The 72,089-nt window shown below is 46.9% G+C and overlaps 3 protein-coding genes across 9 annotated transcripts in view; 1 reads left to right on the top strand and 2 right to left on the bottom strand.

Annotated features, from left to right (window-relative positions):
• The window catches only part of EFCAB6 (EF-hand calcium binding domain 6), a 105,532-nt gene extending 102,339 nt beyond the window's left edge, over positions 1-3,193 (top strand). Inside the window, 2 exon segments of the mRNA XM_083181257.1 lie at positions 163-312; positions 2,621-3,193. Of these exon segments, the coding sequence (XP_083037383.1) occupies positions 163-312; positions 2,621-2,743 (273 nt within the window). The 3' untranslated portion in view covers positions 2,744-3,193.
• Positions 3,194-13,613: 10,420 nt separating this feature from the next.
• On the bottom strand, positions 13,614-65,028 carry MPPED1 (metallophosphoesterase domain containing 1). 4 transcript variants are annotated; one of them, XM_083181255.1, is made up of 7 exons: positions 65,008-65,028; positions 40,104-40,372; positions 29,136-29,317; positions 25,639-25,864; positions 17,435-17,550; positions 15,453-15,566; positions 13,614-14,799 (listed from the first exon to the last, which is right to left on the bottom strand). In XM_083181255.1, exons 2-7 carry the CDS (start codon positions 40,253-40,255, stop codon positions 14,681-14,683), a joined length of 909 nt encoding a protein of 302 aa, XP_083037381.1. In that variant the 5' UTR covers positions 40,256-40,372; positions 65,008-65,028; the 3' UTR covers positions 13,614-14,680. The 4 variants fall into 4 exon arrangements, with proteins under 4 accessions (XP_083037381.1, XP_083037379.1, XP_083037380.1 ...); XM_083181253.1 differs by lacking the exon at positions 65,008-65,028 and adding an exon at positions 61,076-61,225; XM_083181254.1 differs by lacking the exon at positions 65,008-65,028 and adding an exon at positions 58,161-58,619.
• Positions 65,029-69,328: 4,300 nt separating this feature from the next.
• SCUBE1 (signal peptide, CUB domain and EGF like domain containing 1) overlaps positions 69,329-72,089 on the bottom strand; it is a 208,088-nt gene continuing 205,327 nt past the window's right edge. For all 4 annotated transcript variants that reach the window (XM_083181247.1, XM_083181248.1, XM_083181249.1 and 1 more), the window contains one exon: positions 69,329-72,089. This exon is cut by the window's right edge and continues 1,911 nt beyond it. The gene's annotated coding sequence lies outside the window, so the exon portion shown is untranslated.

Below are 72,089 nucleotides of genomic sequence, written 5' to 3'. Positions count from 1 at the left end.
ATATCACTACACAGGATCTTTAGATGTTTAGCCATTCAAATAAATAGCCCTTCTGGGATTTGTAGTTCTCCGACTGTCAGAGAGCCACATACTGCCGATCGGTCATAGAGAACATTGTAATCCTCGAGCTGTCTATGACTTGTGTATTTCATTGGATTTCAGATGAGCACCGAATTGCACAAACCTTGGTTCATGGACATAATGCTCAGAATCCAGCCAAAGATCGCGAGCTGCTGGAGACCAATGAGAAGGACGTTCCAGTCTTATGATGACGCACGGACAGGCTACATCACCATTCAGGACTTTAAACAGGTATAGTCGGAGTATTAGACAATCACGTCTTTACAGAAGGGAACAATTGTCCGAGATCCTAACCTGTAGGGATCCTTACCTAGAGCTGACATGATGCAACCATGTTCTTCCGTCATAGGAATATACATGTGGGAGGGACTTAACTGCCCCCTCACTCACACACACACCTGTGGCCACTCCCACCAGTATCTGGGTCCGCACAGAGCACCAAGCAAAATCCAATTTACCTGAAGAGGTCCACAGGCTCTTTCCAGCCAGTGTTACCGGCTATTCTGCTGACAGTAACGTTTCTGTGGCCGTACTTTAAAGGGGAACGCACTGTTTTCTGTGCGTAGCTAACAGCCCACAAACAATCTGTGCAGTATAGAGTGAGTCCCCCCCACACGGCCTTAGCATAATGGGAGAAATCTAACCAGGCTGGAAGACTAAATGTAGCTCCAAAGTACAGTTTCCCCCCTAAATGATAGTTTGGATTTAGCTTCATTGGAGAGATTCCACCAGGGACGAGAGCCTGGACTTAACGCCAAAGGGCTGACCCACCAAGGCTGAGAGACTGGACAGCATGTCATCCCAGATGGTTATCTTGGATCTAGCTCTAGAAGATGAATCTTTATGGTTGGATCTAGCTCCAAATCACAGATCCACCCAGACTAAGAGGTTGAATCTAGCTCCAATGGACGGATCCATCCAGACTGAGAGGTTGAATCTAGCTCCAATGGACGGATCCACCCGGACTGAGAGGTTGAATCTAGCTCCAAAGGATGGATCCATCCAGACTAAGAGGTTGAACCTTGCTCCAATGGACGGATCCATCCAGACTGAGAGGTTGAATCTAGCTCCAATGGACGGATCCATCCAGACTGAGAGGTTGGATCTGGCTCCAATGGACAGATCCACCCAGACTAAGAGGTTGAATCTAGCTCCAATGGATGGATCCATCCAGACTGAGAGGTTGAATCTAGCTCCAATGGACGGATCCATCCAGACTGAGAGGTTAAATCTAGCTCCAATGGACGGATCCACCCGGACTGAGAGGTTGAATCTAGCTCCAATGGATGGATCCATCCAGACTAAGAGGTTGAACCTTGCTCCAATGGATGGATCCATCCAGACTGAGAGGTTGAATCTAGCTCCAATGGACGGATCCATCCAGACTGAGAGGTTGGATCTGGCTCCAATGGACAGATCCACCCAGACTAAGAGGTTGAATCTAGCTCCAATGGACGGATCCATCCAGACTGAGAGGTTGAATCTAGCTCCAATGGACGGATCCACCCGGACTGAGAGGTTGAATCTAGCTCCAATGGACGGATCCATCCAGACTGAGAGGTTGAATCTAGCTCCAATGGACGGATCCACCCGGACTGAGAGGTTGAATCTAGCTCCAATGGATGGATCCATCCAGACTAAGAGGTTGAACCTTGCTCCAATGGATGGATCCACCCAAACTGAGAGGTTGGATCTCACTCCAATGGACGGATCCATCCAGACTGAGAGGTTGAATCTAGCTCCAATGGACGGATCCACCCAGACTGAGAGGTTGAATCTAGCTCCAATGGACGAATCCATCCAGACTGAGAGATTGAATCTAGCTCCAATGGACAGATCCATCCAGACTGAGAGGTTGGATCTTGCTCCAATGGACAGATCCATCCAGACTGAGAGGTTGAATCTAGCTCCAATGGATGGATCCATCAGACTGAGAGGTTGGATCTGGCTCCAATGGACGGATCCATCCAGACTAAGAGGTTGGATCTAGCTCCAAAGAACGGATCCACCAAGGAGGAACGACTTTGTCCTAATTGTGTGTAGGCAGCTTTAGATGATGCTATTTAGGGATATGGTTTGCAGGAAGTCATAGGCACAGACAAACCTTATATTTATTTATTACCAGTTATTTATATAGCGCACACATATTCCACAGCGCTGTACAGAGAATATTTGAACACTCACATCAGTCCCTGCCCCAATCTATATTCCCTACCACATGTACACGCACACAAAGACATTTTAGGGTTAATTTGACGGGAGCCAATTAACCTACCAGTATATTTTTGGATTGCGGGAGGAAACGGGAGTACCCGGAGGAAACCCACGCAAGCACGGGGAGAATATACAAACTCCGCACAGCCATGTGCTGTGAGGCAGTAATGCTTACCATTACACCATCTGTGCTGACATATGACCTCACTTAATCAATTTGTAAATCTACAGTCTATCTCCAAGGGCCAGCCTACCCATAATCCCCAGGGCCTACAGTACTTTGTGATGACACAATCACTTAGTCCATATTTCTTTATCTCCGCAGGTTCTTCGGAAATTCGCCATTAACCTCTCAGAGGATGACTTCTTCCACATTCTGAATCACTTTGACGAAAATGTTAAATCTAAGATACCTTACAACGACTTCCTTCGCCAGTTCCTGCGGTAGGAGCACGTTGCGTTCCGCGAGCACCGTTACAGCATTTGTTTGTAACTGATCAGTAGTTTTATATTTTGATTGGAACAGGATGAGCCCATTTACAAGGCCGCATTAACGCTCGCCACAGCTCATAAACCGCAGACTGATAAATATCATTCTAATAGGAAACACGCGCAAATTCTGTCCATAACTCCAATGAACAGTGTCTACTTTTATCACCCTAATTACCTTAATAAGACTATAATAACTTAACATCTTTAAAGTTTATAAATCCAAAATGCGTGCGCACAAAGAGAAAAACTGGGTTGATCTCCAGAAACCCATTCACCCTCATTCTGGGCTAAAAATAAAAGCCGTCTCTAGTTCAATACACAATGCGTTATGTGTAATCGTATGCCGCACATTAATTATAAATATCAGGCAGAGATCATATTAATTAAAACTCACGTTTTTACGAAACCTATGGATTTAATTTTGATGGGTTTTTTTTGTATTGTTTGTTTTTTTTTAAATAAATTCCAATGTTGAACAATTCCTCTGGTGCCTATGTAATCTAGAGAAGCCTGCGGAAATGGCAGGTTTAGACAATATTAAGTATTTTTAGGTATCAGAGCTATTTATTAAGGTTTAAATTCATCAAGTCGGCATGAGAAAGTTGATGCCGACGTTGACCGTGTTGACAGTCATCATGTAGGTAGCGGTGAAATGTCAGCATGTTAGAGAGCGGGATTTACTCATTTATGGCGGAACATTCAGCCAAACGTTACATACCGCATACATGCTATTCGCCTATGTACTAACATATCTGAGTATTGTAAAGACAGCAGCTGTCACTAGGGCCCAGCCAGTGTAGCCTGGGGGGTGGTGTTCCTGGGCGGTGACTGGCAGGTGGATAAAAAGATGCACGGAGACGGTCCGCCTTATAGGTGTGTAACTGTTGTGCTGTGGGCGTGCAGCTGAAGTGTTTGCATACAGAGATGCCCAATCGTTCACTTTGTAGGGAGTACTCACACGGTAAATCCACCATGGTGCATATTTCGCTTCAAATGGAGTCTAAAGACGCACCGGGCAGTAGCGCAGCATGAAGTGGGCCCGCAGTCCTTACGCAGAGGCACGGATATTCCCCAGGACAGGACTTTGTAGCCCAATTGGCATAAAGTCACAGATGAGTAACCGCCAAATGCTTTTGCTGCGGCCTTGTCCACCTGTATATCCGGTCCAATGTAAGCTTGTATTTCAATGATGATTGGAAAAGTTTATGTTAATGACTTGTTGGGGGATGGAATCGGAAGTGACGGTTTTGCACAGTGATGTATTACCACCTCTCTACACACCTACACTCATTCATAGGGCGCTGAGGCACCTCCTTAGGTTAGGCCGTGACCTGTGCCTCTCTCAGAGTTCTGGAGCCCCAGACTCTGGAGCCCCTAGGCAGCTGCCTAATGGTTTAGCCTTCCCTGATTATAGATGATATCCAGTGTATACAATTACATGATGTTCTTACAAATAATATTAGCTTTTGTTAAATGACTCTAGACTGAGAGACATACCTAACAACGTGAGGAAGCCGGGTGACACAGTCACTTCGCCGCAACGCTCGCTGGGAGGAGGAGGGAGGCAGGACAGTGGACACAGACTTGTTAGTGTCACTGTGTGACGTGCCCGACTCCTCCCTGGCTCCTCCTGCGGGCAGCGGCTACGGCGCTGCCATGTGTGACACACGCCCGCCTGACAGCAGTGCCAGTGACACCGTGACGTGCATGCTGCTACGGCTGCCTGTCGAACTTGGACGCCGGCCCGGCGGTGAGCTGCCTCCTGCCTGTGGTGCCGCGCTGCGCAGCAGTGGCATCAGTTGGTTCAGTATATTTACTATATAGTTTGGCAGTGCGGTGGGCACAGTTGTGTTGTCTCTTGTTGTCCAGACCAGTCTGTCCAGTCCAGAGTCCGTGGCTGGGCAGGCAGCCTGAGCCCACAAATCTGCAGTGCGGCTGCCTGTGTCCAGGGTCATTATCATTATCTGTCCCACTGTCACCACCAGTCCAGAACTCTAGCGAGAGTCCTGCGAACCCAGAGGCCCAGGTCACCTGCTGGGCAATCTGACGTCACGTCACTGTGCCCTGTCCCAGGCCCCCAGCCAATCTCCCTGCTAGTTATTACTTACATTATTACAAAAAACAGTAATAATTGAATGCAGTGACAATAATTTATGATAATACAGAGTGGACACACAGTCCTACAGATACAGCCGGACCTTTGAGGGTGACCAAACTGCTGATGCGGCCCCCGATGAATTTGAGTTTGACACCCCTGCTCTAGACTGTTACAACACCCCTCCGTCCCCACAATTCTACATTATAGCGCAGAGATTTTATTACAACAAGATGCACACAGGCCGCGCGCCACGCGGTAACAGCCGCCTCTTATTCGCCTGCAATCACAAAAAATGTATTTACATGCATGAGGGGAAATAATAGGTTTGGGATTGAAGTCGTCGAAGCAGGAAATGATCCTATGGCTTGTAGCATTGTCTGTAGCCTAAATACGGGTATCAGCGTCCCTGCAGGAATATCCCCCGCTCGTCATTTAGCCAAGGACGGAAAATGTTTTTATGCATCGGCCACTGCCCAGGACAGGACGCAGGCTGGCGCGCCGGCGTGCCACGTCGTGGGTTCAGTTCACGGGGTCTCTGTTACATAAACGTTTCATTCAAGAGGTGTCTTAGGCCGGCTAGAGGGCAGTAGTGTAGCGTTATCTATCTCTGCGCACTTTATACAGTCATACAATCATTTTGTAGCCCAGCGAGCAGGTAGCCGCCACCCTGCCAAACGCTGGCCCCCCTCCTGCATTTCCTCGCCCCTGTTCACCATTGAATGATTTTCCCCCTGCTTGCACCACTAAGTGAGCCAGGACTCAATCAGCACTGTGAGGGCCATGGGGAGAAGGAGGCTGCTGAGGATGGCCAGGGATTGCCTGCATTTTTTGGGAAACGCCCAGAAAATGCGGCGTCCAATGCCCACAGCTTATACGCAGTTATTCAAAATGTGTCTGAATGGCCCCAAGTGTAATACAATCTCCAATTTATTGCAATGTGTCCCTTAAGGACCAAACGGGGAAATTTACTAACGAAAATAAGCCCGGATTTGGCGTATCCGTAGACAGTCGTATGCAAATACGACGACCTACATGTATTTTCGCCATTTACTATGCCGAAAATACGCCAACTCCAATTCAAAGACAACTCCTTTTCCAGGCATATTTGGCAGAAGCCTGCACAGGATTAAGTTAAAAAAACGGCGTTGGGTCCCCCCCCCCCCCCCCCCCCCCCACGGCTATAACCAAACCCTTTGAGCCGGTCCTGGTTCTAGTAATTCAGGGAACAATTGATACTGTATACATATATACACACACTTACCTACAGCAGCAGCATGTTGTAAATGGGGATGGGAGCAGGCATGATCATTTTAAGGGTGGAGGTGGGTCAAAAATTTCAAATTCCAATGGAAACAACTATTGGCCCCTCCCATTGAACCACAAATTGGGGCAATTTGCCTTGATGGGGTGGGGCTTAGTAATATACTGCCTGGTCTCTCCTCTGTCAGAAGGGGTTTCTGGGTACTCTGAACACCGCCCCCCCTGCATACGCTACTGCCAACACCCCACAGGGATCCTCAGCTATCATACCACACTGTATATCTTCAGGCCTAAGTAAAGTTAGCCATACACTAGAACGACCTTATCGTATGCAGGTGATAAGAGCGATCGAACGAGTGACAGTTTGTGCTTTAAAAGCACATACGATCTGCTTACAACTAAAGCAACAGATCAGTGGCGTAGCTACATATGTGGCAGACCCTGCGGTGGCTTGGGGGAGCGTCGCCAGCAGGGTCTGTGGTGGGTGCCACTGGCTGAACTGACAGACGACCTAAGCATCAGTGAGTGCTGAGCTGGTCCCGCTCCGTGCATATTTAATGAGCGGGGACCCAGCACAGTGTATATTTAATGAGTAGGTCCCTGCCCCGTGCATATGCTCAGCGCTCACTGCTGCCTGGGTTGCCTGTCAGCTCAGCCAGCGGCGCCCATAGTCAATCGCCTCGCCCCTTCTTGGGGGGCGTCAGAATTTTTTTGGCAGGGGGCAGAAAAATTTCTAGCTACGCCACTGCAACAGATCATATGTGCAGCACGTATGGTCTGAGGATGGACCTCTTAACCCACGGGACCGCACATCGTACCAGTATACCCCACGATGTGCACACAATCGATCACACAGCCTGACAAAATCGTGCTTCTGGGCCTGCTATCATTTGGCCACCTTAAGGCTTCTGTCTCCTTAATGGAGATTCAGATAAGAATTACTTTACCAGACTCAAGTGGTGCGAATGTAATAGCAGGCATCTCCAAAAATCTCCAAAATGCCACTTTCGCCTAGAGGAACCCTTATTATAACCGTGTGCAGGACAAAAGAATCTCCACTTATTTGTCAGGACCGCATTAATGACTGAATCAGGTAGCACTTTATATTGCATCTGCATTTTCGTTGTGATTCACTGTGACAAAAGTGTCCCTTTATTTCTCTATTTTGGGGGGCAGGGGATTTGCATTGCTAAATGATTTTTCTTTTCTTTGCGGCTTTGTGTGTGTGTGTTTTGTAAGCGCGTGTCTCTTTTCACCGCAGCGCAGAGAGGAGCTTTACTGTCTCTTAAACCTAATCAACAGTTATTTTAGCAATCCACTTAGCACTCAAGCCTAACAAAAACATCCATTTGAAATGTACTTTATCATCAAGCATCTGTTCTACATGTCTGATTGTTACAAACAAGTGAAAAGGACATTCCGTTAACCCGTGCGGCGCTCGTCTCTTCTGCCTGCCACCAGCTTCGTCTTCTTCTGTCTGTGCAGAAATGCATCTCATCCCCGACGTCTTCATCTCGGCGTGAGCTGAATATCGATTACCCGCACGTAGAGCTTCTCGTACCGTAATTAAATGAACATTTCATATTCTGTCTGTTTCCGCCTGTGAAAACACAAATCTGATATTAAATACTGTACATGCGCCCGATAAAGCGTCTCATCTAGTGGGGTTTTATTGGAGAGGGAAGGGGATCATCCATCACGGTATATGGGAGAGAGGGAGAAGATTCACGGGCCACTCGCAAGATACAAGATGATCAATGTTTATGGGTTTCGCGCTGGAGGACTGAAGTTCTGTACATTGCAGTCAGTGGTGGTCTGTTGCTGGTCTATTCAGTTATCTTTTGTTCTGTACATTGTGGTGTATCTTCTAAAGCAAACCTAAACGTCAAGCTTCCAATATATATGTCCCCTTCTTGCTATATTTACCCTGCAGGGGCATAGGCAAACACAATGGGGGAGTTCCAGTTGCCCTGAAAGCTTGGCCAACAGCCACTAGACGCAGTATAAAGTGTGGGATGAAGCTGCAGCCAGTGGCGTCAAGAGAGGGGGCAGGTACTTGAGGGCCGGGTCTGCTGGGCGACCTTTGGTCCCGCCCCCCAATTGCAGGTAGCCAGGCAGTGGGGAGAGAGATGACAGGCTGCAGCACAGCTTCTCTCCGCAGCTCAGCACATGCTGCTCAGTGCTGTGTGCTGAAGAGTGGGCAAGTTTCACAGATCAGGCTTCCATCGCCCACTAACTGAATGATGTGTAGTCTATGCATTGGTATATAGGGGGTTATTCTGGTTGATGCTCTCAGCTCACTAATCGCATGCAAATGGATATGTCACATAGAAATCCATTTGCATGCCACTGGGACCCTCCCACATCTTTCACTGGTCACTGACCAAACAAAGAAAAGGGCAGAACACAGTGGGTTTTTGGGGCACGCTTTTTGAATTAAGTGAGGTAAGATGAGTAATGTGTGAAGTAAAAATTAACCTTTATTCCACAAGTTAAAAACCATCACTTACTGTGAAAAAAGTAAATCACTACAATTAGACAATAATTAATATGCGTAAGTCCAGTGGTCGAAGTGGAAATTTTGAAGTGGGGGTATGGAAAAGTAAAGAGTGAATATAGTGCGCACCTTCGGACACCCCCCTGTCCATCAACGTCCCCTGCCAGACTGCCCCGTTGTACAGGGGTATTACAAAAGCACAATATGCGCTGCTGAGTGATCAGAGAGCATCCTGAGGGGGAAAAAAAAATTCTTCAGATTAAAGTGGCGGTATGGCATACCCCCGTATACCGCCCCACTTCGACCACTGCGTAAGTCACAAGGTATAAGGCAAAAATAATTGACTAGCGGTGTCCACCTCCGATAAAGATTAGATATAGTTTACCACGATCACTTGTATATTATTGCATATTTCAAAAACACGATTTCAAATTCTATATGGAGTATGGGATTACAAACATTTCTGTTAACAACACATACAGACGAATAATTATTATCACTCCACCCTTACTGGGAGTATTACTATACTGTATGACTTCAATTATTCGTCTGTATGTGTTGTCAACAGAAATATTTGTCATCCCATACGCCATATATAATTTGAAATTTAAGTGTGTACCTAACTTACAGAATTAGTAGAGGGATGACATATATCATGGTTTCTTTAAATGAATGGGTGGCGTACCCTCACATAAAGGTATCTTTACTACTGCTGTAGGTAACATTTTATTTGTATAGTTTACAAGACATTTGTAGTAAAAAGGATAAAAAATATTTCTGGGTAGGAGATAGGTGGTGTCCCGGGTGTTACAGAGATTTTTCGTGACATAAGAGAGCAGCAACCCAGGAGCGCTTGATCTAAATCCACAAAACCCATTTTCCATACATTTTTCAAACCAAGCCTGTAACTTCACAGTTAGGAGCTGATTGGCCGGTGATAAAGTACCAGCCACATTATCACTTCACCAAGCTTAATAAATCTGCCCCTGTATCACAAATTGCTGTATAGGTTAATGTTGGCTATCAGAGTAAGGTGTCAGAATACATCCTGCATTGCAGCTTGCAGTGAATAGGGCTGTGTAGTCACAGACTGATCCGAGTGCCCATCCTCCTGACCCCTGTTGAGAGTGCCAACAATGGGCATATACCATCTAGGCATCATAACTGGACATTTGGAGCAGTGGAATAAGGTGGTCTGGCCTGAAGAATCACTTTTATTTTACATTACGTGGACATTAAGATCTGCTTCTAACATCTTGTTGCCAGTTATCACAGGGCACCTATAGCGGCCTTGTGGAGAACATACCTCGATGTGTCAGGGCTGTTAATGTCAACAGTGGCATAGCTAAAAATTTTCCTCCCCCTGCCCCCCCCCCCCCACCCCCCCAGGCAAGAAGGGGCGAAGCGATGAACTACGGGTGCCGCTGGCTGAGCTGACAGGCGGGTCCCCACCCCGTGAGCGGGTCCCACTCATTACATATGCAAGGGGTGGGGACCCTCTCATTAGATATGTACAGGGTGGAACCAGCTCAGCGCTCACTGCTGCCTGGGTCGCCTGTCAATTCAGCCAGCAGCGCCCACCACAGACCCTGCTGGCTAAACTGACAGTGGCCCCAGGCAGCAGTGAGCGCTGAGCTGGTTCCACCCTGTACATATCTAATGAGCTACATATGTGGCAGACTCTGCGTCGGCTTGGGGAAGCGGCGCCAGCAGGGTCTGCCACATATGTAGCTACGCCACTGGATTTCAATGATATGCCTGGTCTGTTTAGGACGTACTGTATTTACCATCCACGCCCGCCCCCCCCCCCCCACCGTCGCCCCGCCAAGCACCCCCAATCCCCCGCCGCCCATGCAAAACCCCCCCCCCCCCCCCCAATCCCCTGCAGCCTTACCTATCGCGATGGTCCCGGCGTCTCCGTTCTTCTTCTGCTGAGGACCACCACAAAATGGCCGCCCCCCATAGAGCAGACAGTTTCAGAGAACTGTGTGCTATATGGGGGCGGCCATTTTGTGGTGGTCCTCAGCAGAAGAACGGAGCCGTTGGGACCAGCAAGATAGGTAAGTCTACGGGGGATTGGGGGGGTGTAACTATAGCACCGCAGCCCCCGGCGCCCCCCGCGGTGGCGGGGGCTGCGGTGCTATAGTTACGCCGCTGCATCCAAGTTACCATTCAGCCACCTGAATTGTTTTCATCTAAATTTGCCCCAACCCTCCCAAGTCATGCCCCCCCCCCCGATTCATGCCCCCCAAACCATTAAATACAAGTATTTGTATTAAAATAGGGACACTCACTAAATAAGGGACTTTCGAAGTATACCACAGTAGTTCGTATGCTACAAAGTGTGTAAAAACTCTAATTTTATTTCATGACATTTTAAATGCCATTTTTATTTCGTACCAGAATGTGGTCCTAAATCACATATCTCATAATGATGTCCCCATTGGGCAAGTCCCTGGTTACTCTTTGCAGATTATTGGGTTATAGATTTTGCTCATTTCGGACCAATGAAAAGACGCCGCACGCTTCTGTCGCAGTCTCTCATTCTGTGATTGAACGGAAAAATAAAAATCCCAAATTCTTGCCGTTCCTTGTGGTGAATTCTTGGGAGATGTATTAAACATGCCTAATTTCCATATTTAATTTGCATTTTAATTGCCTGTCTCAGCCTGAAATGAGAACGGTAACCAGAGCTTTCTGAATCTCACTGGCTTGTATCGGAACATTCAGACGATGCGCAGAACAACCCTATCATTCCCCAATCTATCTAGTTGTTTTTTTAAGTCCAAGAAGTTTTTAAAGTTTCCTAAATCATAACTGTAATGTGAGTAGCGGACAACTGAAAGATAATGCCACAATCAGCGGAAAGTGTAAGAACATTGGTCCCGATTCAGATTGAATCGCTAAGCAGTGTAAATTCACCGACCATCAAATTACTTTTTCCCCCTGTTCGCAAATATGTCAGTCTTGACTGACCTATATTTGCGGCGTCCAGCTCATAGAACTTGATGGGCACTGACGTCATGCGACATCAACTGTCCAACCCCGGAAGACATTCGTGTGGGGACGCCCAGTGTTTTTCTGGGCGCACACACCGTTTTTTGTGGGCACACCCAGGAAATGCTTTGCGTCCCCATGTGCCAGACCACTGCCCGCCTCCATCCCGCCAAAGACGTCCGCACAGTGGCCCTGCACATGCGCATATAAGAATATACACATGCACAGAGCACAAACATCGGTCGCCAGTGTGAATACGCCGGGGACTGAGCCAACCTGAATCATTCCCCTTATCATAATTATTTGTCCCAGGCTGAGTTGTAAGAGTCCATGAAAAAAAGATGGCGCCCATGATGGAACGCCAATGTAGAGTTGGGTCCAGAACAGTCTGGACTCCGGAACACATAATGGAGTAACACGGCTGGTGCGGTCCGGACTCCCTAACGCCGGACTGACTCCCTACAGTGACCTTTACTAAACATGTACAGAGATCTCCACTGCGGCCGAGGTGGCTGCAGGTAGCTGCTCCAGTCCGGCGTTCTGGAGTCTGGACTGTAGCTTCCACCTTTCACCTAATCCCCAGCAAATGTTATAGTGCAGTCCACTATAATGCTAGAGGTATTTTTAAGACAAATGTGTAAATATATATATTGTGGCAGGTACAGCATCTTTACTCATGAAGTCATGTGGAAGATCCGGTCCAGGTTTTAGAGCAGCAGCAGGGAAACTGATATGATCAGGGTTGGGCTGATTAGCAGCACCTGTTCTTTACTGATATAAGTGTTTGTACTACCCTGTGACATGTGTATGCTGCAATGCTGTCACCACACTTGCTTGTGCTGATTACCTGGTATGCTGCAATGCTGTAACCACACTTGCTTGTGCTGATTACCTGGTATGCTGTTTACCCGCTACAAAAAAAAGACCAAGACTTCATCTGATCCAGTGTATGTGAGTCCTTGTCACAATACAGATATATATATAGATATATGTACATAACATTTGCACAGTTCCTTCCATCCCCCCCCCCCCCCCCCCCCCTCATTGTTTGTAGCCTGAGAGATTAGTAAGTGACTTGTCGTAGCATCAGTGTACGGTAACATTGGGGCAGTAGTGACAATACGCCTTTGTCACATGTTACAATTACCTTCTCTTTGTATACGGATCTTGTAGACTACCTTGGCCAATGAATGCCGGCGGCAGCTGTATGGGGATAAGGATAATGATAATGTTTGTACAGTCTGTTATTCATTATCTGCAGTTCTCCTTCCTATTCCAGCATCATAGAAACAATGGAATCCTCTCTCATCCGCTGAGGGCAGAGAACAATGGAACGCGTTGTACTCACAATGATGTCATTATACAGATATATTCTCGCTGCGGCATAGCTGGGGGGTTATAGCCCAGTATACAGTATAAAACATCAGGCTAATAATACACCGTTACCCCCAATTCCTTGGGGTAATGGGTAAACTTTGATGTTCCCTGATTTAAAGAGAACTATGTGCAAAATATAGTGGTAGGCCGGTGTATGAGCTGTATTCAGAGAAATGTATCAAAGCTTCTTAAGAGTGGAGTTGTCCATAGCAACCAATGAGCTCCGAGCTAGCAATTATCAAGAACATTCTATAAAATGATAAGTAGAAGCTGATTGGCTGCCATTTTTCCACTCTTTAGAAGGTTTCATACATCTTAGCACACAATGGCAAAGAGTGGTCCTAGCTGTAAACACAAGAGTTACCACAAGGGGCCTCCGATATAGCACTAGGAGGGTCATCGTTGGGTCATGGAAGGGTCATAGGTTACCTAGCCTGTAATCCTGGCTGACGCCGCACTATGTAGGCCTCTAGTGCTTGTCGGCAAATGACCAACCAGAAATCATTATTCACATACGTGCAGGATATCCGCTATATTACATATACATGACAGATTCAGCCATCGCTACGGCGCACAATCGTGTATCCAAGTCTGTCCCAGAGTTGCAGAAATGATTTTATTTATGTACAGGAAAGAGAAGGAAAAAAAACGTAAAACGGGGACATACCAGACATTATCTTTCACTCAGAATTAAATAGCAATCATCAAGCCCAACCACAATCATTAAGGGACCTATTTATCAAAACTCATTGGGCCAGATGTACTAAGCTTGAAAAATGATAAAATGGAGAGTGATAAACCCCCAACCAATCAGCTCCCAACTGTCATTTTCTAGACACCGCCTGTGACACGACGGGAGCTGATTGGCTGGTGGTTTATCACTTTTCAAGCTGAGTACATCTGGCCACTTGCGAGTGTTAAAACTTGTTGCGTAGGCTCCAGCCATTCAGCCCCCAACTGTCATTTTTCCAACATATGCCAAATGGAAGCTGAACAAATGACAGTTGGAAGCTGATTGTCTGGAGCACCATTTATCATTGGATCACTCACGACGAGTTTTATCCCTCGCTGATAAATAAGCCCCTAAGTGTGCTTGCATATGCGGCACCAGTAACCGCGCTGACAGTGAGACGCAGGGCAGGGACAGTCCGCAGGGCACCACGGTTACCCCTCCGTTGGCTGGCGGTTCCGTGTACGGAGAACAGTGTTGCTCACGTTTTCTGCAGCGTCAGTACAGTCTGAGGTGTATAAAACAGTTCATCATTTATCATCCTACGCTCCTGTACCCCAGTGACTGTGCTTAGAAATGGTGGCGGTGCCGGCAGCAGAACTTTTGCCGCATGTAAATCCATGAAACACGAGATAAATCCTGATTTGGAAGCCACGGTTGGGGCAATATCGTAGGGCATCAGTGGTGCCAGCGGCAGCTCGACGTGTTTTCATGCTACAAGGCTGCAGAATAGGGTGTGGTGGCTGCACGCAAATACAGAAAAGATTTGATTGTTTTCATTGTCATCATCCTGCCACAGTTCTGACAATCCGTTCCCCTGTCACGCCACAGGTCGTATCGTGGGAGAAGGCAGGGTGTTAGCGCTGGTCACACCATCACACACGTGTGTGGTACCCGTGAACCAGCCGTTAATGGGACATACGTGCTGCGCGAATCACGTGTTCCTTGGGGTCGGCAAGTCTATAACTATAGGAGGATTTACAGGCTGATAATTGACAGTACATACGGAGGAGTTGACGTAGGTCGTGGTTCCATCGGCCATTACTCCATAACCTAGAACACAAGAAACCGATTAGTCACACTATCGATATCCTGATATTTCCTCTTCTTACCTAATACCGGACTATTTATATGTAATACGGTAATTAATCAGCGCCGGCTGTATGTAGCGTTCGTAGCGCTTCACTGTGTGAACCAGGGGTAAGTTGCCCCTAGCAACCGAGCAGATTCTGCCAATCAGCCCCTAACTGTCATGTTACAAACTTAGACAAATGACAGTTATGCACTGGCTGGCTGGTACATTTATCCATGAAGCCATGCGCGGTACGAAAAGGGGCATGGTCTCTAGAAGGGGTCAACATCCAATCAGCCCCTAACTTTCAATTGCCAAACACAGCCTGCAATGTGACAGTTAGGAGCTGATTGTTTGGCCCTTTATCTCTCTCCAAACTTTGATACATCCCCCTTACTTACTTTCTTATATATTCAATGGTCATCTCTATCTGCCCCCTCCTCTGCTCTGTCCCGCCCATGGCTGTCCCCTGCCCGCCCCCTCTCTTTCTGCTCCTCCTCTTGGTCCACTGCTCTGTCCCGCCCATGGCTGTCCCCAGTCCCGCCCCCTCTCTGTCTGCTCCTCATCTTGTCTCTGCTTCTGTGTATGCCGTGACCTATATACATGCACCTCAGCAGCATGACCCACGTGTTACCTTCATGTATGTGACCAAACACATGCAGCCTGGGCTGTACTCTCCTCTGGACCGTGTTTAATAGCTCCACGCAGCCGACTCTCTGTAATTTCTTGGGCACCCAATCCAGGAACCCTACAACACAAATAGGGTAAAAACTGAGAATTAGGGATGTATATAGTGGACAAGCTGGCCCAGCTAACTATATATATATATATACTGTATATATATATATATATATATATATATATATATGTGCAGCGGATGTATAGATATGTACAGTTCTGAGTGATTCAATAAATGCAGTTCTAAAATGAATAAATGAAAATATACTACATGAATGCCTGTCGACCGATCCAGGAATAATTCTAATTATTATTATCATCAGTATTATTATATTAATATTATTATCATTATATTATTATAATCATTGTTATTTCATTATATTATTATCACCGCTATTATATTATTATTATTATTAATATCATAAAATTATCATTATCATCATTATTATTGTTTTGTTATTCTTATTACTATTTGAATGTGTTACAAACACAGAAGTTGATCCTATTGGCCACGATGAATCTGCAGGTGCAAATCATTGCAGCATCGCCAGCCCAAATTCATGGGAAAGTGCTTGCTGCGCCATAGGTCTTGCGAAGGAGGTGATATCAGGTGCCGTTGCCGGTGTTGAAACGCCATTGGAACAGCTCTTCGCACCCTTCGCAATTAGTAGAAGCGACCATATAAAAAACGTGAGCCAATGAGGTGTGTGCGTGAATGGTTTATTGTTGGGGTGGGAAATGATAGCTTGAATCTTATTGGTTGCAGACCATACAGCTCAGGGTGGCCTCGCGTATGCATGCTACGATATCTAGGCATGCGCAGTCTATCGATACTGAGCATTCATGGTTTTAGCCCAGAATGTCGACAAAGTCGATATGGACACCGCCAAAGTGCACCGTGTCCCCGCGCTTGCCAGGCTTCGGGCACAGTGCTTTGCTACGCTCAGCACACAATTCTATTCTCCCTCTATGCCCTAGTGGATGGTAGTGCAAGAAATACCGCACATCCTAGCTATTGTCGACCTAATGCTTGTGTCGAGCTTCCAATCCTGTGGACTTTAGCCATGTCAACCTTCAGTGGTCTACCCAACCTTATGACCGTATACACTCATTTCAAAAATGTTGTCTACTGCTTTTCCCCTGTGCTCTCTTTACCGCAGTAACCTGGCCTATACAATACAATACACCCCACCCCTGACAACTGCATTACACCTGCCACAGTACTATACTGTAGGTGTAGTTGAAATCAATGTGACACAATGTAACACAGCAATGTAAATGTTAATAATAGCAGTAAGCCGGAGACAGTCAGTCCGCACCCAGCAATTTCCTCATTGTCATCTGCAACCAGTAAATACGGCAGTAATTGTTCTCTGCCAGTCACCGTCCTATAGAACATCTCATTGGCTTTCTATCCACGCTTCCAAATTTATCATCTGCTTCAAAAGCAGCTGCCAGCGAAATATAAATAGATAGAGCCGTTTCCGAAATGCAGCTTCCTTCTTCCAGATCAGCCGTCCAGGCTTAAATACTCTGCGGGAAAATCCTGCTGGAACTGTCGTTTTCTTGCAAATATTGCATTAGACTAAATAGAACCCAGTATATTAATTTAATTGGATGTGCAATAAGTGCTTTTTACATTCCTACAGTCCTCCCGTTTAGTAGTTGTTTGTAGCGACTGTTAAGGCGTTGACTCCTGTACGAGTCAATACGTCTTCGTGGCCTACTTAACAAAGGATGGGGATTTCAAATTCTGCCAATCCATCCAGTAAAATAACAGTCATGCAACCCACCAATAAAAAACAGAAATACCTTGCACAGGTACCAGCCCAGTAGAAACCTCCCCGCATGTAGAACAGCCAATGGAAGCGTCACTCCGCTTCCATTGGCTGGATTTTTTTAACTTTTTACGATGATATATATTTTCTTATTTCTTACCCAGAGGAGGTCCATGTGTGATAAGAATGTCTGTGCCTTCTGGTATGAGGTTCCACTTGTCTAGTAAAGCCTGACCACGAGGGAGGTTAAACCCCCAACCATAGAACCAGGGCTGCCTGTTAATAGAAAGAAGATATGGTTGAAGAAAGTCTACGCTTGTCAGCAGCTGATTGCCATCGACTTACACAGTGGCGGCCGCCATTTTTAACCAATGCTCATCAAAATGCAGACTATCAATATGCGGGCAACAAAATATATAAATGAATCGCAAGGAGGAGGCAGCCATTTTGTACAAATGCTCATGAGAATGCAGACTATCAATTCACGGGCAACCAAATATATAGATGAAATCCCAAGGAGGAGGCAGCCATTTTTGAACCAATGCTCATCAAAATGCAGACTGTCAATATCCGGACAATCAAATATATATAAATTCATCCCTAGGAGGAGGCAGCCATCTTGGACCAATGCTCATGAGAATGCAGCCAATCAATTTATGGGCAACCAAATATAAATAGATTAATCCCAAGGAGGAGGCAGCCATTTTGAACCAATGTTCATCAGAATGTAGACTATCATTTCACAGGCAACCAAATATATAGATGAATCCCAAGGAGGAGGCAGCCATTTTTATAAGCTGAACCTATAACTATGTGAGCATGCTGACCTGGAATTCATTTGTAACTGATGACATCACTAAGGCACTGGGTGGAGACAGCCATTTTGTTCGCTGAACCAATCGCCATGAACATCGTGGGCCGTACTTGACGTGGAATTTGCATTTTTCGTCAGGTAAACGCCTTTCGAGAGAATTTCCTGCTCACCCTTGAGATTTCAGATACAATGGTTGTCCTGGTGATTCCGGACCATAGCGATATAAGTTACTGCTACACTAGGCTGGTCTCCGCAAATGGGTGTATGCGTGAGAATAAAATAGGCCGCACAAACATAATATCTACTATAATAGTTAAATGACGTAATGTTTTTACTAAATTTTGAAATCATTTATTTTAAAAATTGTAAAAAAAATGGGTTTTTTTTTTTTTCAACAATCCTGCATTAAAAATGGGGTCAACCGCACAGGTACCGTATTGGGTACGCAGGCTTCTACATCTAAAAAGAAGCCTTCACCGCCAGCATAATTTACGAATGGCGGTACTATCGCCAGGGTTACCCCCTTAGATGTATCTGGCGATATGGAGTGTTGCGGTCAGCCTTGAAGATATAGGGCTCTTGAACGCATATATATATATATATACATATATATATATATATATATATATATATATATATACACACACACACTGATTATTCAAGATTCCATGTTATGTTACCTTGGAGGAGGCAGATTTCATAGGAATACATCTCATACACAGAATGATGGTTGCCATAGAAACCTTCAAAAATTTTCACTTCTTGGAAACAGATGTCTCATTTAGTGGAGAATTAGAATGTAACAACGGAACCCAGGGGAAAATTAATTCTGACTTTACCTATAGTGTGATGTTCCTTCCTATATAGCGCTGGAGATACCAGAGCGCGCTGGATTACAGTCAGACAGCTCAATATCCCTTATTTTCTGATAACATTCAGCTTTATTACATATTAACCCCAATAAGAGCCCCTGCGAAGCCTTTATTATCCTCGTCTGCCTGCACTAATCTACAACTAATTCACGTGTAATTCCTTTATGCTTTAATGGTGCACTACTGCACATAAAGGGGGCTATTTACTAAGCATTGGATGGAGATAAAGTATCAGCCAATCAGCCCCTAATTTCCATGTTACAGGCTGTGTTTGAAAAATGGCACTTAGTAGTGAGTTGCCTGGTACCTTGGTCTCAATTCAGGTGCCCTGTGAGTAGGTTAACTCCGCCTCGCCGAATGCACCCCCGCCCCGCTATGTGAGCCCCAGTGCAGGGCTGCGAACGGATGTGTATAGGTGCACATCCGCTTTCTAGTGACCGCCCAGAGCAGGAAGGTGAATGCCTGCATGCGCTGGGACCCACCCAACATTTCTATGGGCACGCCCATGAAACAGAGGTCCAGCAATCAGTTAGCACCCTCCCGCCAGAGTGAATTCCCGCCCATGCCATTGCAAAGAGGGGGAAATCCATTCGCAATCACTCCTCCCAAGACTCATTTGGCGCTGCGATGACCCTGGGGAAAACGTGGGGCCCTGCTGACATCAGGGTCCCCCCCTCCCCTTCCCTCCCAACAGCCGGGATCTGCCCACAAACGGAGGCTGGCTGCCAATCACATACCTCCCAACTGTCCCGCTTACCGCGGGAACGTCCCCAAATACCGGGACGTTCCCGCGGTAAGTCCGGGGCCGCCATTGTCCCACGGTGGGGGGGGGGGGGCAGTTGGAATTCCTCCCCAGCATGAAGAGAATAGACACTGTGCGCATGCGTATAGCATCTATTCAGCAACATAGAGTGACGAAACCGGGGGCGTGGCCTTAGGACGCGTCATCCCGCAAGGACACGCAACCTTTTCATAGGCCATGCCCCTTTTCAGGCGCGCTTACGGCTTCACTGCGCACGGTTCCTGATCCAGGAGGACCCAAAGTTGGGAGGTATGCAATCAGCCATCGTACGGCCTGCGAAACGCACGCAGGCATCCGATAATCGCCAGCATTTATCTTGACTCCGGGCAACTGGGATAAACTTATGCCAAAGGTGTACGATACATACTGCAAGCAAACAAATCGTTCTGACAGAAGAAATGTATTTCTACTGATTAATATGACTTCTGATCTATATGTAGAATAATGCAGATCCCTACTGCGTCTTATTTTGAGTTCCTTCCCCTTTAAAGCACTGCAGGAATTTACCTTCGTCAGGTTCAGGCGGCGTCTGCACCACTGACGGCTCTTTCATTGTATACACACAGTATAAATACTCCAGTGGGTGGGATTCGCATGTCACGGTTGTTCCCACGTGTAGACAAAACCACAGCCATGATGATATAATTCCTGCTCTGTGCGCCGGGCTGCTGGCAGCGCGCTCAGAATAAATGAGATTTGTCACTCGGTCAGAAAGAAACGCAGCTTTTACACTTCGCCGACCACCTCTGTAATGTATCAATCTGCAGCCACTTACTGGGATCCATGGTTCCGTTCCTGGACAGCGAATACAATTTGTTCCAAAAATGTTTCCAAATAAAACTGCAAATTGAGTACTTATTTATTTCGGTCAGAGGTATCTAGCTTGAAAATCATATAATTTTTAACCCGATTTTAAATTTAAAATATAAATTTACATTTTTATTTTAAATTGTTTAATTAATCTATCCAGCAAAAAAAAAATCTAATCTTGAACGTGGCTTTCAAAGTGGTAGCTCCCAAATTCAAATAGGGGAGTCACGCCATCTGCCGGTGAGTCTCGGTCGGTATCATTGGGCAGTGTTTCAGGTGGTGGTTGGTGTGGCTCCCCTATTTGAACTTTGGACTGCTCTGTAACCCCACCCCTGGATCCGCCACTGCAACCCTGATCCATGTCTGTTGTACCACAAACCATCTGTGAGTTCTGCTTTGCATCACAGAGAACAGACATTGGGTTCAGACTATTTTTGAATTGAGACCAACACGTAGAACTACACTCATGTTAACCAGATTATTGCACGTCCTGACATGAGAACTACTGTCTCATACTAAAGAAACCGTATTGAATTACTTTACAGAACTTTTCCTGGTGGTCTACATCAGAACCAGGGTCGGATTAAAGCAGGGGCAAAAGGGGTCAGTACTTCTGGGTCCCCCTCTAGCTAGGGGCTCCCTGTGGTTGGCATGTAAAGGTTTTGTGCATGGGAGTGGGGTAGTGCTGCAGCTTCACCTATCTGCCAATGTGACAATGATTAATGGTGCTGAGCATCAGGAGCCAAGACACACTGACTGCACAAGTGTGCAGTGCATTACTGGGAGTTGACTAAGTCCCATGACACTTTGCACAAGAGGGCAGAGGCTGAGAGGTTTATGCTGAGCTCTGATTGTTGGAGCTCATTACATGCTTCTCAGGCCCATGGAGGACAGCAGCAGCAGCCTAGTCATGGGAGGGTTTTTAATCAGGGGCAGCACTGACACAGTGAGGTCTCCTACAGTCCTACAGAGTAAGCAGTTACCCATTGACCAAGCTTATACTGTCTTAACTTTGTGTTTTGACAGTATAATATTCTCTCATGCAGTTTGTGGCCAGTAATGACAAGTGCAAGGGGGCCCCCTGTCTAATGTGCCCCAGGCCCCCCGAAGGCTTAATCTGGCACTGATCAGAAGCAAAGCAGGACTACAGGTTAGCAAAGAGGAACTATAGGATTTGGGTCTGTGATTTAATAAGGAGCATACATAAAACAAACCCCAAATCAGTAAACCACATTTCGTAAACACAGACCCACGCTAAGATTGATAGTAATAATAATTAATATTAAAATTACGGATGTAGGCGTGCATGGGAACACACAGTGTTTTTATGGGCATCCCCCTGTTCCAGGCCCCTGCCTGCCCTCTTCCCGCCCCCTCCTGCATATTCGCACATGCGACTGCTCAAACTCCAACCATCGGGGACCTGGGACGAATTCGGCCCATTAATAATGGTTCTGAATCGGGCCCATAGTCATTGTGAAAATGGCTGCATTTTGCCCTAACCAATGTGATAATGCTAAGTAATAGAGGAAGAATTAATTGAATGAAATCATCAGGAACACGTGCATAAGAAAAACTAATTTATATGTGGCCAAATTAGTTCCTGGATGTACTTACAGGCTAGAAGCAGCATCGATACCAGGATTCGCTCACCATGAATACCTTCTATTTAAGCCAACCTACTAATAAACCGAACATTCATTATTCATTATTTGTTAAATTATTGAGCAGTACTGCACTACCCCGCTCTTAGCAGTACAGTAATTAAAGCAAATGCATGGCACATTTAACACTTACATGACACAACAAGTAATGCGGAGCATACATTATGCAATTATTGTCTCTTTCTGCTTATTGTTGGCGTACCGGGCCAATAATTATGCGACCGATTAGCAAAGATCGATATCTCTGATCATCGGTCGGCTGCATCTGGCAGTGTAACTGTATGCACAGTTGCCACCAACGACCCAACATTTCCCCTGTTTCTCCACAGAGGAGGATGAGGGGAGTGGCTACCAGGCTATAGAGGTGAAAGGTGAGCCTCGCAAGGGGCGGGGTGTAGCCTCATGAGGGGGTGTGGCTTATGGTGAATGCATACACACATGTGCAGTTAATCTCCAGATGCAACTCTGCAAGCGTCAAATCTTTCCTGGGCAGTGGGCACAATTCTTCATAGCAATAGGCACCCGATCCACTTTCAATGCTGCATTCGCCCCACAATAAGTGGTATTGGCTCTTTGCCACATATCCTGGCCACACTGGGGTCTACCCCTGATAGATCACTGGTGACATTGGGCCCTATTCAGAAGAGCAGGCAGTCTCACGTGCAGCTAGGTGCCTCTGACACCGTGCCGCTCATAAACATAAGCAGAAACATCGGCAACATAGGACGTAACATCGGTTGGACCATCGGAGCTCTGGCAGCCCCATGCTGTCGCATACTGGCTGCGAACACAGTGACCGACTAGGACACGCACAGAAAATGGTCCGGACACCCCTGCGATTTAATAACACCCCTTCCCCCATTTGCAGCTTCGGCAAAAAAATAAAAATCACCCGTTGCCATTGACAACGAAACAACCAAACAATGGTATTTTTGATATTCTAAATAGAGTTGCAAAATGTCCTATCACCATAAAGACAAATCCCTGCCCCCAGATTCCGCTGTATAGATCCCACTGCAGTATAATTGGATCTGCACCACATGCTGGCGGGATACGGTCTACAAGCATTAGGTCGACATGCATAAATCTCAACATGACTGAAGGTCGACATGGGGAAGGTCGACATCATGACTGAAGGTCAAATGGGGTTTTTCACTTTTTTTTGAGCCGACATGTGCCGACATGTGGCACTTCATGCCCTACCATCCACTAGGGCGTGGTGGGGGAATACATTAGTGCGCCGAGCGCAGCGAGCCATGCGAGGGGACTTGGTGCTACAAAAGTATCCATGTCGACTGTGTCGACATTTCGGTACCAAAAAGAAAGTGAGAAACCCCATGTAGACCTTTCGACTATCGACCTTCCCCATGTCGACATTCATGCATGTCGACCTAATTGCTGTCTATCCTATGATCCAATACCTGGCTGCGTATTGCAAGTCCTGTAGAACGTTGCAGAACAACCTCTTTATCAGTCCTGTACGTAGGCAGAGGACAGAAACCAACGAGTCATCAGAAACGTACTCCCTGTTGTATATACTGCGCTGTGACTCATCCGCTGCAATGCAATCCTAGGGGGACATGCGAAAAGTTGGCAGCCACAGTCTCAATCAGGAACTTCAGTTGCTATTCCCCATCCGTATAAAACTCTATTGCCGCCTTACGGGGGGGACGCAGTGAGTCACAGACACTCTGCTCATGGGGACGTGAGATGGGGCACAGTCTTAGGGCGACGTTCTCCTTACCAGGACAGAATCGTGTGTATTTGCATATTTATGTGCAATGTTCTCAAATTGCTGCCGGGATTATTGTAATGGTGGCAGGAACAGGTTCCCTGTGATAGTCAGTAATCTGGAAAACAATTTACTTCCAGATAACTGAATCCTTCCTTTATTACACTGGCACTACAGGTGGCTGGCGCCTCTCCTGCACTTGGAATAGGCAGCGGCTCGCCTGCCCGCACAGGCCCGCGCTTGTGTTTTGTTCTTGTACAAATTCCAATTTACGCAGCACGGAGAAGCTGGACCGCGGCCTCCGTATAAATCATGGTCTCTTTAGCAGGTGACCGGATAGCGGTAAAAACAATGATTTACTTCACGGCATGTGAGGAAGGTGCTTCGTGAGAGGATTCCGGAAACCTGGCAATGAGGGAGATGTCCGATGTCGTGTAAAGTGATAAAGTCGACAGAGATAGGGGGTTATTCTGGTTCATGCGGTCGGATTCAAATTCGCATCCTTGCGAGTGACCCAGATCCCGCCTTTGCGAATGGTGTTACGCCGGCCCACCATTTGCAGGGCGCTTACGTTCGCACTGGATGTAAATGGAAGTTTTACACAAATGCATGCCACTGGGACCGTCCCACATGTTTCGATGGTTGCCGACCATCGATAGATGTGGAAGGTGCACGCATATGTAAGGTTGATCTAAGCAACCTTACATATGCCTGTACGGGGGGGGGGGGGGGGAGTAGGCGGGCAGCTGGCATCCGGTGATGTCAGCTGCCCACCCCCCCACATGTCCGCCATGGCTCCTTTAGCATGGGAACGCTCATGAAACGAGAGATAAAATACCAGCCCCTAACTGTCATTTTTCAAACACAGCCTGCACCATGGAGCTAATTAGCTGGTACTGCTTAAGATTCTCTACCATACTTGCCTACCCTCCGGGAACGGCTGTCACTCCTGGCCACCTGAAAGGTGTATTCCAATTCCCCCCTCCCAGTTCCCCAAAGGAAAACCCATGCAGGCACAGGGAGAATATATAAACTCCACACCGTTAACATCGGGGGGGGGGGTGGGAATTGAACCTATGACCTCAGTGCACTGAAGCGATAATGCTAACCACTGTGTCAGGGGTTCTCAAACTCGGTCCTCAAGTACCCCCCAACAGTGCACGTTTTCTCGGTCACATGATGATCGCAGGTGCACAGGTGCACTCATTTCTCAATGACACATTTTAAAAGATCCACAGGTGGAGATTATTATTTAATTTATGATTCTGCGTGGAGACCTGGAAGACGTGCACCGTTGGGGGTACTTGAGGACCGAGGTTCAGAACCACCGCGCTACACCATCCGTTCTGACTTGCTCAGTTGGCAGCCCCTGGTCTCATCTCACAGTGTTTCGGGATATATTCTGTTTTCCGCCACATTAGTACGGTGACACTATTTCACTGTTGCTCCTGATAAAATATTCATGGAATGAATAAACATAATCATAGGTGCGTTCACCGGGGCCCAAGTATTGAATTTAACATTTTTATTAAGCCGTACATTATGCCGCGTGAATGAGATGAGCACCAGGGAGCCCGTCTCCTGTGTCTGTGCACCGCCACTGCTACAGCATGCCGAGCGCCAGTACGTTATACGCTGGATTTCGCTGGTTTTTAATAAGTTTGCCTTACCACGGGGAGCCGTATATCCGGAACCCTCGGACGGTGACTTCGGAATCTTGGAGATAGATGCAGTTTGTGAGCAGAGATTGCACATTTTCATAATTCTCCGGCTTCAGTTTGGACACCGACGGGAAATAGTAGAAATCTTGTTTAATTAAGTCGGCCATGAACTCGTGGTCAAAGGTCAACTCGTGATTACCGGCTATGACTATCTTATACTCGTACGGGAGACTTCCTAAGAGAGAGCACATTAAACACCGTTAGGCTGCGAGAGATTAGGACAAAACTATATTAAAGAATAGAGGTAATATTCCCATAGTGCATCTGCCATCTACACATAAAACAAAGAGTGTCTGCCTTTAGTTACACCGGCGGGCAGGGCCGGCGACAGGGGGGGTCAAGGAGGACAGCCGTCCCGGGCCCTGACAATCTCAGGTGCCCCAAAGCCAGCCCCCTGACTCTGCTGCTCTGCCACTCAGCATCCCCGCAGCCTCTCCTGCCCGGCCACTCATCTCCCCTGCTCTGCTGTACAGCCACTAGCCTAGGCAAACGAATGTTTTTTTTTTTTTTGTTTTTTTAATGCTGAAATTGTGTCAGTCAGTCTGCAGTGCTGGTGTCTGTAGCCCCGCCTACTCACAGCTGTTTGCCGTGATTCGCAGGTCGGGGGTGAGGGGGTGGAGCCAACATGACACACGTGCACTGTCATGTAATTGTGTCATTTTGGCCCTGCCCCCTCACCACCGGCCAGCGAATTGCTTGATTTTTAAGCCATAGGTTTAAAGCTGAAAAGGCCGCTACAGACATATATCTGTATTCTATCTTTATGTTCTAAGTGTGTGTGCGTTTATGCATGTTTGTTGTGTATATATGTATTGTATGTATGTATTCTATGCATTTGCTTTTGTGTATATTTATGTTCTATATATATGTGTGCACCATAGTTTTTGACATCAGGCCCAGCGACAGGGGGGTCCCAAGGGCTCTGATCTGAAGAGCCCAAAGCCAGCCCCCTTCACTATTACTCCCACCCTCCCTGCTTCACACAAATCCTACCCAGCTCTGCAAAACAATCTTCTCCCTGCTCCCCACCATTACTCCTGCCCTCCTTATCTGCTCCCCACCATTACTCCTGCCCTCCTTATCTGCTCCCCACCATAATTCCCACCCTCCATATCTGCTCCCCACCATTACTCCCGCCCTCCCTATCTGCTCCCCACCATCTATCCTCCCTCCCTTGCTCCACATCACTACTCCCGCCCTCCATATCTGCGCCACACCATAACTCTCATCCTTTCTCCCTTGATCTACATTACTAGGCCGTGAGGGGAAGGTGAGGCTGTGGGGGGGGATTAGAGTTAGGCTGTGGTGGGAAGTTAGGCTGTGGGGAAAGATTAGGGTTAGGCTGTTGGAAGAGGTTAGGGATAGGCTGTGGGGAATGGTAAGGGCTAGGCTGTGGAGGGAGGTTAGTCTGTGGGGGGGTTAGGGGTAGCCTGTGGGGGAATGGTCAGGGCTAGGCTGTGGTTGGAGGTTAGTCTGTGGGGGGGGAGGTTAGGACTAGGCTGTGGGGGAATGGTAAGGGCTAGGCTGTGGAGGGAGGTTAGTCTGTGGGGGGGGGGGGTTAGGGGTAGCCTGTGGGGGAATGGTCAGGGTTAGTCTGTGGGGGGGGGGGGGGTTAGGGCTAGGCTGTGAGGGAATGGTCAGGGCTAGGCTGTGGGGGTAGGGTTTGTCTGTGGGGGAGAGGATTAGACTACAGGTAAGGTATAGAGGTTAGCATACTTGAACTTCATATCATCTCACACCTCTGAGCCGACATAAGGGTTGAGTTTTGGGTGTATAGATAGGGTTAGGCTGTGGGGAGAGGGTTAGGTTTAGGCTGGGGGGGGGTTACACTTAGGCTGTGGGGGGAGGGGTTACACTTAGGCTGTGGGGGGACTGGGGAGGGGTAAGGGTGAGACTGTGAGGGGAGGGTTAGAGGTTACAGGTAAGGTATAGAAGTTAGCCTACTGGAATTCACATCACCTGATACCACTGGACCCAGTAGACTCTATCATGCTGCTTGGATACAATAGGTCTATAGCATTGTGTAGCTCACATAGATCAATGTAGTGAAAACAAAAACATTGTAGAAACAGAACCTATGAGGCCCTAGACATCCCCTGACCCTTACGGGCTATATAACACATGCATTAGGTTTCAATGAGTAGTATTTTAGAAGATAAATGTAAAGCTGTAATGAACGTTGGGGTTGCTCTGAGACAGTATATGGGACATGAAGCTGTGATCCTGCTGGATCTAGTATCATTGTTTACGTCTTTGACAAAAATTTTGCAAACTGTGGTTCAAAGCGGCAAACTGAGCAGCAAAATGTGCAATTAGTGATACATCGCTGGGGCCCAACTATCCAGCTGTCCATTGCCCAATTTGGTAATGGGCTAATTAGGATGGATGAGCTGAATAAGTGGGCAATAAGGGGTCCATATTACTGTGACACCACACACAGGAACATGTGGTCATCAGCCTACACGATGTTCTATCATGATTAAAGGAGCCTGATCCAAGGTTTGGTCATTCATGATGATCCATGTGTAGCCCATAGGCCAAGGGTGGTCAAACCAGTCCTCGAGATCTACCAACGGTCCACGTTTTCCAGATCACCTAGCTGGTGCACATCTGTAGTCATTACTAACTGTCACATTTCCCAGACCACCTAGCTGGTGCCAGCGGCGTAACTATAGCACTGCAGCCCCCGCCACCGCGGGGGGGCGCTGTGCATGTGGGGGCGCCGGGGGCTGCGGTGCTATAGTTACACCCCACCCCAATCCCCCGCTGGTCCCGGCGGCTCCGTTCTTCTGCTGAGGACCACCCCAAAATGGCCGCCCCCATATAGCACAAAGTTCTCTGAAACTGCCTGCTGTATGGGGGCGGCCATTTTGTGGTGGTCCTCAGCAGAAGAAGAACGAAGCCGCCAGGACCAGCGCGATAGGTAAGGCTGCAGGGGATTGGGGGGGGGGGGGTTGTATGGGCGGCGGGGGATTGGGGGTGCTTGGCGGGGCGGGCGCCCCCCCCCCTAACGGTGGGGGGGGTGCCCAAAACTTAGTTACGCCACTGGCTGGTGCATAGGTGCAGTCATTACTAACTGTCACATTTCCCAGACCACCTAGCTGGTGCACAGCTGTAGTCATTACTAACTGTCACATTTTCAAACCTGCTGCATTCATTCCTACTAAACATCCACAGGTGGCCTGAGATACATGGACTGTTGGTAGATCTTGAGGACAGGTTTGGCCACCCCTGCCATTGGCCAGGAAACCGTGGACAGCTGATACCATGAGAATAGGCTTGGAGAAACATGCCGCCTTTTACTTGGTCCAGGTTGACCCCAAGGCTACTCTTGAAACAACATCTATAGGAGTCACTTTAAGCCTGTATGAGAATCCTCGATTTGGCTGAAGAAGAAGCTAATCTACATCCCCCTCCTAACATGAGCGCCCTTCGTTCTCACTCACCCAGCCAGTCATTAAATTTCTTCACCTCACTAGGAAGCCCGAGCTCTGTAAAATCTCCGGCGTGAATTAAGACATCTCCGTATGGCATTTGGATGAGATCAGTTCTTGAATGTGTGTCGGAGATGCAGACGAATCGGGTGAAGCCGGGCGGTTTGGGGGCGTCGTGGGGTACAGGATCCACCCTGGTAGGAGGCAGAATACACAGTTATATTTATTGCAGTTAATGTGACAATGGAGCAGATGAAGGTTAACGCTGGGCATTGAGGATCCTCATCCCTACACAATATAATGATATAACTATGGAAACAGGTTTCAGCGACTCATCCCTAAATTTAAGTTAAAGAAAAAACTCTAACCTATATATATATATATAAGATACATTTGTGGAGTATGACTGGGAAGGGTCAATCAGGTGAGAACTGAAAAGCAAAGTTATTGGCTCATCTGCAAAATCAGGAAAGCTTCATAGTATCCCTGCCAGTTGAGGGGTTACTTAAGAAAGCGCCCCAATATTTGTGCAGCCACCCTGATTTTGGTTGGGACATTCCCACAGCCCGACCGAACAACCCCTGGCATGCGGACGCATGGGCGAAAATCATTTCATGGTCTAAACCATGGGTCTTCAAACTGCGGCCCTCCAGATGTTGAAAAAACTACAAATCCCAGCAGGCCTGGCCACAGTTTTGCTATAAGGGAATGTTAAAACTGTGGCAAGGCATGCTGGGATTTGTAGTTTCACAACATCTGGAGGGCCGCAGTTTGAAGACCCATGGTCTAAACTGACTTTTATCTTGTCCAGAGATGGACGAATTTGGGGCAGGCGCTGACAAAATGTTCCGTCAGCCACACACCCCGAGTAGCCATCCACACACCTGTGTTCTCAGGGTAATGCCTAGTGGTTTTATCATTGTATCTATTGTGTCTAGGTTGACAGTCAAAAGGTCGACCACTATTGGTCGCCAGTCAAAGGGTTGACACATAGAAACGGTCAACATGCATAATGTCAGAATGGTTAAAAGGTTGCCATAAGCAAAAGGTTGACATGAGTTTTTTAAAAAACAATCTACATATTTTACCATCTCAGTGCATAGAGGGAGAATAAAATAGTGTGCCGAGGACAGCGAGCCATGCGAGGGAGGGGGGGGGGGTACGCTTATATGGTGCCCATGTCGACCTAACAACCCATGCCCTCTCAATATGGCCTCGCCACCTTCTCTTAGGGAGGCCAAGATTCGACTTTATTCAAATTGGAATCTGCATTGTCAAAAAAAGGACGCTGGCTTGTTCCATCCACGGCCATTTTCAACTCTCGGCGCCCATTTTTTGCCGATCCACGGACTTTCTCACTAGTCGGAATCAGACAGTTCAAAAAACAGATCAGACTAAATTCTACCTATTCTTGTCGGAAACGGACGATATTTCCTGGTGGAAATATTGGCCGGGGTGATTTGCCCCCCCCCCCCCCCTAAGTGACCTTATTCCAGAAATGACAATGATTGGGAATAACACAAAGCCCAGAAGAAAAATGATAAACTACGCGATATACCATCGGATCTGGTAAATCAGACCGATATATCGCCTATATCGCTCAGTGTGTATGCTCAATATATAGTGTGGTATAATGTTGGGCCGCGCCCACTTTTCACTGCGCAGGAGCCTCACCTACTACACCTAGCTACACCACTGGTTCTAGGCAACTGAGATTCCCCCTTTAGTGCACGGTTGCACTAAGATCCAGAGAGCTGATAGGAATTGTAATGCGCAAACCCAAAACACAGTATTCTGACTAAAAGATTGGGCCAAGCATCAGACAGCAGCTCACTTGCCCAGTGCAACTTTTGCTTTGTCTCAGTCAGCGCCTATACCATTTTATACAATACTTACACATTGGTAATAATTAGCTCCCCTGGGATTTGCAGGGTATGGAATCTGAGAACAGCAGGGAAGCGTCACAGGGGAATATTCGCCTGGCTAGATGAACACATCCCTTTGTAGTCTGACAATAGTAAATTTTACATATTTTTTAAACTGCAGCGTTCAGCAGTCTGTCCCAGAATGCACAGAGTGGAGATGTTTTACTCAAGAAAGTTTAAATTGGTGTCAATTTTACTGCAGATCCACAAGAAATTCTTGCATGCTGTATCTGCAGGCCCATGCTTGTATAGATACAAAATAATATATATATATATATATATATACACACATACACAAGGCTGGCGCCACCACTAGGCAGCTCTAGGCATTTGCCTAGGGTGCCGGCCACTGGAGGGTGCCAGTTTGCAGCAGGTTCCCCCCCCCCCCCATGGAGGTGAGTGTCACCGCCGGCCGCCGCAACTCCCCCCCCCCCCCCCTACGGATTAACTAGGCACCCGCTACCTCATCAATCGATCCCCCTCCCTACCCCTGGAGTTGGGGTCGCGGCATCACCCAGGAGCTGGAGACATAGAGCTTAGGAGACAAAGGGGGATGGGCTGGAGAGACACAGGTTAGGGTTCTGGAGCTAGAGACACAGAGCTTGGGAGACACATGGGATGGGCTGGAGAGACACAGGTTAGGGGTCTGAAAATGGAGACACAGAGCTTGGGAGACACATGGGATGGGCTGGAGAGACACAGGTTAGGGGTCTGTAGCTAGAGACACAGAGCTTGGGAGACACATGGGATGGGCTGGAGAGACACAGGTTAGGGGTCTGGAGCTGGAGACACAGAGCTTGGGCGACACAGGATAATGAGGCCAAGAGACACAGGTTAGGGGTCTGGAGCTGGAGACACAGAGCTTGGGAGACACAGGTGATGAGGCCAAGAGACACAGGTAGATACAGTTTTGTAATATGAGGGGTGACGCTGAAAAACACTGAAGAGGGGTGAGGCTGAGAGATCGGGTAGAGAGGCTTGGACACACAGTGTAGAGACACAGAGGAGATGAGACAAATAAGCAAAGGAAAGATGGGAGATGGATATGGCTGGAGAGACACGGCAGGGATGGTGACGAAGCGAGGATGAGGCTAGAGAGATGGCAGTTGAGGCTTGAGCAACGCTGGCAAGGATGATTCTAGAGAGACTGATGGGATGAGGCAGGAGAGATCCACTGATGAAGAGACAATGGTCGGCGACGGACACCTACTGGGGAGGGATGGAGGTCCCCAGCATTGTAGCATACCTACCAACCTTTATCAGGTTATAGTAGAACCCTTGTGGGTGCCCAGAATTAGGGTACATGGCCTTACATGTAATGGGGTCTGGCCTCACAAGAAATGCTGCACTGTGAGCCCTTGGGTATGACAGCAGGACAATGTCTTAAAAGAAGGACTGTCCCTTTAAAATCCGGATGGTTGGGAGGTATGTTGTAGAGGCCATGGGCAAAGCAAAACGTTGAGGCTCCAACCCACCCATTCTTGGAAATACATTTTTTTTTAAACATAACCTCCCTGCACGATCCTGTGCCACCCCTCCTTCCATTATTCACAATCCAAATGTCCCAGTGCCTCCATATGTTAAAATAAACCAACAGGGGCCCTAAAGACATGAGTGTAGTGGGCCCCTAAGGTATCTGTTACCAGCCCTGCATATTGAAAGTAGCCATTTTATGTGCAATGACCAATATTCATGAACATAGTGGGCAGCCATTTTGAATTGGAATTATAAACTTGCATGCAACCATGACATAACTCAAGCACCTAAATTCATATTCATAGCAAAATCCGGATCATCGCGGAAGATAATATATTTGCAGCAACGCTATAGAATATTCATCTTTACACAGTCATGAATTTGCTTGAAACACTCTACAAATACTGTGAGGCGCAATCCCATCCCCCATCTCCCCCTCCCCCCAGTCAAATCATTAGTCTCTCAGCATATGAAAGCATTAATTCACAGATAATAGCAGAAGCCAGCGTTTAACAAGAGGCTGTTGATGAAGAGGCTCAAATTCAATATATAATTGGTGATGATTTACTCAGTTTACCACAAAGTGCGCTAGGTTTTAATTAGTGTGAATCCCCAGTATCAGAGGCACTGACAAGGTTAATTACAGCTTCTATAAGAAAATTAACCTGTTTTTTTTTTTCTACGTTGCACCTACCAAGAGTTCAATAAATCTTCTGTAGGGATTTTATTAATAAGGCCGAGAAGCAACTTGGCTGCAACCTGTATAGCTGGGGAGATGCTAATTCACTGTGACAGGGAGCCGGCGTATCTATCTGGTGAGCTTGTGGGTTATGTGTTCCATTCATAAAACATCAACAAAATATACAGCTCGGTACACCAAGGAAGGGTGCATCGAGCTGGGGGGTTGCTGGCCCAGAGAGGAGCCATCACGTCTTATGTGCTGTCAGGGACATCACAATGGTTTTAGGTAGGTCTATCTATCCATTCAGCTACCTATACATCTGCACATGGCATCTGAAGCAGGGGATACATGTTTTGGTCCAAGGGAGGGATGAGAGAAAGGACGAATGAGAGGTGGGAGAGGAGGGGAGGCACATAGGACAGCTCCTAACTGTACTTTTTCAAACATGACAGTTAGAAGCTGATTGGCTGAAGCTTCATTTGTCATTGGTAATGAGTGATAACAAGAATTTCGCTCATTGAGAGATTTGTCAGACAGAGCTCATTTTAGAGTAACTAGCCAGTAACTAGCCACACACTGTAGGTGCTGGAGCTAGGTGCAGTGTGGGGGAGGGGCGTGGATTCAAGCAGTGAGGGATGAGGTGGAGCTTTAGGATTATCGCCATCCTGACAATGCCCATAATAACCATAGATGGTGGCCGCATCTTCTTATAAAATCTTTACACTTTCACAGAACCAGTATGGTGGCCAAAATAATTGTTAAATAGGGTTACCACTGCCGACGGCAGTAACATTTATATGTATTGGGTAAAGCAAAAAGCAGGGCTGTAACCTATCTTAGTGGGGAGATGTTTGGTAATACCGTAAGTTGGTGCTGTGTCCATAGTAATAGATTAAGCAGCTCTAATATAGGTTATAAAAGTGGGCATGTAATCACATAGTTGACAATCACTATGCTGGCATTCATAATGCCGACATTGACACAGATAAAACTGCTAACATATGACATGTCGACAGAGTGAAAATGTCAACATTAGGGTTACAGTTAAGACACACCTGTGAAATGTATTTCAGCATGGTGTCCATGTCAACAGTACTATCCTGTATACTTTCCCATAAAGACATTGCCAATGTTGATGTCACAGGTGGATACAATATACCAAACCCATAAAAAAGTAAATTATATTCATGACATCACACTGAATTTTGCATAATTTTGTTATCATGCTGTGGACAGTGGTGCAGCGTGTTGCCCAGTGTCGGACTGTGGCATGAAGGGTTTCCCTTGGGAATGCGGTGATAGTAGCCCATGCTTAAGGGGAGTGGTCAGCCACCAATGGACAATCATTAGAGAGTGAATAGTCAGTCTACAAAAAAAACAGAGCCCCCTTATAAAGGAGAGGACCACCCACTTTGACTATCATGAGGTCTAATCTTGGTCTAGTTTACTTTGATACAAACCAAGCACCCAACTTCAATCCATGGTCCTGCCTCACCAAGCTAGTAACAATTAATAATTTTAGTGCATGTGATTGGTTATGGTATATTAGACTCCTCCCATCACTCTGTGCCCCCACAATGCTGCCATGTATGTGCTGTCTGCTGACTACACATGTGATGGGTTATGGTATATTAGACTCCTCCCATCACTCTGCCTCCACAATGCTGCCATGTATGTGCTGTCTGCTGACTGCACATGTGATGGGTTATGGTATATTAGACTCCTCCCATCACTCTGTGCCTCCACAATGCTGCCATGTATGTGCTGTCTGCTGACTACACATGTGATGTGAAGGGTTATGGTATATTAGACTCCTCCCATCACTCTGTGCCTCCACAATGCTGCCATGTATGTGCTGTCTGCTGACTACACATGTGATGTGATGGGTTATGGTATATTAGACTCCTCCCATCACTCTGTGCCTCCACAATGCTGCCATGTATGTGCTGTCTACTGACTACACATGTGATGTGATGGGTTATGGTATATTAAACTCCTCCCATCACTCTGTGCCTCCACAATGCTGCCATGTATGTGCTGTCTGCTGACTACACATGTGATGTGATGGGTTATGGTATATTAGACTCCTCCCATCACTCTGTGCCCCCACAATGCTGCCATGTATCTGCTGTCTGCTGCCTACACTTGTGATGTGATGGGTTATGGTATATTAGACTCCTCCCATCACTCTGTGCCCCCACAATGCTGCCATGTATGTGCGGTTTGCTGACTACACGTGTGACGTGATGGGTTATGGTATATTAGACTCCTCCCATCACTCTGTGCCTCCACAATGCTGCCATGTATGTGCTGTCTGCTGACTACACGTGTGACGTGATGGGTTATGGTATATCAGACTCCTCCCATCACTCTGTGTCTCCACAATTCTGCCATGTATGTGCTGTCTGCTGACTACACGTGTGATGTGATGGGTTATGGTATATCAGACTCCTCCCATCACTCTGTGCCTCCACAATGCTGCCATGTATGTGCTGCCTGCTGACTACACGTGTCATGTGATGGGTTATGGTATATTAGACTCCTCCCATCACTCTGTGCCTCCACAATGCTGCAATGTATGTGCGGTCTGCTGACTACACGTGTGATGTGATGGGTTATGGTATATTAGACTCCTCCCATCACTCTGTGCCTCCACAATGCTGCCATGTATGTGCTGTCTGCTGACTACACGTGTGATGTGATGGGTTATGGCATATTAGACTCCTCCCATCACTCTGTGCCTCCACAATGCTGCTATGTATGTGCTGTCTGCTGACTACACGTGTGATGTGATGGGTTATGGTATATTAGACTCCTCCCATCACTCTGTGCCTCCACAATGCTGCAATGTATGTGCTGTCTGCTGACTACACGTGTGACGTGATGGGTTATGGTATATTAGACTCCTCCCATCACTCTGTGCCTCCACAATGCTGCCATGTATGTGCGGTCTGCTGACTACATGTGTGATGTGATGGGTTATGGTATATTAGACTCCTCCCATCACTCTGTGCCTCCACAATGCTGCTATGTATGTGCTGTCTGCTGACTACAAGTGTGACGTGATGGGTTATGGTATATTAGACTCCTCCCATCACTCTGTGCCTCCACAATGCTGCCATGTATGTGCGGTCTGCTGACTACACGTGTGATGTGATGGGTTATGGTATATTAGACTCCTCCCATCACTCTGTGCCTCCACAATGCTGCCATGTAGGTGCTGTCTGCTGACTACACATGTGATGTGACGACCTTCTGCAGTAACTTGCTGGGGTCCAGTCATTATTTGTATTGTCTGATGGGGTCCCAGAGCAGAATAGTTTGAGGACCCTGCAATAGAGCAATAACCAGAATCGTAAAGGAGTAGGACTGTATAAGGGAGGCTGGCTCTACCATTACATTGCCAAGATTTTGTGAGTCTGTGTTTCACAATGTTATGGCTATTTACTGTATTAGGAAGAAATTCTTGTTGTAATTAATGCAGGTGATGGCTGAGGAAATTATAAGATGCCACCTCCACACTTTTACTTGAGGGAATGGAAAGTGGGTATTGGGGGCAGTGTGGGGTTGGGGGGGGGAGTAGGTTGAAGTTTTGCCTCTGGTTCCGAGAAGCCTTACATCTGCTTTGGACCTTATTCTGGTTGATTCGCAAGGCTGCTAGTCCACCTCGTGAGTCCACCAGACGCTGGTCTGTGAATGCCGATACGCATGCCCCCCCCCCCCCCCTTGCACGCCGCATTCCTATGCAGGGGATGTGAATAGATGTTTCATATAAACAGGCTGTGGGGGAACACCCACATCATTCGATGGTCGCCAATTATCGAATGATGTGGAAGGCACATGCACATCTAAGGCATGCGCATACGCAAAACATCAGTTCCCGTGTGAATGTACGGTCCTTGCAATTGGAACAGAATAACCTGCTTTGTGTGTCATGGAGGGCCCAATTGCAGGTGCCACTCTAGGCCTTCATTTAGAACATACTTGTGCCCTGACCAGTAGTGGAGCTTGTGAGTGGTTGGCCCAGGTGCAAAAATAGAAATTAGGCCTCCCACCTCCAGTCCAACCCAAGTTCCCAATATGCCACACAGCAGTGGGCCTCTTAGTCCTTAGGGGGCCCAGATGCAATGCACTTGCTGCACCAATGGAAGTTCCACCTCTGGCTTTGACATAATGTAGTTTGTCATGTTCAAGATCTGATCTTGAGACCTTTAAGTAAGTTCCCTACTTTCACCTACTTTTTGCTTATATTCAATCCTTCTTATTCCTCCGTCATACTAGAATAATACTTTAGTAGTGTAACTGTGCCATAATCATAATCATATAGTGATTGCCACTACAATTGGCGTTCACTTAGATGATAACTACCGCCGGCACAAACAATAGCTGTTGCTAGTGTGTTCCGGGACAAGAAGGGCAGAACCCAACCAGCTGCTGAGTAGACCACATCCCTGCTCTTGTGAGCATGCACAGAGTCCATCTCAAAGAAATACCCCAAACATTCCTGCATGGTAATATTGACTTTATTCGATCATTGGTTGCGTACCCTTGCATTGTCACTGACCAATGAGCCTGAGCTCCTGCACTAAACTTTTCCTGGTCATCTACCTCAAATTGTAGTTGCTGACTTGTTTCCCAACTGTCCACATGGTATACTCTACCTATCTGAAGTCTTTCTACCTTGTGCTGATCACTGACAATTTTAGGGACTTTTAGGAAATTTGAGGAAACAATTTACTGTAAAAAAAAAAAATCTGCCTTTGACTCAACTGAGGAAATTTACTAAGATGTTTCACATGGGATATTGCTATCGGCAACCAACCAGATACAATCTATTAACTTGTAGAAGGTGCTAAATAAAAAAGTAGATTCTAATTGGTTACCCATAGCAACATCCCATGTAAAACAGAACTCCCATCTTAGTAAATTTCCCCCAACAAGTTGTTCCTACACTTGGCATAACAATAACAAAGGCAACATATTTATATTTCACATTGCTCCGGCACCCTGGGTAATGTACTAACTGCACACCTAGAGTCTCTGTAAGACTTGAGAAGGGCAACATAAGCTTCACCATCATATTTGAAAGAATTTTTACACAATTTCAAAATTCAATTTAAACTCTACTTTACTCTACTTAAATGCTATTTGTGCTAAAAATAAATGTACCGAGCGTTTAGTAGAGCTATGCGGCACTGCAGAAATTACAAACACTACAAAATTTGTACTTTATCGAAAATTTTATTGCTGAAATGTTTCCATAAATTGTAGAAATGAATTTCAATTTATGTTTCTGGAACAGAGCTGCGCAAAAAAATACATCTCTTAGGCAATGATCTCTCATTGACCACAATTTTACACGGAGATTTCAGATTCTGATAAAATGATTATCTTTGTTGGCATATTCTCTATAGTATTACGTTTAATGGCATTTCATCTTAATATTTACAATATGTTGTAGTGTTACAATACAGTACATCAGATTTCTTTCATAGAAGAAAAAACAGGCCAAATAAGTCGACAGGTCCTTTTAATAGTCTCAAAAACCCAAGCAAAGACTAATATTCCAACGATAAGCCTCTCTAGAATTACTTGCCATAGCACAGAAAAGTTAAGTAAAACTTTTAAATCCGTCAAATGTATTATTTCCACCAGAGATCCCAGCCTGTTAATTCTGCAAATTTACCAACTAAGTTGAACGATAAATATTAGACTAAATATAAATGTAATAAACAAAATATAAGATGCATATCCAGTACAAGCATAAATAAACCTTGTTTTAAAAGTAATGCTTCCCGTAGTAGTGCGAAAAACAAAAATGCTTAAATGTCCGTAGATTTTTTTTTTCTTTTTGAAAAAGAATGAATTCTAGATAATATATAGAGATTTATACTGGTTTGATTTACTTTTATATAGATCGTTTTGCTTTTCATCTTCAAAGACAAGAAGACATAAGTTCCACTTCATTCCTTATTTATCACTGCAGCACTCAAAGATATTTATGGAGTGTACTAAATATTTTTCAAATCTACCGTAAAAATAATTCCTTACTTTGTCAGGCGATGATTTTACATTTTAAGATTCAGTAGCTTACGGTTTCAACAAAATTACCCTTAGCACTAGACAGCTGAACGGATAACAAAGACAGGTATTAAGTATAAAATACTGTGTGTTCCTAAACTATTCTCCTCTTTCTTAATTAGTTGCATCAAATTTTTTTTTTGTTAATATTTTTACTAAAAACTCTCAGTCTATATTTTATACCTTTTTAAGTGCCAACATCTCTGTGAGAAATGTGCAAAATATCTATTAAAAATGCCAGTGTTGCTCACATTTGTTATATAAATTCAAATAAAAAATGTTTTGAAAAATAAGATCAGAGTTCCTATATAAGGTAAACATTACCGGTCATTATGATGAATAAAAATGTTTGCTTGACAATTTTCACACCTAGTTTGACAAATTCCCTTGGCACTGAAAGGGTTAATTAATAAGTGTAATGATTACGTAAATTGCCTTATATTAAATGACAGAAAATTCAACAAATGTAGCTCATGATGAAAAAAAAAACAACCTGAAATAAATATACGGAAAGTTTGTAATACATATCAGAAAAAAGTACAGGACCATGTTTTCTGAAATACCAGTTCAAGAGAATTTTTTTTGAATAGAAATATTAATTTCTACAAATGAGTAGTCGACTGCCAACTGATATTTTTTTTTAACAAGGACATTGCAAAATACATATAAATAAATATTTGAAATTTTGAATATTTCTAAAGATTTTTGAAATTCTACTTTAAATATTGTAATAGTATATTTTGTAATTGCCTGATTGGCATACTGCTCCCATGACTAAAATGATACCAGACACTCAAGTGGTAAAGCGGTACTCACATTTGAACATGAGGCGGCTGGAATCGCCCCTGATTGATATTGTAGAAGGTGAAAGCTTGTGTTGGATTCGAGCTGTATTCGTCGAGTTCAATTATCACTCTACTTGGAGGGTGCCTTCTTGATGCCATAATGTGCGAGTGGGTGTATGCCATTGTTGCAGTGTGGTGCTGGTTTTATTTTCATACGATCATCCCTGCTATCTTCCCACCCCGATGAGAGACAAGTGTGTCATCTTATTCATCCAACAATGCACTCCCCTTTTTGAAATCCTAAAAAAAAAAAAACACATGGAAGAAAATGTACAGTAACTGTTTCACACATAATACGTGTGATGAATCAAAGAAGGGTGAGAAATGGGGGGTGTTATTGGCAACAGAGGAGGCTGATTGCCACATTTAAGGGTGCTGGATTTCCAAGAAATCAGTAAGATTGGCATGTACATTGTTATTATCCCAAGCAAATTAACGTTAACCCATTAGTTGTCAGCAAGGACTCCAAGACTTGGATGTAGGAGCTATGTTTAAAAAAGAAAATAAAGAAAGAGTTAATATATAAGGCCTTGAAGAGCATATTAAAAAATAAAAAATGTAATTAATTCCTGAAAAAAAAAAAATCAGAATCCTTTATTAAGCGTTAATAACTATAAACATTACATTTCCCCATATTCCTTTGTATTAATGGGTGTTTTTTTCCCCAGCTGAGATAAAAACGAAAATTAATTTACGTGCCCACACATGACAAGCTACAAGCCTTTACATTTTGCTAAAAAGCAGCACTTAAATGACAGAGCTTTGTATTTTACAACAGAAGGTACTTTTTTTTTTTTCCTCCGGCAGACATAATTACCGTCAGACGCTAGAAAACGTTCCAGATTTTTAATTGAGGCATTTTTTGCTTTTTTTTATTTTATTTTTTTTGTAAAACGAAGTTTTACCTTTAGAAGTGCTCGCATGGACGAAGTAATTTAAAATGTCATTATTTCTGGCGACAAAATTTTTTTTCCAAAAAAGTTGTGATTTTTTTTTCAGCAAATAAAACAAATGCGTCTATCTATACAAAACACGCAGGCGGTAATTAATTGCAGAAAGTGGAAAAGAAATACATCTACACAGCAGCCGTGCGCTGCATGGTCCTAAAGAGAGAAAGCGCCACTCTTCAAAATGAAAATTTAAGATAAGTATATTTATTTATTTGGCGTAGTTTCTTGGTTACCCATGGCTGCTGCCATATTTTTTCGAAAGTTCCTATAACACCTCAAGTCATTTACTAATATTGAGAAAAAAAAAAACATGTTTTGCCTAAAGTCTACCAGAAAGTAATATAAATCAGCATTTTTGTGTTACACTGTACAGTACTATTTCCAAACCTTTTCTGTTTTGAGGTCACTAAAAACAGACTGCTGCCACCAACAGCCTTACTCCTCTCTCCAGCCTTGTTCTTTAAGGAATAACAGGAATACAGTATAATTTCTGTTCCTAAGACAGACTACAAGTTACTGAGGTCATCATGCACACCCACATCATTTCCAGAGTATTTGAGGTCTGATTTCTGCACACATCTCCCAATCTTCCCCTGAGGAAGTTGTTTTAAGATGAAACGCGTAGGGTGGGGAAGCAGAATAGGTACCATATGTAGTGGCATACGATGCGATGCGATTTTTACCGACTTTTCAGCATTTTTGGTCAAAAATCGTATATGCGATCGCATCGGATGCCATACGATAGCATCCGATGCGATGGCATACGTTTTTGATCTTAAATGCATCCAAATTAGTATGAAACATGTTAATTGGCCCCAAACTGTCATTTTTCACTGTGTACCACCCCCAATATCAACGCCAACCCGAAGCGTGGCGAGCGCAGCGAGACCGCGAGGGGCGGCGGTACGCGTCCTACGACCTTTTCATACCCCCACTATCCACGTCGGCGTGGAGTTGAGAATAGAAAGTGTGGAGAGCGCAGCGAGCCACTGAGCCCGAAGCGTGGCGGGCGCAGCGAGCCCCGCGAGGGGACGCGGATACCTGTGAAGCCCGCGAGGGGATGCGCTCGCCACACTTTCTATTCTCAACTCCACGCCGACGTGGATAGTGGGGGTATGAAAAGGTCGTAGGACGCGTACCGCCGCCGCTCGCCACGCTTCGGGTTGACGTTGATAGTGGGGGTGGTACACTATGAAAAATGGCATTTGGGGGCATTTCACATGTTTACTACACATTTCAATGCATTTTGATGCATTTCAGTGCAAAATCGGGTGCGATCGCATCGCATGCGATTTGATCGTATGCGATGCGATGCGATTTTTTATCATACGATCAGCATACGATCAAGGTCGTGGGAGCCGTGATACTCCACAAGTACCGCAGAATATAACAGCACTAAGTTGAGGCCACAGTCATAGGCTCTTACCATCCCATAGGCTGAGAAAGGAAACATCTTTATCTATGGTGACTGACCAGCATCTGTATTTGAACTTGCGTAAGCAACAGATTTTATTAATAAAAAATAAAAAAAAGTTTTATACGTCCAAATTTAAGCCTTTCGCTGGTTGTTAGGTGTATTCGGTATATGGGTCTGATTACATGTTCCAAATGAAAAACGGTTTACAAAACCATTACTGAATTCTGAACACAGTTTATATAGAAGGCAGTAGGCACCAATTAAGAGGTATTTGTTGGTTACCTTTATGATTCTAAGGCGCTGTCTGTTCCATAGAACCATCAGTTGGTGCCTATTTTTTAGGAACAGTTTTACCAACATTGGATACTGAACCGTGCACATTGTGATAATTAACTGTTTCAAATGTGAGCACATTCTTGGTGTTTGATTCAGACGCCACTCTGCTGAAGGAAATGAAAGAGAAGCATATTTATGTATTCAATATATTTTCTTGGTTACCTCCCGGATCCTGGACGATTTTTTGTAAAAGTTCAGAACACTTTTCAAGTCTAGGGGCGAAATGTAATAGGCTGCGATTTTTGGATGAGTTCCAAACTCGCCAGAAATCGCACCTTTAAAAATCGCATTTTTAGACGCTAATTCGCATATGTAATGAGATGCGAATTAGCGGCAAAAAATGTGATTTGCCGCGATTTAGGTCGATTTTTAGTCATGAAAATGTGCGCATTTTCAGTCCTGAAAATGTGCGCATTTTCATATATGCGATTTTGGTTGTAAAAAAAAAAAAAGGAAAAAAACGGTGTGCGGTCCCCCCCCTAAGCATAACCAGCCCCGGGCTCAAAAAGCCGGTGCTGGTATCATAAAATCAAAGGAACAATCAAGTTGGGGTTCCCTGGATTTTATAAAACCAGCACCAGGCTCAAGGTCCGGCGCTGGTTCCCAAAATACGGGGGACAAAATGACTAGGGGTCCCCCGTATTTTAAGAACCAGCACCGGACACAACCAGCCAGCAGGGTAATGCCACAGCCGGGGGGAGACTTTTTATACAAGTCCCCCCGGCCAAAGCATTAACCCCCTGGCTGGTCAGCATGGGCAGGGGTCCTGGGGAAGTGGGGACCCCCCCAATGAAGGGGTCCCCCCCCTCCAGGACTTACCAGCCCATGCTGATAGTCCGGGGCTGTCCTCCATGCCCCTGGGCTGTGGGTATGGAGCTGATGCTTTGTGTAAAAAAAAGAATGTAAACTATTGTTTTACACTGGCGAACTATCAGTCCCAGCAAGCCTACCCCGCATGCTGGGACTTGGGGAACCACAAGTCCCAGCATGCGGGGCATTAAAGTGCCCGCTGGCACTTGTAGTTCTGCAGTGTAAAAAATAGTGCACAAAATCACACTGACACCCTGTGAAATAAAACTTTAATACACACAAAACACACTGATACTTACCTACCTTGAGCCCGTAGGTCGGTCCCTGGATCCTGGATTCGTCCTCCGGGGCTCCAGGGCAGAAGAGTCCGGTTCCGGGGCCTTGGTCCTGGTTCCGGGGCTGGTCCTGGGGTTCCGGGGCTCCTGGCGTGAAGAATCCGGGGTCCGTGGTAGTCCAGAGGGGTACCTAAGGAGGAAAATCCTACTCACCTGCTCCCCGGCGGCGACCTCCGGTGACAGCGCTGCTCCCGAATGGTACCCGGCTTCAAGGACTTTGCCCGGCGCTGAGATGTTTCCTCTTCGCCGTCTGTGAACAGAATGATTTCTCGGCCAATCAGGAGCCGAGAAACTCGGCTCCTGATTGGCCAGAAATCATTCTGAATACAGACGCCGACGGAGTAACATCTCAGCGCATCCAGAGCAGAGATGTTACTCCGTCGGCGTCTGTATTCAGAATGATTTCTGGCCAATCAGGAGCCGAGTTTCTCGGCTCCTGATTGGCCGAGAAATCATTCTGTTCACAGACAACGAAGAGGAAACATCTCAGCGCCGGGCAAAGTCCTTGAAGCCGGGTACCATTCGGGAGCAGCGCTGTCACCGGAGGTCGCCGCCGGGGAGCAGGTGAGTAGGATTTTCCTCCTTAGGTACCCCTCTGGACTACCACGGACCCCGGATTCTTCACGCCAGGAGCCCCGGAACCCCAGGACCAGCCCCGGAACCAGGACCAAGGCCCCGGAACCGGACTCTTCTGCCCTGGAGCCCCGGAGGACGAATCCAGGATCCAGGGACCGACCTACGGGCTCAAGGTAGGTAAGTATCAGTGTGTTTTGTGTGTATTAAAGTTTTATTTCACAGGGTGTCAGTGTGATTTTGTGCACTATTTTTTACACTGCAGAACTACAAGTGCCAGCGGGCACTTTAATGCCCCGCATGCTGGGACTTGTGGTTCCCCAAGTCCCAGCATGCGGGGTAGGCTTGCTGGGACTGATAGTTCGCCAGTGTAAAACAATAGTTTACATTCTTTTTTTTACACAAAGCATCAGCTCCATGCCCACAGCCCAGGGGCATGGAGGACAGCCCCGGACTATCAGCATGGGCTGGTAAGTCCTGGAGGGGGGGACCCCTTCATTGGGGGGGTCCCCACTTCCCCAGGACCCCTGCCCATGCTGACCAGCCAGGGGGTTAATGCTTTGGCCGGGGGGACTTGTATAAAAAGTCTCCCCCCGGCTGTGGCATTACCCTGCTGGCTGGTTGTGTCCGGTGCTGGTTCTTAAAATACGGGGGACCCCTAGTCATTTTGTCCCCCGTATTTTGGGAACCAGCGCCGGACCTTGAGCCTGGTGCTGGTTTTATAAAATCCAGGGAACCCCAACTTGATTGTTCCTTTGATTTTATTATACCAGCACCGGCTTTTTGAGCCCGGGGCTGGTTATGCTTAGGGGGGGGGGCCGCACGCCGTTTTTTTTCTTTTTTTTTGTTTTAACTATTTTTTTACAACAGAACCATGCACAGATCTCAATGATCTGTGCATGTTTCTGATAAAAGCGCCAGGCAGAACCTGGTCTATTTTTTTTGCGATTTTTAGTAAGCTTTACTAAAAATCGCAACCCTATCCTTTTTAATGGGAAAACATCTGGATGCGATTTTTAGTCTAACTAAAAATCGCACCTTTAAAAAATGCGATTTTTCCCGCAAATCGCACCCTATAAAATATGCGATTTTCGGGAAATGGGCGAAAACGGCATATTTTGCGGGAAAAAATCGCCCATAGACTGCTATATCTACACCCGAGTGTCTTCTCCGGTAACTTAAAAGCCTTCTTGTGCACTAATGCTATCCTGGAATCTACACTTTTGCCCCAAATAGCCTAACAGCCCTCTTTCGAAAAAAAAAAAAAAAAGATATACTAGCCTGTCTGTAGGGGGACTATATGGTAGACAAGTAGTTTTCATTAACTGGTGAAAGTCACAAAAACATAGATAGGGGAACTCCATTTTGTTTTAAACTGCTCACACGTTACCATATCCCCGATAACTGGTCCTGCAAGGCTGCAGATGACCTCTTACCACAATATAACAGTTGAGTATCGCAAAACTTCGGTGAATATTCTCTAGATACTGTAAATCGCAATGATAACTGATTCTTTTATCCAGAGCTATTTTGTAGGTGGAAAGCTTTGGAACGCTTTATCAAAAGTTCTTTTGAAAAATTATGTCATTAGGAACGGCGCTCTGGAACCAGTGACGGGCTTGGCAGAGGGGGGCGTGTTCTATGTCTGGTTGCTCACTGCCATTTCCTTTGTTCTTCACCTAGCAGGGAGCGGCCTCTAAGATGGATGGGCATTGACCATGCAAAAGTGCTTAAAGGCCCCCAGGTGAGGAATGAAGAAGACACTGTGAAAGTCTTGGATGAGCGGCAACCATGCAAAAGAGCTTCAAGGTTGAATCCCAACTCCCCCCCCTCCCCCCCATGTAATAAACAAATAACGAAGAAGACACCACGGGAGTTCTAGGGGTGTCAACAGACCCCCAACTATTACTCCACTCTCTCCCTTTCTTTTCCCCTCTATCGCTCTCTTCCTTCCTCTCTCTCTCCTTCTCTCTCTTTCTCTATCCACCTACCTTTAACTTCAGAAGAAAAATCCACTATAACAGTAAGTTAAGCAATGAGGCAGTATTATTTATATCTAACATACTGTTTTCATTATTATTATTTTCACTGTTTTATGCACCAATTGATGCCCCATCAAACCATAACTCCTCCCACTTTACCCACAGCTCCACACACCACCTCTGCCCACCCAAAAAGTTCCTGAACCCCTGCCTACTTTTCGTGCCTCAAGGCAAGTGTGTTACTAATTTTGCACCCCAGTGACCATGCCTTTTGCTGCACAATTCTAAGAACCCCAGCACCGGGTAACAGGAACCAGGCAACTCGCAAATAATTACATCACGGATCCGTGTAGACCGATTACTCCCCAAAACTCTTGCGTCTCCAAGACAGGTCAGTGTGCAGAGGCACGAGGCACGATTTGATGGTCTACTCAAGGTCATATTGGACTACATATTAGTTGCATCCATCAGGTGCAATATTGATTCAACTTTCAAGTCTTTCATAATAAGTTGGAATGTCAAGTTGGATGGTTGGAGGTTTGAAGGGTTTTAAAAAAGTTGGTCAGAAGTTGGTCTGATGTGTGGCCAGCTTCTGGCAAAGCCTGTTAGTACAATCAAGGGCGTAACTTGATATTCATAGGCCCATAGCAAAAGTTTGTAAAGGCCCCCTATTTAGCAACTGATGGTTTTAGACAGTAACGATGGGCCATATTGAGATCTGGGCCCCATTGCAGCTGCACCCTCGGGAACCTATGGTAATTATGCCCTGTATATAACACAGGGGGAAGGTGGCCCCTCTCAGCTGTTGGCCCCATAGCAGCTGCACTGTGACAGGGAAGGTGGCCCCTCTCAGCTGTTGGCCCCATAGCAGCTGCACTCCCTGCATCTATGGCAGCTACACCCATGTATATAACACATGTAACTATGACAGGGAAGGTGGCCCCTCTCAGCTCTGGGCCCCATAGCAGCAGCACACCCTGCACCTATGGTAGCTACACCCCTGTATATAACACATGTAACTGTGACAGGGAAGGTGGCCCCTCTCAGCTCTGGGCCCATAGCAGCTGCACTCCCTGCACCTATGGTAGTTATGCCCTGTATATAACACATGTAACTGTGACAGGGAAGATGGCCCCTCTCAGCTCTGGGCCCCATAGCAGCTGCACTCCCTGCATCTATGGCAGCTACACCCCTGTATATAACACATGTAACTGTGACAGGGAAGGTGGCCCCACTCAGCTCTGGGCCCCATAGCAGCTGCACCCCCTGCACCTATGGTAGTTACGCCCTGTATATAACACATGTATCTGTGACAGGGAAGGTGGCCCCTCTCAGCTCTGGCCCCATAGCAGCTGCACTCCCTGCACCTATGGTATTTAGGCCCTTGTATATAACACATGTATCTGTGACAGGGAAGGTGGCCCCTCTCAGCTCTGGGCCCCATAGTAGCTGCACCCCCTGCACCTATGGTAGCTACACCCTTGTATATAACACATGTAACTTTGACATGGAAGGTGGCCCCTCTCAGCTCTGGGCCCCATAGCAGCTGCACCCGGTATATAACACATGTAACTGTGACAGGGAAGGTGGCCCCTCTCAGCTCTGGGCCCATAGCAGCTGCACCCCCTGCACCTATGGTAGTAACGCCATGTATATAACACATGTAACTGTGACAGGGAAGGTGGCCCCTCTCAGCTCTGGGCCCATAGCAGCTGCGCTCCCTGTACCTATGGCAGTTAAGCCCTTGGTGTTAGGTTTTATATATAAATAATTTTTTCCACGGCATTTTTTAGTAGGACGTTCTCCGCGACTGCTGCAATACTATGTTTAATAAAATAAATGAGGGGAAAACATAGTGGATTTTGTGCAGATGTAACAGTTTCCTCGGCGAAACCTTTGGCCTGATCTGTTTTTCTCCTGATTATGCATCGAGAGAGGAAAAAAAAAAGTCTCTCTCCATTTTTATAGCGGAGCAGATCCGCCCCCCAGACCTCATTAACTGCAGCATATGTTTCTGTTAGTGAGATTTTAATAGCTGGATGTCTCGGCAAGATATTTATGGCTGGGAACTCTTACTTCTGTTGTCGGAACATGCTGCGCAGTTCGCATAGACTGTAATCACACTCACTTTTCAACATCAGATCAAGCGCACTCCGAACGCACCAACGCAGAGAAGCTCTTGGCCCCCTTGTCATCGGAAGAAAACTCTACCTATCATCTTTTGACAGGAGTTAAATTAATCACACTTAATCAAATGTCTTGTCCAAATTGATATAAACACACCGGATATTGTGCTGTTGACAGTTAAACGCTGACATGTATTTGGAAGTTATTTTCTTAAAGGAGAACGATCAATGCATAATATTATTTTTGTAACATTTTGTGCCAAATATATAGCTAACGAGCTGTCATTAAGGAAGCCTGTTTACTCTTGGTTGTTTGTGTTCCTGATGATGTTCTAGTTGTAGTTTTTTGCCATCTGGGAAGATTTGCTAGTCGTTGACTAAATGTCTTTATTGATAGTGATGGCACCTATACCATGTACTGTACTTGCCAACTATCCCTGAATGTCAGGGAGACTCCCTGAAATATCGGGTTCCAGACGGCTGACAGACAATGTCTAGTCAGACAGTCAATAGATAGACAAAAAAAGTTAGACATGCATTAGTTAGACAGTGACAAAAGTTAGACATGCATTAGTTAGACATGGACAAAAGTTAGACATGCATTAGTTAGACAGTGACAAAAGTTAGACATGCATTAGTTAGACAGTGACAAAAGTTAGACATGCATTAGTTAGACATTGACAAAAGTTAGACATGCATTAGACAGTGACAAAAGTTAGACATGCATTAGTTAGACATTGACAAAAGTTAGACATGCAATAGTTAGACAGTGACAAAAGTTAGACATGCATTAGTTAGACAGTGACAAAAGTTAGACATGCATTAGTTAGACAGTGACAAAAGTTAGACATGCATTAGTTAGACATGGACAAAAGTTAGACATGCGTTAGATAGACATTGACAAAAGTTAGACATGCAGTAGTTAGACATTGACAAAAGTTAGACATGCACTAGACAGTGACAAGTTAGACATGCATTAGTTAGACAGTGACAAAAGTTAGACATGCATTAGTTCGACATTGATAAAAGTTAGACATGCAATAGTTAGACATTGACAAAAGACATATATTAGTTAGACATTGACAAAAGTTAGACATGCATTAGTTAGACATTGATAAAAGTTAGACATGCAATAGTTAGACATTGACAAAAGACATATATTAGTTAGACATTGACAAAAGTTAGACATGAATCAGTTAGACATTGACAAAAGTTAGACATGCATTAGACATTGACAAAAGTTAGACATGCATTAGACATTGACAAAAGTTAGACATGCATTAGTTAGACATGCAATAGTTAGACATTGACAAAAAGTTAGACATGCATTAGTTAGACAGTGACAAAAGTTAGACATGCATTAGTTAGACAGTGACAAAAGTTAGACATGCATTAGTTAGACAGTGACAAAAGTTAGACATGCATTAGTTAGAAATGGAAAAAACTAACAACACAAGTAAAATGTTGACATGAAAAATCAATATGTACATGGACACCGTATAAGTGGGGTTATGGAATATTACATCTACAATGTCTTGGTCATATGGTCCACCACTAATAGTCAACAGTCAAAAGGTCGACAGGGTCAAAAGGTCGACTATCAAAAGGTCGACATGGTCCAAAGGTCGTCAGACAATAGGTCGACAGGGTCAATAGGTTGACAGCCAAAAGGTCAACATGGTCAAAAGGTTGACCTGGCCAAAAGGTCGACATGCATTTTGTATACAAAATTTTGAGCCGACATGTGCCGACAGTCGGTACTTCATGCCCTACCATCCACTAGGGCGTGGAGGGAGAATATATTAGGGTGACGAGTGTAGCGAGCCATGCGAGGGGACGCGGTACACTTAGACAGTGTCCATGTCAATGTAGACACAAAAAACACAGAAAAACTCATGTTGAACATTTCCATGTCGACCTTTACAAAGTTGACCTTTTGACCATGTCAACATTTTGTCTGTTGACCTATTGACCCTTTTAACCTATTGTCTTTCGACCTTTAGACCCTGACAACCTTTTCACTGTCGACCTTTGGACCCTGTTGACCTTTTTACTGTCGTCCTTTGGACCCTGTCGACCTTTTCACTGTCGACCATTGGACCCTGTCAACAATTTGACTGTTAACCATTAGTGGTGGACCAAATGACTGTAGAACTAGACATTGTAGATGTAATATACCATAACCCCACTTATACGGTGGCCATGTACATATTGATTCTTCATGTCAACATTTTACTTGTGTCGTTAGTTTTGTCGCTGTCTGACTAAGTCGTGTCTAACTTTTGGTGCCTATCTATTGACTGTCTGACTAGGCATTGTCTGTGAGCTGTACCCCACCCGAAATATCAGCGATCTCCCTGACTCCCTGAATAGTCTAGACCAGGCTTTCCCAACCACGGTCCTCAAGGCACACCAACAGTGCAGGTTTTGTAGATATCCACTTAATTAGTATCTGAGGGATTCTGATTAAACCATCTGTGCTGAAGCCTGGATATCACTAAAACCTGCACTGTTGGTGTGCCTTGAGGACCGTGATTGGGAATGCCTGGTCTAGACAATCTCCCCGATTGCAGCGTAACCTCATTATGTACTTTTATATACTATATATAGAGATACATACATTACAATAGGGTCATCAGTGCCATTTACCTGCATTGGTTATAAGGTACAGTGACCCCTATGTCTACATGCATTTAAAATAAGGTTTCTTGTGTCCACTTATATAGATCGAGATGTGAGAAGGACACAGAACACGAGTAAGTCCTGGAACCCATCAGGGTTCGTCATCCAGTAGGTATTACTGAGAAACCAAGCGACAATGCTCAGACAGGCGACGTCCCACCGATTCCAACACCACAATCGTAGCTGTTGCTTTCACAATCTCCCTAATATGCATTTTTAACAGTAAGCAAGTTGTAGTCTTCCATACCCTGTTCCTACTCTCGTTACCCTAGTATAATGTACCATTTCCCTGCACCTCTACACACCTGTGCCATCTCACTGCACCTCTACACACCTGTGCCATCTCACTGCACCTCTACACACCTGTGCCATCTCACTGCACCTCTACACACCTGTGCCATCTCACTGCACCTCTACACACCTCTGCCACCTCACTGCACCTCTACACACCTGCGCCATGTCACTGCACCTCTACACACCTGCGCCATCTCACTGCACCTCTACACACCTGCGCCATCTCACTGCACCTCTACACACAGGCGCCATCTCACTGCACCTCTACACACCTGTGCCATCTCACTGCGCCTCTACACACCTGTGCCATCTCACTGCACCTCTACACACCTGTGCCATCTCACTGCACCTCTACACACCTGCGCCATCTCACTACACCTCTACACACCTGCGCCATGTCACTGCGCCTCTACACACCTGCGCAAACTCACTGCGCCTCTACACACCTGCGCAATCTCACTGCGCCTCTACACACCTGCGCCATCTCACTGCACCTCTACACACCTGCGCCATCTCACTGCACCTCTACACACCTGCGCCATCTCACTGCACCTCTACACACCTGCGCCATCTCACTGCACCTCTACACACCTGCGCCATCTCACTGCACCTCTACACACCTGCGCCATCTCACTGCACCTCTACACACCTGCGCCACCTTACTACACCTCTACACACCTGCGCCACCTCACTGCACCTCTACACACCTGTGCCATCTCACTGCGCCTCTACACACCTGTGCCATCTCACTGCGCCTCTACACACCTGCGCCATCTCACTGCGCCTCTACACACCTGCGCCATCTCACTGCGCCTCTACACACCTGCGCCATCTCACTGCACCTCTACACACCTGTGCCATCTCACTGCACCTCTACACACCTGTGCCATCTCACTGCGCCTCTACACACCTGTGCCATCTCACTACACCTCTACACACCTGTGCCATCTCACTACACCTCTACACACCTGTGCCATCTCACTACCCCTCTGCACACCTGTGCCATCTCACTACACCACTACACACCTCTGTCATCTCACTGCACCTCTACACACCTGTGCCATCTCACTGCACCTCTACACACCTGTGCCATCTCACTGCACCTCTACACACCTGTGCCATCTCACTACACCTCTACACACCTGTGCCATCTCACTACACCTCTACACACCTGTGCCATCTCACTACCCCTCTGCACACCTGTGCCATCTCACTACCCCTCTACACACCTGTGCCATCTCACTACACCTCTACACACCTGTGCCATCTCACTACACCTCTACACACCTGTGCCATCTCACTACACCTCTGCACACCTGTGCAATCTCACTACACACCTGCGCCATCTCACTGCACCTCTACACACCTGTGCCATCTCACTGCACCTCTACACACCTGTGCCATCTCACTGCACCTCTACACACCTGTGCCATCTCACTGCACCTCTACACACCTGTGCCATCTCACTACACCTCTGCACACCTGTGCAATCTCACTACACACCTCTGCCATCTCACTGCACCTCTACACACCTGTGCCATCTCACTGCACCTCTACACACCTGTGCCATCTCACTGCACCTCTACACACCTGCGCCATCTCACTCTGTGTGTGACTGTAATGATGTTCCCGCCCGCACAATTTATATTGTTGTTTTTCCCTACAGGGGCCACGCCCCCACCTGGTGGCCACACCCCCTCAATTTTACTGTGGTTCGGCGGACCTATCGGCACCCCTGCCCATAAGTTAGGTTTGATTTTTCATGAGATCCATGCCGCAGTTTCCCGATTGTTATGAACTGACTGACAAGCAGAGGCATTCACAGGGAGGGCAGGGGCAGCCAGCATTTGGGAAAATGGGAGTATTGCCCCTATTTCTTAGGCATAGTGAGGCCAAGGACTGTGACGCAGTTTCCTTGGCCTTGTAATGACCCTGCAACTGCAAGACTGAGCAACGCCTAAAGTCGCAGATGAACATCGCGACCAATGATGTTCATTTAAAACTGTGATCTCATCACAATTTTATCAAACTGCAAATGCAGGAAGGAAGCGGTTTGCCCAGTGCTGGGATTCAAATACATTTACAACAGGTTCTATGTCCTAATGCCCATTGCGCATAAAGCCACACGCCATAATGCCAATTACCCATAAGGCCACACACCGTAATGCCCATTACACATTGTGCTACACGCCGTGATGCCAGTTACACATTTTGCCGCACACCATGATGCCCTTTACATATTTGAAACATGTGCCTGGGACCTACATGCTCATTGCTAGGGGGGTGTTGCTTGATGCCAGGGGCTTCATGCTGGATGCCAAGGGAGCTTCATGCTCGTTGCCAAGGGGGAATACATGCTGGTTGCCAGGGGCATAACTAGAACTTGTTGGGCCCCATAGAAAAAGTTTTGGAAGCCCCCCCCCCCCCCCCTTCAGGGAGGGAGAGTGTGTCAGAGAGAGAGAGCATCTTGGAGAGTGTCACAGAGAGGCTCTAGCTGTTCAGCGGTAAATACAGGCATCTGTCCCAGTGCCAGGGATTCCAGGAGTGAGAGTGAGGGGTTCTCTGTCATCCGCCTTGTCCACCTCTTCGCTCGGCACGGAGGAGGAGACTGCAGGGATGGCTGCCACCATGGAGCGCTCAGCTAATAGAGAGGAGACGCGCTGTAAGCAGCTGTGACAGCCGGGCAGAGAGCTGCGTGCTGCCCGGCTGTATACTGAACTGAAAGCAGGTCCGTGGCTATTTTGAATTCTCCTGCTAGACCGAGAGACAGTAGGAGCTCGCGGACGGCAGCCAATAAGAAGCCCCCATTGCCGCTCCTTATTGGCTGCCGGACCGCGAGCTCCTATTGGCTCGCGGTCCAGCAGCTGCAGTAGCATTCAAAATAGCCACGGACGGTGGCGGACCTGCTTTCAGTATACAGCTGGGCAGAACGCAGCTCTCTGCCCGGCTGTCACAGCTACTTCAAGTACCTTGTCAGCGCTCCTTAGCCACCGGTTCTGCAGAACCGATCTTATATTAGGTATCGGTTCTGCAGAACCGGTGCGAACCGGCTGAATCCCACCTCTGGGTATGCACCTCCTCTTGCATTTGCATGGCTATGGATCATATACTGTATGCTAAGCCACTGTAAGCAGCTTATCATATACAATCCATTCTGAATTAGGCCTCATATACAATAAATGTAATATATTCCAAAAGCAACAGATGCAGCAGCATGCTATGGCTCAGTGCACACCAGCACAGAAGACCCTGTGTGATCATTTGCTGCTGTGTCTCTATCCTGTCATGGGTTCCCATAAAGGGGATAATGATCAGCAGGGACTCCTGAGCAGCTGCAGCAAAGCACAGTGATTACAGCAAATCACTGTACTTGCAAAGAAACTTCTTAGTGACACCCCTGGCAGAATCTGAAAATCCAGGAGATTAGAAATACAATGCAGCCAACTATGCTTACTATACAGCATGTCTTTAGTGGAATTCTCTTTCTGGCACAGGGCACCAAATAGTCTAGCTGTGGCTCTGTGTTCCCTATCCCTGTATATCAGAACTGTCCCGACAAACAACAGACCTCAGAAAAGTGAGACGCCCCATACCAGTGTAAATGAGAGTATGGTGAGTAACGTTAGGTGCCCCAGGCAGGTTTTTGCCTCTTATATCATACAATACCACCCCTCTTCTTATGCCATGCATGCCATACATATAGAATAATGAACAGTGAGTGATAATCAAGAAATACAGACATTTCAGAGAAAACACAAAATGACATCTCAACAGTAAAAACAAAAAACAAATGTTCTTATCATGAAATTCAGGAGTGGCGATCAGAACATACGAAATGGCAAAATACCTTATTGATATTGGTATAAAAACAAACAAGTGTTAAATTCATTCTGTAATAAACTAGTGTTGCGTCTATGCCCACTCTAGCCAGCAGAGGGCAGCAGCACGACATAAGGAACATACAGTAATAATCCTGCCCAGAGGAGAAGATAAAAGGTTATATTGGGGTAAGTGGTTGGCAGACATGATGAGCACATTTAGGTTTCTGTACCTCTAGTTACTGGAGGACTCGGCACCTAGTGCAGTGCATTAATTATAATGACCCACTTCTAGCACCAACTGGACAAAGCCCCAATCAGAAAATGAAAAAATAATCAGATGATCAATATATAGAAAAAAGAGCAATACTTGCTGCACTACACTACATGCCACACTGACTACATCCCCTTACATGCTGGACCACACTACAATTACACTACAGTACATCCCCGTACATGGTGCTGAACCACACTACAATTACACTACAGTACATCCCCGTACATGGTGCTGAACCACACTACACTTACACTGCAGTACATCCCCGTACATGGAGCTGGACCACACTACAGTACATCCCCGTACATACTTGATCACACTACACTACATGCTGCACTGACTACATCCCCTTACATGCTGGACCATATTACAATTACACTACATCCCCGTACATGCTGAACCACACTACACTTACACTACAGTACATCCCCGTACATGGTGCTGGACCACACTACAGTACATCCCCGTACATACTTGATCACACTACACTACATGCTGCACTGACTACATCCCCGTACATGCTGGACCACACTACACTACATACTGCACTGACTACATGCCCGTACATGCTGGGCCACACTACAGTACATCCCCGTACATGGTGCTGAACCACACTACACTTACACTACAGTACATCCCCGTACATGGTGCTGGACCACACTACACTTACACTACATCCCCGTACATGGTGCTGGACCACACTACACATACACTACAGTACATCCCCGTACATGGTGCTGGACCACACTACAGTACATCCCCGTACCTGCTTTATCACACTTCACTACATGCTGCACTGACTACATGCCCGTACATGCTGGACCACACTACACTCACACTACATCCCTCTACAAGTTGCACATTACCGCTACACTGCACTACAACACCCACAATAATATTAAAAATTCCCTTCTCCTCAGTGATATCTCTGCTGAACTACAAAAAAAAAGATTTTTAGACAGCACTGTGGTAAATTTACCTAAGCGTAAAGCACCACAGAATATGTAATAATAATAATAATAAATCAATAAAATTAAAATAGTGTTATAAAAACAACTATTAATATAAGAAGCATGAACATAAATATGAATCAGTAGTAAGGTAACACTGTCGCATATTTATTTATTACCAGTTTCTTATATAGCGCACACATATTCCGCAGCGCTGTACAGAGAATAGTTGAACAGTCACATCAGTCCCTGCTCCAGTGGAGCTTACAATCTATATTCCCTACCACATGTACACGCGCACACAGACATTCTAGGGTTCATTTTTGTTGGAAGCCGATTAGCCTACCAGTATATTTTTGGATTGTGTGAGGAAACCGGAGTACCCAGAGGAAACCCACGCAATCATGGGGAGAATATACAAACTCCACACAGTTAGGGCCATGGTGGGAATTGAACCCATGACTCAGTACAATGCATATAGGCAATGCATGCTTCCCCTGCATCCAGCAGCATCACAGGGACAGGAGATACACGGAAGGACACACCCGGCTAGTATGGGAGGACCAGAGAAGTTTGCTGCAGAAATATATAGCAGCTGCCCTGGTACAAGCAGGCACGGCGGGCACAGTGTTACAGGCACCAGAGGAAGCGCCCGAGGCGAGATACCTACCTGCCCCAGGCTCAGGTAGCTGTAACTTTGCAGCCAACTCTGCCGCTTTCTCTGGTCCCCTCTGCACTCAAACAGCGCAGTCTAGTAGACGGGGGATCAGCGCCAGGCACATGGGCAAGGACAGCAGCAGGAACAGACAGAGGGGACCAGCGGACAAACAGAGCAAAGCTGATGATGCAGCCAGGAACCGGCACAGCACTATCCCGGCACCAACACAGACTCTGCCAGCGCTGGCTACCCTAAGCGCCGCCGCGGGGTCTGTGGGGCAATTGTTAGTTACGCCTCGTCTAGGTTGACATAGGAAAAGGTCGACATGGTTCTAGGTCGAAAGGTCATTAGTTCGACAGGTCGTTAGTTCGACAATGTCTATGTCGACATGGGGTTGTTCACTGTTTTTTGAGCCGACAGGCAGTATTTCATGCCCTACCATCCACTAGGGTGTGGTGGGAGAATAAAATAGTGTGCCCGACGCATGCGGTGCACTTGAAACTGTGTCCATGTCGAGTGTGTTGACATTCAGGTAAAAAAAAGTGAAAAACCCCATGTCGACCTTTTAACTGTCGACGTAGACAATGTCGAACTAATGACCTGTCGAACAAACAACCTGTCGAACTAATGACCTTTCGACCTAGAACCATGTCGACCTAATGGTGTCGACAATCATGCTGTAGACCAAATGATCCCAACCCGGACACACATACACACCGACACAAGCCTGTCACATCCACAATGACTCCTGCTAACTTCTGCTGAATACGGTATATGTTGTCAGTCATTAGCCGAATATCACAGTATTTACTAATCTTACCTGGAAACCCGGACTGGTCCCAGATGTCATCATATCAGGCAAAAATACCAATATCCCCCTCTTACTGCATCTCTGGGGTGTTACTAAGACTGTAACCCCTACTGAGGAGGTGCTGCAGGCCGTAATAGAGGGTGAGACTTCCTAATCCGAAATCCAGGGTGCCCCAAAATCCGAAGCTGTGAGTCAGACGGTGGCACCTGGGCTTCCTGATGGCTCAGTGCACTCAAACTTTGTGTCATAAATGACCTCCAGGCTGTGCGCACAAGGTGTATACGGACCATGCATTCATTGTGTACTTGGGTCTCGTCCCCCAGATATCTCATTAATATGCAAATATTCCAAACTAGAGCAAATTACCAACCATTTCTGGTCCCAGATGTGCCTGCTGTGCGATATTCAAGCTGCACCCCTAAATACTGAGGCTCCAATCCCTCAGCACCCCTAAATACTGAGGCTCCGATCCCTCTGCACCCCTAAATACTTAGGCTCCGATCCCTCGGCACCCCTAAATACATAGGCTCCGATCCCTCAGCACCCCTAAATACATAGGCTCCGATCCCTCAGCACCCCTAAATACTTAGGCTCCGATCCCTCGGCACCCCTAAATACATAGGCTCCGATCCCTCGGCACCCCTAAATACATAGGCTCCGATCTTTCTACACCCCTAAATACTGAGGCTCCGATCCCTCAGCACCCCTAAATACATAGGCTCCGATCCCTCGCCACCCCTAAATACATAGGCTCCGATCCCTCAGCACCCCTAAATACATAGGCTCCGATCTCTCTACACCCATAAATACTTAGGCTCCGATCCCTCGGCACCCCTAAATACTTAGGCTCCGATCCCTCAGCACCCCTAAATACATAGGCTCCGATCCCTCAGCACCCCTAAATACATAGGCTCCGATCTCTCTACACCCATAAATACTTAGGCTCCGATCCCTCGGCACCCCTAAATACTTAGGCTCCGATCCCTCAGCACCCCTAAATACATAGGCTCCGATCCCTCTGCACCCCTAAATACTTAGGCTCCGATCCCTCGGCACCCCTAAATACTTAGGCTCCGATCCCTCGGCACCCCTAAATACTTAGGCTCCGATCCCTCGGCACCCCTAAATACTTAGGCTCCGATCCCTCGGCACCCCTAAATACTTAGGCTCCGATCCCTCGGCACCCCTAAATACTTAGGCTCCGATCCCTCGGCACCCCTAAATACTTAGGCTCCGATCCCTCGGCACCCCTAAATACTTAGGCTCCGATCCCTCGGCACCCCTAAATACATAGGCTACGATCCCTCAGCACCCCTAAATACTTAGGCTCCGATCCCTCGGCACCCCTAAATACATAGGCTCCGATCCCTCGGCACCCCTAAATACATAGGCTCCGATCTTTCTACACCCCTAAATACTGAGGCTCCGATCCCTCAGCACCCCTAAATACATAGGCTCCGATCCCTCGCCACCCCTAAATACATAGGCTCCGATCCCTCAGCACCCCTAAATACATAGGCTCCGATCCCTCAGCACCCCTAAATACATAGGCTCCGATCCCTCAGCACCCCTAAATACATAGGCTCCGATCCCTCAGCACCCCTAAATACATAGGCTCCGATCTCTCTACACCTCTAAATACTGAGGCTCCGATCCCTCAGCACCCCTAAATACATAGGCTCCGATCCCTCAGCACCCCTAAATACATAGGCTCCGATCTCTCTACACCCATAAATACTTAGGCTCCGATCCCTCGGCACCCCTAAATACATAGGCTCCGATCCCTCAGCACCCCTAAATACATAGGCTCCGATCTCTCTACACCCATAAATACTTAGGCTCCGATCCCTCGGCACCCCTAAATACTTAGGCTCCGATCCCTCGGCACCCCTAAATACATAGGCTCCGATCCCTCGGCACCCCTAAATACTTAGGCTCCGATCCCTCGGCACCCCTAAATACTTAGGCTCCGATCCCTCGGCACCCCTAAATACTTAGGCTCTGATCCCTCGGCACCCCTAAATACTTAGGCTCCGATCCCTCGGCACCCCTAAATACTTAGGCTCCGATCCCTCGGCACCCCTAAATACTTAGGCTCCGATCCCTCGGCACCCCTAAATACTTAGGCTCCGATCCCTCGGCACCCCTAAATACTTAGGCTCCGATCCCTCGGCACCCCTAAATACATAGGCTCCGATCCCTCGGCACCCCTAAATACATAGGCTCCGATCCCTCAGCACCCCTAAATACTTAGGCTCCGATCCCTCGGCACCCCTAAATACTTAGGCTCCGATCCCTCGGCACCCCTAAATACTTAGGCTCCGATCCCTCGGCACCCCTAAATACATAGGCTATGATCTCTCTACACCCCTAAATACTTAGGCTCCGATCCCTCGGCACCCCTAAATACATAGGCTCCGATCCCTCGGCACCCCTAAATACATAGGCTCCGATCCCTCGGCACAGCGAGCCCCGAGGACGGGACTCATACACGGTCGCTGCCCAGTATTACAGCTTCCTAATGACCTGGACCAGGCGATGCTGGTAAAAGTCCCAGCAGCTGATCGCTTTGTACTGTATCTCTCTCCAAGCTTTGATACATCATATCCCCCAAATTCCAGAATCAGCGCAGTGCTCGTCTTACCCCCCCTAATGTTGTCGGGGTGGGGGGATCATTTTGCATCCAATTTACACTTAAAACACTTTTTTCGATTCAAACCTGATAATCCCCAATGATCCCCGTGTTGGAATGCAGCGATTCCCCCCGCCAGCCCCTATTATCCTTCTATAACACATACAATAGGTGCTGAGGAGAATGAGATCCTTCTTAGCCCCCCCGCCATGCTCCGTACTGCTCTGAGCGGCCCCTGACACCGACCCGAGACACAATGGGACGTGTGATGTCACAGAGAGAGTGCACTGACCTCTGTACAATGAGGGGGGTCACTCCGGCTGATGTGAGGCGGCTCCAGTCCTCGCTGACAGGCGACGCTGTGGGTTCCTATAGTCTCATGTGCGAGCTGAAGGAAGATTGCTGGGTACTGACAGAGCTGCTGGATGCCTGTACATCGGGGGAGTGGGGGGGGGTGCGGTGCTGGAAGTGATTGACACAGTTCCCGGCGCACCCCATGCAAGAGTGCAGTACACATTGTTATCTACACATGCCGCTGTGAAGGACCGCTATGGCACTGGGGTGTACAATGGGTATCCGGACTGATGATAGATTGACTCTAGGTCGTCAGTCACTATCGATCGACAGTCAAAAGGTCGACGGGGTCCAAAAGTTGACAGTCAAAAGGATCCAAAGGTCGACCGCCAAAAGGAGCGACGGGGTCCAAAGGTTAACAGTGAAAAGGTTGACAGGGTCTAAAGGTCGACAGCCAATGGTCAACAGGTTCAATAGGTAGACAGACATAAGGTCGACATGGTGAAAAGCTTGACATGCATTTGCTAACAAAAGTTTGAGTTGACATGTGCCGATAGGCGGAATTTCTGGCGAGCCATGCGAGGGGACACGATACACGCGGTGTCCATGTCGACCTATGTTGATATAGACACCCTAAAAAACATATGTCGACCTTTCAGCTCCTGTCACTTTATAGGCTGCGGGGTCTATGTACTAAGTATTGGAGAGAGATAACATGGAGTGAGATAAAATAGCAGCCAATCAGCTCCTGTCATTTTTCAAACAGAGGGCCAGATGTATCAAGCTTCAAAGAGTGATGAACAACTGGCCAATGAGCTCCCAACTGTCATGATATAGACTGGGTTTGAAAAATAACAGTTAGGAAATGCTTGGCTGGTTGTTTATCACTCTCCACTTTATCACTGTTTAAAGCTTGATCCATCTGGTCAACAGTCTGTAACACGGCAGGAGCAGATTGGCTGCTACTATATCTCTCTCCAAGCTTAGTAAATCGTTCCCAGTGCATTTTAAATATACCTGCTAGTACTTTATCTCTCCAAGGTCGGATACATGCAGCATGACGCAGTGAAGTACATTTATACTATTTACTAATATCTGATGAGATCCAACACAACCTCTGATTGGTTAATTGCTTGATATGTATTTCCCCCAGTCCTGGTTCCACAAATATATGGGGGGGGGGGGGGGGGGGAGAAGACTCGAGGTCTCCAAATTTTGGAACAAGCACCAGCCTCTAACAGCCAGCAGTGGACACTTTTCATACAAGGTCCCCCAGCCGAAACATGAGCACCGTGGCCGGTTAGCCCTGAATGGAGTATCTGGGTGAGTGGGGATTCCCCCATTAATGGCTCCCCTCCCCAGGCTTCACCTTCCAGGGCTGAAGCCCGGGGCTGTCCGGGTGCCAGGCTGATATTTTTTAGCAAAAAATTAGATACATTAAAAAAGCATTGTGTTGTGGAACTACGAGTCACAGCAAGCCTCCCCTGCACGCAAGGACTTGGAGAACTACAAGTCCCAGCATGCAGGGCATTAAATTACCAATGTTAACAAAAAAAAAATGCACACACCCTCAGTGGCGCCGGAACGGGGGGGGCGAGGGGGCAGCTTGCCCCCCCCAAAATTACTGAGGCGCCAGTATGTCCGGCCCGCCTATATTACAGCCGCCCGCCCGCCTATATTAAAAAAGTATCATCCGCCCGGCTGCCTATATTTCATACCAGGCGCCGGGGATGGCTGCTGCTGCTGCCGCCGGGGAGATGTGCATAAGACGCGCCAGCCAATCACTGCCGGCGCATCCCCTCCACATACACTGTGATTGTCTTCTACACATCTCCCCGGCGGCAGCAGCAGCAGCCATCCACGGCGCCTGGTATGTAATATAGGAGGGCGGGCGGATAATAATGACAGAGGCGTAGCCATCACGCCCGCTCAGGTGCCCAAGTCAGTGCGGCTCCCCCGCCGGCTGCCCGCTGCCCGCTGCCCCCAGGAGACGTGGTATATTTAAAAGTCACTCACATCTCCCGCTGGACCGCGCTAGCCAATAGGCGCTCGCGGTCCAGTAGCCACCAGTTGATTGCCTGCTGGACCGCAAGCGCCTATTGGCTAGCGCGGTCCAGCGGGAGATGTGAGTGACTTTTGAATAGCAGCACTGTGCACAGCAGGGAGCCGGGAGCGGACAACCCCGGCGACAGGGGGGAGGGGGTGCGCGGAAAGCACCGCTGCTGCTTTGCCGACTGTGGGTGGGGTGGGGTGCACTAATCTCTGCACTATCCTCCAACACCCACCCACCCATGCACTATCCTCACCCACCCACCCTGCTGTGCACTATCCTCACCCACCTACCCTGCTGTGTACTATCCTCACTCACCCTGCTGTGCACTATCCTCACCCACCCTGCTGTGCACTATCCTCACCCACCCACCCTGCTGTGCACTCTATCCTCACCCACCCACCCTGCTGTGCACTATCCTCACCCACCCACCCTGCTGTGCACTATCCTCACCCACCCACCCACCCTGCTGTGCACTATCCTCACCCACCTACCCTGCTGTGTACTATCCTCACTCACCCTGCTGTGCACTATCCTCACCCACCCTGCTGTGCACTATCCTCACCCACCCACCCTGCTGTGCACTCTATCCTCACCCACCCACCCTGCTGTGCACTATCCTCACCCACCTACCCTGCTGTGTACTATCCTCACTCACCCTGCTGTGCACTATCCTCACCCACCCTGCTGTGCACTATCCTCACCCACCCACCCTGCTGTGCACTCTATCCTCACCCACCCACCCTGCTGTGCACTATCCTCACCCACCCACCCTGCTGTGCACTATCCTCACTCACTCACCCACCCACCCTGCTGTGCACTATCACTCCCACCCTCCCTGCTCTGCACTATCATTTACTCACACCTTCCCGCCCTGCGAGCAAATTTCAGTCCCCCTTGGCAACGAGCAATTTCAGTCCCCCTTGGCATCGAGCATGAAGCCCATGGCATCGAGCATGAAGCCCCTGGCACCGAGCATGTAGGTAAGTGGCACTTATGTGTTAAATGTGTAATGGACATTACGATTTGTTAAATAGTGTGCGATGGGCATTGCGGTGTGTTAGTATGCGACGGGCATTGCGGTGTGTTCTATAGTATGCAATTGGCATCATGTGTGGCCTTATGTGTAATTGTCATTATGGCATGTGGCTTTATGTGTAATTGGTATTACAAAGTTTGCTAAAATGTGCAATGGGCATTACGGTGTGTGGTATAATGTTGGGCCGTGCCCACTTTTCACGGAGCAGGAGCCTCACCTACTACAAATGGGGGGGGGGGGGCGCGAAACATGCCTGGCGGGCGGGTGGGCAGCTGATTAATCAGTAATATAGCCGGGCGGGTGGCAGGGAAGATGTGCGCCTGCCAATGCTGCTTCTCTCACCCTCCCTTCCCCAGTGACTGACACATCCAGGGGTTGTCATTTACCCCTGGATTCACACCCAAACAGGTTTATGTAATTATGTCTGATTATCATAATCAGACATAATCACATAAATCTGTTTGGGGGTGACACTGCCACTTTTTCCACTTTTTACGAGTAAATGACAACCCCTGGATTAATGTCAGTCCTGGTGTCTCTGGCCACATGTATATGCCGCTGCTCGGTGTATTATGCCCACGTGTATATGCCGCTGCCCTGTGTATAATGCCCATGCGTAAATGCCGCTGCCTTGTGTATAATGCCCACGCATATATGCCGCTGCCCTGTGTATAATGCCCATGCATATATGCCGCTGCCAGTGTGTATAGTGCCCGGGGGTAACATATAGCAATTTAGGGGGCGCCAAAATGAGATTATATCTTGCCCCCCCCCCAACCTAAAAACGTTCCAGCGCCTCTGCACACCCTGAAAAGTACAAACATACATATACAGTACTCACCTTGCCACTGTCCCCTGCAGGTTTGTCCTCTTTTCCAGTAGAGTATTCAGGGGTTAATAAAAATGGGGGACGTCACGTGCACCACCACACAGAGGAGCCGCATATCGCAAGTGATTTCTATAAAATGACTTCCTATTACATCTCGCCCCTATTGAGCGATTGTATGAAGGGATGCTAAACATTGCACTGGAAAAACAACCTGTACAGCAGTGAGATCGGATATCATTAAATCAGAGTTCATTAAGCCCCTCCCCCTTCCAGTCCATTGGGCCCGATTCAGGCCTTATCGCTGCATTGGGAATTTGCACAGAGGCCGATTATCGAAAGACAACGCATGCTTATGGGCCGCGACACAAATGCGCGACGGCTGCTAGTGAAGAAATCCTGCTACTTTTTTCCTTCGCTAGCCGCGTGCGAGGAGATTGACAGGAAACTGACGTCTGGGGGTGGTCACCGGCTGTTAAGTGGGAGTGCCAGAAAAAACACGAGGCGTGTCCAAGCGTTTTAGCCATCTCCGGGACGGATATGCCTGCATTCATCGCAGGCGCCAAGTCCAGGGCTATCCGGCGCTGGCTGGTGCCCAGTGGATAAATCATTCGATGTTGAATGTCTAATGGATTTTGACACATTCACTGGGCTGTGAAGTCTTCTCTAGCCAGGACAGATCCAGGTTTTAAGGATATCAATGCTTAAATCCAGATAGTTAAATCAAATCGACTGAGGTACTAAAGAATACCCCTTTTACACCAAAATCCCCGATCCGACCAGGTATTTGGAACACGGTTCCAATCCAAGTCGGATCTGGGATTTTTCCTGTTTACACTGCTGTGACCCGCAGTGTATATGGGGACCGCGCTTGGAGATGACATCATCTCCAAGCGCCAGGACTGCCGATCGCCGTGCTGGGGAAAAGCCCAGCACCAAGGTAAGCTGCTGTGCTGCCCTCAGCCTCTGTGCATCGCTAAACAGAGGCATCCATTCACCTCCTCCCTGCCTTCGCTGCTGTCTGCACAGTACCCCCCTGCCCAACCTCCACACTGAGGTTGGGCTCCCCCATTGCTGTAAATGGGTAGGATTCGCAGGGAAACGGACCCATGTTTTTTTTTCAGCTACCCCTTTTACACTTAGGCTGACCCGGGTCCTCAAGGCATAAACCCAGGTTTTTGCCCCTGTGTAAAAGGGGTATAAGTCACCTATGCTCAAGCATAGATATCCTTAAAACCTGGACTGTAATGGCTTGGGTGGGCACTAGTCATATTGTGGGATTAACATGTAAATACAGCAATTAAGCACTTTATAGCCAAATTAGGGTGCAAAAAGTTCCAGCTCCTGATTGTCCACAGTCTTGTAGAACCAGCTATAAATAAAGCTTTGTTTATTCAGAGCGTGACACTAAACACATGTTGTTGTTATAATTAACCAATTTCTCTGAAGCATGTCAGGACCCCTTTAATTCCGGAGATTTTCTTTCTCCGCTTCATTGATGGAATCAGTGGGAAATTACTCATTTCTTCCCTTCTGCTGTCCTCTTCTGGTGAAACAATGGTACTGCACTAGCAAAATGTTGATTCAGTATCAACATCTGATTGCAGTACAAATTTGTTTGGAAAATAGGCAAAAATGTAGATTTCAGTTTGAACACACCCCACCTAACTATAACTCTCTCTGCACGTTACATCTGCCCCACCTGCAGTGCAGCATGGTTTTGTCCATTAAAGAAGGAGTTTGCTTTTGAAAACCAACCAGAATCAGGCTCATTGTACACGTCTGATGTCGGTAAAACATCCACCTCCGAACCAGGCCCCTTGTGTGCCCAGCTCTCATCCCATTACTAATATGGTAATGCAGCAGCCGGCAGCTTCAAATATAAGCACAGCACCAATGGCGGAACATCATCGCTTGTACTCAGATGCATGGCCCAGACCGGGTACCCTAGGCTACGGGCACTGGTATCCTGAAGGTGCCTCAACAGCGCCACTCAGAGGCAAAGGATTCCATTGCTTGCAGGAGTTACGCCAGCGAGCCATACGAAGGGACGCGGTACACTTTGACGGTGTCGACAATCGGGATGAAAAACGTGAAAACTCATGTCAACTTTTTCACTGTCGACCTTGCCATTGTCGACCTTAGCCGTGTCGATCTTCAGTGGTCGACCTTATATGGGTGGAGCTACAACCCATCCCCCAGGAGACTGAGGTTCATCCTGTCTCGGACCCATCACAGAAGCGAGACACTTCGTTGCTGGGCCGCACAGCACGTCTCCTGCAGATAAAAGCCGGCGCGTTTGGTGACCACAATATAATATTTGCGCGCCGGGCGGGAACAGACGGGAGCCTCAGTTTAGTAAATAACAACTGATTCAACTTCTAAATCTCTCCATTTAGGTATAAAAGCCCAGACATTAGGATATTACCTCATGATTTAATCATTCTGTTCCATCCGCCCGCGGTGTCGTCTCTGCGCCGCAGACGGATCAGTCTGTCATCGAGCTAAATCCAAATCAAATAGTTTTCTTCCCTGTAGAATTCCGTGGACTTAGGGAGGGATGCGACGGAATTAAAGCTGCTTCTATACACATCACATTCAGGAAGAACACACAGGAACTGACAACACGGGATCAGTAACACACTGACACAACCTCACACTGACAACACTATAGTCCCCTTTGTGTGTGACGGATGTGAGGATTAACTCCTGCAGCTCTCACCTGGGAGACCAGACCCAAATTAGTTTAATTCGTAATTATTATTATTTATTTTGGTAGAATAGCTGAGTAAATATATTTACGGACAAAAATACTTTTTTGTCTCTTTTATATGGTGAGAAATCGATATATTGATATCAGGTTATACTCGCAAGGGAAAGTGGATGAAAGTCCGGGCCTGTGTCAAGGGCGGTCGCGGTTGAGAAACGGAAGTTAGAAGCGATTGTCGGCAAACTGCACAGGAGAAATCCTTACGATACGCTATGTACAGATGGCCACCGGCCATCGATGATTCAAAATCATCGATGGTGTTATGCCAATAATGGTTTCCCTCCATCGATGTCAAGCATAAACAAATAGTTTCTTTTTTCCTCCTTAGGGATCGTAACATGGAGTATAGCTCCGCCCCTGACACCCATGAAGCCCTGCCCCCATGTTTTAATTGGCCCAGAGGCCAGTCAGTCAAAGAAAATGGATGACCATCAATAGGTAAAAACATTGATGGTCATCCATAGCATAGTATGCCACTATCAAGGCCAGTTCCACTACTGCCATCGATGCCAATGGCAACGATTGCCATCCTTAGTGCTATGGTGTAGGGAATGGCAGCAGACATTGCTGTTACCTGAGGTGCATTGTGGAAGTGCCATAGGAACAGTTGCGAATGGGGAGTTGGCACCAAGTGGGCACATGATCTCTGGAGAGGCCATGTGGTATAGCCAGTCACATATAATCTGCTGACCATAACCCACCAAAAATGGCCGCCGCCTAGGACCTCAAGCATCTGTCAGGGAAAAGCAGTGCATATAGCGCTATCCGGAAGTGTCAGATTCCAGCACGTCTGCGAGCATGAAAAACTTGGCAAGGAGCATGTAACCCTTGGCAACGAGCATGTAACCCCTGGCAATGAGCAAGAAACAAAAGCATTGGTAAAAAGTTATACTGTATGGTGGGGAGCGGGGCGCCAGAAACTTTTTTGTCAGGGAGACATAACATTTCTAGTTAAGCCACTGCATGGCATGTTATGGGAGTGGCATGGGCGTGTTCTGGGAGTGGCGTGGGCATGTTCTGGGAGTGGCGTGGGCGTGTTTCAGCATGCTATATCTTTAAGATCGCTAAGCTACAATAAACAGCGTCTCCATTGTAGGGAATAGATCTTCCATTGAGTCAGGCTCAGACTGGCCTGCTGGGGAACCGGAGAATTCACCGGTGTGATTTATAACCCTGCCCCTTTTGTTAGGGGGCGGGCCCTGGCGCAAACTTTTACTAAATGAATCCCGCCGGGCAGTCATCAGCTTCTGACTGACCCGTCGGAGGTTAAATGACTTTGATATCGCCACTGGGCAGTCATCAGATATTGACTAACCTGGCGGCGGCGGAGGTGGCAGCAGAATGTGAGGCTGATTTTGTCTCCCTTCCCAGAGGAGTCATGCGGGTGGGTGGGCATCACATTGAGTCATGAAGTCACGTGCTGGACCCGTGATCTGCTCCATCAAGTACAACCTAGTGGCTGCCGTCACGCACAATGCTTGAATCCCTCCATAGAGTTGAGGAGCAGTGTTTTATTATATAGGATTACAGGTGTGTACATGTGAGAAAATGTCACGGAAACAGATAGAAACTTAAAGTCAATTTTTTTTTATTACAGTCTTGGCAATTTCGATGCAAACGTGTTTATGGTACAACGAGACGGGCAGTTTGTCTATGAGTATAATACACAGTTATAATTATAAGACAATAAGCAAAATAAGTGTGATGTTTTACATTTATGACCTTTTTAAAAGAATATCAAAGGTTTAAATATTACAACTAAGACAACATATGTACATTTTATGGATGTATATTACAAGCCATTCCGGGAGAGGTGCATTCACTTTTACAACAGGGTAAGAATCCATTTTTGTTTGGTTGATAAATCAAGGCTGGATATGTCTAAATCCCTACACAATGCGCAGCTTAATATAGATGGCCAAACGGGTTCCTGAGATCTACCAGAAGTCCATGTTTTCCAGACCACCTGTGGATCAGTGGGATGTGTCGGTTAGGAATGAATGCAGCAGGTTTGAAAATGTGACAGTTAGTAATGACTGCACCTGTGCACCAGCTAGGAGGTCTGGGGAATGTGACAGTTAGTAATGACTACACCTGTGCACCAGCTAGGAGGTAGTCTGGGAAATGTGACCGTTAGTAATGACTGCACTTGTGCACCAGCTAGGTGGTTTGGGAAATGTGACCGTTAGTAATGACTGCACTTGTGCACCAGCTAGGTGGTTTGGGAAATGTGACCGTTAGTAATGACTGCACCTGTGCACCAGCTAGGTGGTCTGGGGAATGTGACAGTTAGCAATGACTGCACCTGTGCACCAGCTAGGAGGTGGTCTGGAAAATGTGACTGTTAGTAATGACTGCACCTGTGCCCCAGCTAGGTGGTCTCCGTAATATAACAGATAGTAATGACTGCACCTGTGCACCAGCTAGGTGGTCTGAGAAATGTGACCGTTAGTAATGAATGCACCTGCGAACCAGCTAGGTGGTCTAGGAAATGTGACCGATAGTAATGAATGCACCTGTGCACCAGCTAGGTGGTCTCCGCAATGTGACCGTTAGTAATGACTGCACCTGTGCACCAGCTGGGTGGTCTCCGTAATGTGACAGTTAGTAATTAGTGCACATTTGCTCCAGTTAGATGGTCTGGAAATCGAGGACTGTTGGTAGAACTCAAGGACTGGTTTGGCCAACCCACAGGGAATTTTTATTTGGTCTGAAAGTGCACACGTGCGGTCATTCAGTTGCCTGGGAATTAGGGACACTAATGGCCGCCTCCTGTACAAGGGGACAACGAGCGCACTTTGGGTTAATGTTTGCTTTTACATGGTAAGATAATACAATTTTAAACAGAGGTTTTTCATTTTGTTATAAGAGTGAATCCACCCGTGACACTAATTGCAGAATAAATAAAATACACACTACATTGTAACTGTATATAGTCAGGTTTCCATGGAAGTCTTTTCTGTACAGTTTTATGGGGATTATTCACTTATGTTGGAGAATACAAAGTATGAGATGATATTAAATTCAAACAAACAAAAAAGGAAAACACAAAAGTAAAGAGCGTAAAGCCACAGACCAGACCATAGCCCCGAACAGTATTGGTAGACATAGATTCCATTGGGGTTGGTGCAGGGGGTGAGGTTCTTCTGAGGCCCACACCACCTCTGGGGCCAGACCCCCCCCCCCCCCGCCCTGCACCCAATCACACAACTCTCTCCGCACATGTTACATCTGCCTCATCTGCAGTGCAGCATGGTTTTGCCCGTTTTGAGAACAAATTTGTCTAAATTGGGCCCCAAATGAGATAATCCGAATTTGCGAGGTGGTTGATCAAACCTGGTTGTTGAATCCCTTTAAAAAAAAAAAATACAGTCTAAAATCTTGACTGAGCTAAATGTTTAAGCGAATTTCACACAATTTCACGGAAAGCGTAAAGATCCAACCATGGCCCTATATCAGGACCACTTGCCGGTGCGCCATCTGCTGGAGTCTGGTGGCTGGTGCTCCAGAGGACGTGGACACACGAGCCTCTCACACACGTAAAAGTCTAAACTGACTTTTTATTTCCGTCGAAGTCCGCCAAAGAGGGGGCGGGAGCGGGCGTCATGTGACTTCAGCCGCCAGCAAGCATCGGCCCACCTGTGTTCCCAAGACAACGTTTGAGGGCTTGGGGGAAGTGGCGGTAGAACCACATTGAATCTATGGACTGTTCCTGTTGCCGTATAGGGCCCCTCCCTATACATTTATAGCGATGCAAAGTTTATGTAACCGAATGTATAGCCTCCCCCCCCTCCCCCCGCTCCGAGGGCTGCAACCATTTTATATGCAGTAAAATTACAGGCCAAACCATCCAGCCCTCCAACAGCCATTATACGTCATACTTTGGCCTAGACCAGGCATGTCCAATCTGCGGCCCTCTAGCTGTTGTGAAACTACAAATCCCATCATGCCTTGCCACAGTTTTGCTATTAGGGAATGCTAAACCTATGGCAAGGCATGCTGGGATGTGTAGTTTCTCAACAGCTGGAGGGGCGCAGGTTGGACATGACTGGCCCAGATGTAACAAAGATTGGAGAGAGATAAATTGGACTGAGACAACGCAGGGCTGCAAAATTTGGGATGATCTCACATGCATGGCTCGGCAACATAGCGTTTTCCAGGAGTGCCACACAAAGGTCTTGCCCGTCCTCTGGGAGGGACGGCTGCGGACGACAGCAGCCGCCTCTTTCTCTCCACGGCCAGCGAAGTCCTGGCTTACTCGCCGCTGAAAACAGAGGGGAAACCATTCAAAGGTGAGAGGTTCTGGATGGCGAGTGGGTAACTGCAG

The sequence above is a fragment of the Crinia signifera genome, chromosome 4 (genome assembly GCF_055691185.1).
Source record: "Crinia signifera chromosome 4, ASM5569118v1, whole genome shotgun sequence".
Lineage (NCBI taxonomy): Eukaryota > Metazoa > Chordata > Amphibia > Anura > Myobatrachidae > Crinia > Crinia signifera.
This window is presented reverse-complemented; position numbering and strand designations above follow the sequence as displayed.

Excerpts from the sequence above, each read along its gene's own strand:
- MPPED1 (XM_083181255.1), bottom strand. The coding sequence starts at position 40,255 with ATGGCATACACCCACTCGCACATTATGGCATCAAGAAGGCACCCTCCA. Across the intron at positions 29,318-40,103 it reads CAGCCGCCTCATGTTCAAAT|GGTGGATCCTGTACCCCACG; the intron begins GTGAGTACCGCT and ends GCCTCCTACCAG. Across the intron at positions 15,567-17,434 it reads CACACATGGACCTCCTCTGG|GGTTCCTGGATTGGGTGCCC; the intron begins GTAAGAAATAAG and ends TTTGTGTTGTAG.